General features: G+C 35.4%; 1 protein-coding gene across 1 annotated transcript; it reads right to left on the bottom strand.

The window, feature by feature from the left end:
- Positions 1 to 33,534: 33,534 nt before the first annotated feature.
- Positions 33,535 to 35,145, bottom strand: LOC124358497 (piggyBac transposable element-derived protein 4-like). The gene has a single exon (XM_046810790.1). The coding sequence runs from the start codon at positions 35,143 to 35,145 to the stop codon at positions 33,535 to 33,537; it is 1,611 nt and encodes a 536-aa protein (XP_046666746.1).
- Between the last annotated feature and the right edge of the window lie 36,944 nt (positions 35,146 to 72,089).

The raw sequence follows: 72,089 nt of genomic DNA, 5'->3' as shown, positions 1-72,089 counted from the left end.
GTAAATTCACACCACTATTATAGGAATCTTATAATAACAAGCAGAAGTATCATAGTACTATCTTGTAGGTGAGATGCAACCATAGATTCTTTAAGTCAATAGTGATCAGAGCAAGAAAGCTCTAAAATTCACATCACTAACCTGTAGGTCCTACTACTGTAGGAATCTTATAACTACCGACAGAGGAATTAATAATGATAACATTCACATCCTCTTTAATCCATCTACTGTAGGAATTTTATAGAAACTGGCATAAGAATTTTAGTGCAAGTATTATCTTTTAAGTGATTTGCACCTATATAACCTTGAGGTCAAAAAAGGCTTTGTAATGAGAAAAATGGAGGCTTCCAAAGTAACCAGTATAATCATCATATTAACAAATTATTTATTTTGCTAGATTTACCCATATATACTAGAGACATATGATAATCGAATGCTTTACACTGCTTTGTCATTAAATCGTTTATATATATAGTCTGATAATCTACCAGTTTCTTATAAAGCCTGAGTTATTAGTAAATATTATGGTATTGAATTGGATCTCCGTAGAACACAACGATTCTCATGTTGCATTTATATCACAGCTTAAAATTAATTAAATTGAATTTTATGAGCAGCAAAACTCATTCATTCGTTATTTCTGCTACAGTGTCATATTCACTGTTTTATTATTAAACAATGGTGATAATTTAAATCTAAACACAAACAAAAACTAAACTTTATAAATGGCTTTTGAACTTTTTCATAGACCTACAAATATTACTTGAGTTGTTATGCACTTTTTAAAATGTGTCATGACTTTGTCACCGTGCGTTTCTGATACAGTGTACTATCCACTAGAAGGTGACTTCAAGAAATTGTAATAAAAGCAGCGTTTAATTATTTTAATTGCCATTTTATCATTGACAACCGTAATGAATATTATTTGTTACGAAACGAAAACCTTATTAGAAGCAGTGTCGTCAATAATAACTTTTCAGGAGGAAACCTTATGAAAATGAGGTACCCTTTCAGAAGAATGCTTTATTAAAACTTTTATTGCAATGGAACAATTTAATTTTCTGTGGCACAGAAAAGTATTCTCCTTTCATGAAAACGTATTACCTCAGAATATGACACTTGTCTCAAGGAGTTAAAGCTGTTAAATGCAAGCGAAGTGAGATAAAGCAAACTTCTCCAGGACAATAATCTCAGGGTGAACTAGGCTGAGAATGAAAACTTTCGCTCAGCTTGGATGGATGACAACTTCTCTCTCTACTTCATCACTTTCATTTCACGATTACTCCAAATTAAACTTGAGTATTTTCCTTGAATACGGTGTCACTTTACGTTTATTTTGTGTAATGTATGTTTTGTATATTTATTTTTGTATCAGGATAAGTTATTTTTTTTAAATGATGAATAGGACAGTAAGCAACATTATTCGAGTTGTTTTTAATTTCTTTCAATGCGTTACCACTTAATGTACTGGTTAAATGAATTAATTGTTTTAAATGTTTTATAAATTAATGGATTTAGGTACAATTAGCAATGCACAGTCTTTAAAGTTTGATTAGTTTAATCTACCATCAATGGTTAAATAACATTTGATAGATCTATTTAACAGGAGAACGAATTTATTCGGCGAATAATTTTGTAGGTCATTGGAATCTTGCTAATCAAATAAAAAACTAAACATCTTCAACCAAATCCAAGAACACAAAGTTTTTGATAGCTAAATTTGCATTAATTACATATCATCAGTATGGCTAAATTTTCAGAATTAAATTTTAAACCTGAAAGGTGGTTAGTTAATTTTATGCTATGTTTTATTTATTACATTGTACCTCATTACGGTTTTTCTGTTAATGTGGTAAGGACAAGGATATTACCAACAGTATTTAAAGTATAGTAAATAAACCACATTTCAATGTTACACAATGAGTGTCTTCATTTCTTAAAAATATTCAAACGAGAATGAACTTTAACAAGAACCAAAATACGTTTAGGTTTTATACGAGTAAAAACTACAACATAATGATAAAATATGACAAGTGAATAAATATATTGGATAAACTGCTGAATTAAGTGAAATTGAAATTGAATAAACTAAAGAGCATCGACATTTTACGAGATTATCCTTGATCCCAACCTTGCATGGAAATAGTAAAATATATCAAATTATAATTTTTCCAGATCATATTATTTCAAATCATTACATAATTTCGAACACTCTGTTTCATACGTTATCTGGTTATTAATGTCCTCTCCTATTGAAAGTATTTAGTGCATGTATTTCAAACTTCGCAGTTTTATACATTAACTGTAATATTAGTAAAGAAGATAGGTGACGACGAAATTATTAGACCTTAAGAGGACGCAGTACCCGTCGATGACCTTAAGCTTAGTTCCATATAACCAATGTTTTAAACGGTCGTCTTGACTCATCCTTCATCTTGCCCCCTATAATGCATCCTCAAATTTAACATATACAGCATATCATGTTTGATATGTGAAGTTACTCTTGAACTTGAAAATGATAAAGAGTGTGGTTTTCATTTGGAGATGTAACCACTAGCAAAAGACCTGGCTACATTCTGTTCAATAACATCATCTGGACGTGTGACTTGGTAACGTTCGTCCGTAACAAAGGTTTTGGTTTGGTAATTTACATAATAAAATACTTTCTTTTTACTTGGGGCTTACATTATTATATACAATTTTTTTTTTTAATAATTTAGAGCATTTACTTCAATAATATAAAGGTATTTGAACTTAGAGATAAATCTAATACAAACTTTTTGTATGAAATGGAAACCGTGTAGATTTGCTCTCGGCTTAAATTCTATCAAGAATTGTTTACTTACATGGTCCTAATAATAATTAGGACACATCTGTTGTCCGTGACATCAAAGAGCTCTGGGTGTTTGCCTACATCCCTCATTCCAGTTCGATGCTCGTTACTAGGAGCACTATATACAAAACTGCAACGCGCTACTTGCTTTACTCCTATAGTTTGTTGATAAACCTTTACATTAGAGATAAACGTCAAGGCTCTGTATATTTGGGATTTATCACACGCAAATTCGTTAGGATATTATAAAACTATATACGATTTTAACTATTAATAGATGATGATATTTACAACATATGTGGTAACACAATAATTTATGCATTTATAACACTTAACAACGGAAAGAATGTTTTATAATCGTAACATACGCCTAAACTTATTCAAGAGGTGGTGGACGAGGAGGAGGTTCTTGGAACAAAATATCACTTTAACTCAGTCTCATTCACCACCAGATTAATTAATTTTAGATCTTGGTTTTCCTAACTCCTCAATCCCAAACGTATAAAAACCTTTTCCCTCGCATTAATATTTCCTAAAACTCCGCTTTTCTACCACGATTGCTTTTCTTCGTGAAGCTTAACATTTTCTCAGTGATTTTGTCCAACAGCAGCCATGTAAAGCCAAATATTACCATTTTGTATGTTTTAGTCTAGGACATATTTCGTATGAGACGCGGTGTGGTCTCAACTGGATAAATCTTTGTCAACATCAAATATGTATGTCTTTTTTTTGAAATTTTTAGGCATTCAACAAAATCATAATACAGCTCGTTGACTTACCATGGCACGCCAATCCACAATTCATACCTCCTTACTACAGAAGACAGAGAAGTTGCTTTGTCACTTACTATCCATAGCAGTGCGGGTTATCAAATAAAATTACAGTTTTTCCGGTAAAGTTGGGAAAATGTAATTTTCAGTCCACTTTTCAAGTTTTTCCGCTATCCATGACTATAATTATTATCCTATATGCTGTTGGATTTAAGCGCCCACCTTGCTTATTTTCATTTTCTGAACCTGTACCCACCTTTGGAAATCTATTATCTGAATTTATATCAAAGCATCATTTATACCAAAACTAAATGTCAAATATGCATCCACCCTTAAAGTAAAATATCTTAACACTACGTTTACTATGCTTACTCTCTAAATGTGAAAATATCTCTTCTTGATTTACTGCTTTGCATCTAAAATCACACGTTTTTAGTGTATGATGAATAGTCTACAATCTATCTGAAATAAAGTTTCCCGTTCAATATCGGCAGTAGTTTTTAAGTGTCGACAAATCCTTAATTACGTAAAAAATTAACTTTAGAAGTAAACCGTCGATAACTCCTTTAAATCCTTCAGAACATTTAATCTTCTTTCCAAGAAAGTAGAACTTTTTTATCTAGAGTTCCCTTTCCGCACTAAAAATTACTTTCATCGTCTTCTAGGAAACTCTGCAATAATGTGCAATACCCTTTATTAATTTCTCAACTGGTATTAATAACGAGTTTTGACGGGATTCTTCATAAGTTGAGTTGAATCTTGATTCAGTCTCGAATCTGATTATTGATTATACTTCTTAACACGTTTTACCCACCTCTACTTTATTGCTTGGTTGTTCATTCTTGTATTACATTCCATTCTATCGTAACTGAGAAATGTCATTACATTAACATATTCTGTAAGCATAAAGTGGGTACATGACTATTGTCGCTGTAAAGATGTTAACAACATATTCTATAGGTAGAGATGTACCATAGTTTAACACATTGGCTGCGCTGGACAGAACTCCCTACTATTCCGGTTAGCATAAAGTGGGTTCATGACTATTGTCGCTGTAAAGATGTTAACAACATATTCTATAGGTAGAGATGTACCATAGTTTAACACATTGGCTGCGCTGGACAGAACTCCCTACTATTCCGGTTAGCATAAAGTGGGTTCATGACTATTGTCGCTGTAAAGATGTTAACAACATATTCTATAGGTAGAGATGTACCATAGTTTAACACATTGGCTGCGCTGGACAGAACTCCCTACTATTCCGGTTAGCATAAAGTGGGTTCATGACTATTGTCGCTGTAAAGATGTTAACAACATATTCTATAGGTAGAGATGTACCATAGTTTAACACATTGGCTGCGCTGGACAGAACTCCCTACTATTCCGGTTAGCATAAAGTGGGTTCATGACTATTGTCGCTGTAAAGAAGTTAACAACATATTCTATAGGTAGAGATGTAACATAGTTTATAATCCAATACTCTTGGCCAGCTGGATAAGTAATGCCACAAATTGTATAGTAGAATACTTAGTCTTTAACTGAAATCTTATTTTATTGACTAGAGAATCAAATATATATATATATATATATATATATATATATATATATATATATATATGCCAATACTTAGTTTATGTTATTTAACCGTAATTTAAAGTATATTTCAGTACTTAAGTTTTTGACAAACCTTATTAATGACGTAACTTGTGCATCATTGTTTGGTTTTAATTGACAAGTATCTGCTATTGATGACGCAACACTGGTTAAAAGTAAAAAAAAAAACACATTATTTAAAGAATTTAAACTTTCTATTAACTTCTTCCTATGCCAAATCCGCTTACAGAGTATACCTGTAAGTACATACTCGCATACCTATTTGGTAATAAGTAAATTTAAAAGTTGAAAAGATATTTGTAACATATTAGATGGTCATGGAATGTAAAGTCTACTAGTTCGAATTCTCCGTGAATAATATATTTTATCCTGCTTCCTCCTTGCACTCCCCTGGCTCGTTACAATTGGCAGAAATTTGGTTGATATAATATAAATTAATTATGCTCAAATATATCAGGACTACTCTAGCTTCTACTTGATTGAGTTAAAAAACAATTCTTTATAAAACCCCTATTTTTAAATGTAGAAAATCTATTAATGAAGAAAATCACTAATGCATAATATGCAATATCCGGTTTTAATACAAAGAAGTGTCGTAAAGCTTGTTGTATCTCGCTACCTTGTCTTCTTTTACAAAGCCTGCACAATTTACGGTTTACACGGTGCTGGCTCGGTTATGTAAATGGTAGATCCTAGTTACCCCAACAGATTGCTGTGTTTCCATTTGCATCTCTTGTGTAAACAGCTTATTACGCTTGAATATACGTGATTCCACTTTATACAGGATTGTACAGTCAAACAACCGGATATATTGTGGCTGTCGGTTTTGTTGGAATATAACAGATTAAGATGTAATGTAAGCAAAAGAGTATCCCATTGTTCTATTTACAACTAAAGGAGTCTTAGATAAATTTGATCTATTCCTGAGTTTATGTAAATAAATAAGTATAACATTTTACAGGTCATAGTATAGATAAGTTTAAGCATGCCAAAAGAAGATATATAAAGAGGGGATTTAAATACGACACTTATGCGTAACACATAAAATGTGTACGTAAAAATATATTTTCACTCCAAACACAATATTTAGAAGAAAAACGAATGAAATAGTAAATGAGAGCACACAACACAAGGAACAGGTCTGCATTTTTATAGCAGGTCACAGCAAGGCCATAGCCGGTCACTTTCCGTCATCATGTTTTATTAGTTATTAACTTTAAAATGACGCTATCGGGAATATCTTGTTTTGTAGTGCTATACTTACCGAACTAAAATTTTTAACTTTACTTTATTTTTTAAATTAAATATAATTTGAAATAACGGCATTATTTTAACTAAATTTTTCTTAAGGAACTTAATTTTTTTTATTAATATTCTCTCCCATCTTTTACTGTAAAGACGTTATCTTCAACAGATTTTCTTTGAGTCTGGCTGGTTATAAAATGCCTCTAAATTCTTGAAATGGCTGCCATTCCTCTTAAAATGGTCATAAAGGAAACTAATGATCGTAAGACATTAGGAAGCTCTTTCTACAAAGAGAAGTAATGGATGTTAATAAGTATACAAAACTGCTGCAGCATCGTTTTAACGAAGTTTACAAACAACTCATCTAGACGAAACGAATTTTATGTTATGTGCTGAGGGAAAGTAATATTAAATTATCCTTTAAGAGATTTCTTTTTAACTTCATCAATTAGTTGATGAATATTTCATTTACTAATTGGAAGAATAATTATGAGTTTTTGCTGTTCTTTATACAATACTTAAAGAGGAAGTTTATTTAAAGAATCTCTCCAAGTTCAAATGTGTTTTAATGCTTTAATCATGTTTTTAATAATTACATATTCAGTTTTCAAGTTGAGTTGTAACGTTAATCCTTTAATCTTAGATTTTAAACGGAGATAGGTTAATATAACTACTTTCCCTAGTATTTGAATGTTAAAGGCACGTTGTAAAAGTTATACTACCTGTCCTTAACATTAGCTGTAAATAATATGTTTTTGGATATGTACTCATTGTATTCTTCTACTAAATTCGCAGTATTCTTACTAGATAATTAGTTTGGAACTTTTCAAATTACATTTTACTTTGCTGAGTTTTGAAAACACATGATTATAAGTTTGAAATTTAAAGATTTTAAGATTGTAGTAAGTGATACGAAACACCACGTGATTGCTGGACTGTTTTGTGAAGGAACATTCTTTTTTATTTTTTAGTTTGAAATTGAAGAAAAATCCCAATTTTTAGCATATAAATAAAATATTCTAAAGTAGACAGAATAACGATTTTAGTTTTGTCAATAAAATATTTAGAAATAACATTCTGATTTTCGAGAACACAAAAATCTAATCAATCTCAACTCTTACAGAGATTAGTAGGTTTTGTCCAATACCAAATGAAAGATGCTGATACTTAAATAGCTGTCATATTATAGTCCTATTCCAGATGATTGTAAAATAATTCTATTTATACCAGTGCCAAAATCTTCCATTCCGCTGTTTTATATAATGTTACGTTCTTCACATTTCACAGGTCTTAAAAATCTGTTGAGAGACAAATTTTGAAAGAAAAATATGTTTCTAAAATGTAATAATTCAAATTACAGCAGTTGGAGATTTTCACAGATCTCATACTGTGTACAGTAATACTCTCCAGACGACCAGATGTCGACTGGCACTTTGAGAGTTGCGATTTCGGAGTATATTATTATATTAAACTCGTTTTATATTAAGACTTTAGTTCTCTAAAAAGGTTCTACATATTAGACATCATGCTTAAGTAATTGTCTGATTTATGAAAGAATAAATCTTAAAGCTGTTTATTCGATTTGATACAGTGTTACTGTATGATGTTTATCGTCAAGGTAAGAGTACGCCACACCACGTGTCGAGTGACATACTTCACAGAGCTTCCATGAAAAACTTCAAACCTATACCTCATTTCATTTGTGCATCGATAGCTAAACAGACAGCCATATAGAAAAATTAGACCGTAATACTGTTATTGAGAGATAGGCTTTAATGACGCTCAGTCAAATTCTAGGGTTGGACTATAAATAAATAGGTTCTATGTAGAAATTAAGATACACGCAATATTTAAAGTCTACATGTGAATTGTGTATCTCAAGATGTCACACAACACATTCACATTTCTGCTCTCTCAGGTTACCCATAATATAAATGTATAGTTAACTCATATCGAAATCATATAGAGATACATACATTATCGAACTCATTGTTTCCTATATAGAAATCAAGTCTATAGGTCAGTTCTTTTTCAGGATGTCGTGCAGAAATGAAATTTTTCCAACCCCTCGATGATTTTCTCACGGTCAACCAATAAAAATGGCTAATACTTATATACGAGATTTATGTTAGTTTACGATTAGTCCAAATATTCCATGTATGGCTGTTTGTACTAAAAAACATATTCAATTTCAAGCAAATACAACTCGGTGGGAAAGGAAATTACAGGACACAAAGTTTAGACGAGTTTCCAGGACGTACCATTCTCCATGTTTACTTGCTGATGATGATAACGGTTCGCAAGGGTTAGTTAAAGTTTTGGATCATAACTAAGTGTCAGCCTTGCACGAGATAAAATGTAAGTAAACTTTGTTGAGAGGCCAAGTTAGGACTATGTATTCCATCTTCCACTTAATCTCATTAGTTTTTTCATAACGAAGTGACCAAATGTTCTTTTTTCACAATTTATTTTGCAGAATGTAACAAACATCATTTTTCCATAGTGACTTGAAAATTTGAAGACGAAACTACCGCATACTATGTGTTTCAAAATATGAGAACTGTTAACTTATAACCAAACGTTGTTTGCAGGAGAGGAAATACTCGGCTTTAATTGCAGGAAACAAGGTGTACCGTAACATGTTTTATAACTTGTTAAAACCGTACATTATTAAAACTGCGTGTTATTAAATATGTTAACTGGCTAAACCTACCGAAGTGTTAATGCACAACACCCATGGTGTTGATAGGTACCTAGGGAAGCACTGCTTCAGCTATCAGGACCGAAGAACTGATGAGGCGGGAAATTGGTTCCCTTGTATTGATCATTCAAGCCCGTCTTGTACCGGTCTAACCCTAATAATGCATTTGTGTTATGTGTGGATTGATTCAAGTACACTCCAGAATGTCACGGTGGTTTTACTTCCCTTTAAGTTGACATAATTGGCTGAGTGTCAGCAAATGTCTGGACAAATTTCATTTGACTATCTCGAGAACTAATTGATCTATTTCATTTCAATTTCTTTATTGTCAGAAACGTTCAAACAATGTATAACAAATTAAGAAAAGAATTCAATTATTTTTTGTCCATTTTGAATAATAATATTCCACTGTTTTTTTTTAAATAAATAAATATATCATGTATACTATTCTATGAAAATATAAGAAGAGGGTTAAGTAAAATTAGTAAGAGGCAATGGAAAAGTCACAGTCCAATACCATTTTTCCAACTGGCCCAAAAATGATATACTGAGTAGTAGACACCTAGAATTAAATCACTTTTGTAAGTTTAAAAAAGATTTGCTCCACCATTTTGTTTCAGTTTGGCGAATTGGACTTACTAAATTCGTTAAAAGGAAAAGAGTTTCATATGTGTTTATTGACGCTTAATGTTAGTATTTTATATATTTTTTTAACCATAACATAAGCAAAATCGAGTTCGATGATAGTTGCTTACACTATCATCTCCGTGGGATTTCGTAGAGCATATCAGAGCATTTCACATTTTTCTTATGGGTAACTATAATCGCAAGGAGGAAATGGCAGAACAATAAATCTGTATATTAACTGATTATAATTAAAAAAATCATATAACATTTTATCATTCAACTTAGTAACACATGTAGCCTACCCATCCGTATTATAATTTCTAGAAATATTTCATTTGCAGTCTTCATATTTTGAATGAAGCTTTAGTTCTGCAAAGAAAATAATGAATGAATGCGGCTAAGCGTCATTAAAGGTATCATTCAATTAGCATGCACATTTTTTGATGCCGGAGGATGTAAAGATTTCTTATCTGTATTGCCAGTCTGTCCGCCGGTTACGAGAAAAATCGTATCTCAAGAATTAAATGAGCTACAGACTTGAAATTTTGCATTCAATCTCAGCGAAGCCTATTGCTACTGCCACCGTGTACATATAATGCCTCAGTATAGTGGGTATATTATACATAATTCTAAAATTGAAAGATTGCAGATTGCTGTACAGTTGTGATAATGATGAGTATTCACAAATTTTGGTGATTTTATTAGTTTTGTAACAAATACAACAATCACAGTTATTAAGATGAGTAAACATTTTGTAATAAATTACAGAGATAAGACAAATGTACAAATTTTTAAAAGGTATTTTATTGGAAACAAATTTTATGAATATATTCATACTATGATCTTGATCTTAATCCCGAAATATGTAAGTATAATATTGAAAAAAAAAAAACTGGAATGTTTCAGGGTTGCTTTGTTTTATTAAGCATTATTATTTATTTATTTTATTATCCGTATTGAATATTATTCATCATCGATATTAAAAGACTCATCTATTCTTCATGTTTATGTCTTGGTAAAATTAGACAAAATGTACTTCTAAGTAGCTCTTGGTGTTGCAGTTATTAAGCCAGTCGTTGAGTAAATCATTAAGAAGGAGGTCAATAAAATATAAAAGATACAGACAAGCCACAGTGAGGGAAGACTTGGCACGTTCATTATGCATAATTAATTTGGATGGTAAAGGATGCCGCAGTGTATGCTTTTAGTCCCTCCCCCTACCACCACCGAGCACTGCCATCTCATTATTTTGTGGAGAGGCTGCCTTCTTAGTTTCAATGTTAAATAACATGTTTCTTAAACAAAGTTAATCGTGTGGCGTCATTAGCATCAAATATTCCCCTTTAGTCTTCTTAGCGAACTCTGGATTAACGTTTCTCCCGAAGTGAGCTGCGCTGTTAGTTAGGTCACTTAACTATAACTTAGCTACTTAGCAGTTAACTCCTTAATTAATTATTCAACTTCTACTGAAGTTGTTTGCGTTAAAAATACTTTCACAATTTCATGATTTTATCACCTGATGATTTAGTTACTTTAAATGTAATTAATTTTGGAAAGAAGTCAAATGGACTTTTTTAATGTTATTTTAATTACCAAATTCAGAATGGTTTATACGATTGCTGCTAATGTATTTCTCAAATTCAAGGCATGGTCTTGATAAATTCGATTTATGTATGATTAATTCAAGTTCAGCTTTGTAAGTCCTAATGCTGGTTTTCAAACTCTAGTTCTGGCTCTTTTAAATTACTTCTGTATTGTCGTTAAAAGTTTCATATATTTCTATCACCAAAAAACCAATTATTTCATTATTTAAGAAAGACGGTCTTTGCCGACAGACTTTGGGTCTGAAATAGTTCCAAATCCTGCCCGTGACTATAGCACTTTTTATCAGTACGGTTGACCTCGTATTAAAACAAATCCCTTCCTCATTCTTTATGATAATATCTACGCACATGCCATAGCCCATGAGGATGGACAGAAGAACTCAAAAATAAATTGATAATAATGACTGTTACTTGTCGTGATTGGGTTACTCTCGTTAAGAGATTTTCGATGAGTGATATCAAGTTTGATGAAGGTACTTCATGTCAATATTATTAAGGAAAAGTGAGTTTAAATTCAAAAGAACGATGTAGTCTAAGAGTGTGCAGTTGATTAATGGTTAAAGTAAGTGGCCTTCACCTCCACTTGACAGACAGCTACAAGTTCTGACCATTAACTTTGTGGTTCACTTTTATTTGTGATAGACCCCATGTGACATTTCCTTTCAGCTAAAGAAACATTTCAGTGGTGACAGAGTTCATGTCATGTAATTCTAAATATGTTGTTACTAACTTTTCTGTAATATTATGTTCTGTGGTATTTTTTCGGACTTCGCTTATTGGTGTAAAATATGATTAATATGATGTTCTTACTAATTTAAATTTTTTTATATGATTTCTACATGCAGCATCTAATAGACGATAGAGATTTGGTATTATCGATGTGGAGGAATAGTAATCAGGAAGTAGGAGAAAAAGTAATATTCGTTAACTATCTCTGTTTTATGTCGTCAGGGCTTAATTTTAACTATCATCAATATAAAACATTTTAACAGTCAAATTAATTCAATGTATAGAAAATTCAGAGTATGTATATGAACGTTTTTTTGTTTTATTTGTTTTACTTTGCCATATCATTTAAATATTAGCATTTCACTTTTTATGCTTCCCAAAACATGCTGGTGTTGTTCTCTACATGTACAAACAATGACCTCGATCAGGAACTACTTCCAGAAAGGTGCTTAGTTTATCGGTGTCATCTATTTATTATTCATGTGACACCTCGGTGTTAACGCCCCAAAATTTTAACGAATAAATTAGTTTAACCTAATACTACGAGAATGTCTTATTGTTACTTTAGTGATTATCTTAACCACCTTTATACTGGTAAGACCTCCTCAATATGTAACAATGCTGCCGTACACATCAAGTGCCATCCGGATTAATATAGAAACATATAGGCGTTAAGGCCACTTCAGAAGAAAGGGACAGGAGTTCTGCCACACCCTGTATATGCATTAAATTGAAGCCCGCGGTGATGCGAACAACGCCGGTGTTGTCGCAGCCACGTGTACGGAATGCGCTGAAATCAGCAATAGTTGAGTTGTACGCAGGCCTTGAGCAGTCTAAAAGCACCATGTACTTTGTTAATTACTAAATGAATCGCCTAGGCGGCAGCACCTCTCAGAGTACCATCCTAAGACGAAACGCCCTCTGATTGGTCCGGAGCCTTGGCGGCGGGAAGATCGGGCGATGCTGAGGTGATGCTCGGGGAGTCGGCTAACTTGTGCGGAACGCGACAGACGTTAACTTAGGCCCTCCCTCTCCCCCTCTCTCTCTCTCTATCCATATTTTAACTTTTCGGAAGCCAAATTCTAAATTTGTGTAATTATGTGTTAATCAAACCTAATTATTTTATTAATCTAATCCAAAGAGTGTGCTAAATTTTAATAAATCATTTATTGGTTCGACTCCGTTGTTTTATTTTGAAAGTTTATACAACCTTCCTCGCCACGAACCCAAGTGAAGATCTTTCGCCTCCCACTGGGCAAACGAAGTCAACCTACCACAACTGGTGTCAGGTGTGGGGTTGGTACTGACTGCAAGAACGTCACCAAGATGCGAGGTAAGTGATTGAATAAATTCAGCATTAATCTTCTTAATTAAATTTTTTCCGAAATTCAAATCTAACACTTTTGAAGAAAATATTTCACTTTAATTAACTGCAATTTCATCTTACAAACATTTTTGTGTCCCGTAGAGAAAAAGAGCTAGTTTTTCAATTTATTAGAGAGTTTTGAAGTAATTGAAATAATTGTAATAGAAATTACTGGCGGCCATTAACCACGCTAAGAGTTCCGAAACCCCCCCCCTCTACAGTGTTATTGTAAGGTACCCGCTATAATGGCGTGTGACTGGCGATTTATGAATGAATATTACTGAAGAGATAAAGTGTTAATTAATTGATGTAAGAGTTTTGTTAGAGAGAGAGAAAGGGAAAACTATAATGGTATTATAATTATTTTTGTAGGTCGGGGGAAATAATAATTCGAAATCTACATTGTTTGAGGTGGCATATTAACTTGTATTAATTATTACCCAGAGTTACGTTTCAAGATGTCCGTTGTTGAGCGAAAGTGACGCTCGAGGTGGCTGTGTAACTGCGCATGAGATACGTTTTCATTGTTGACTCTGTAAAAATACGGTCAGCGACGGCACTACTTCTAGATAGAAGGGGGCTACCGATCTTAAGCTATGCATTGTAATGGTGATTGTGATGAATAGTGGGACAGTTGTTTGAAAATATAAGTTTATTGAAAAATAAGTGTTTGTAGAATATATTAACACATTAACCTAATAAATAAAAAGCTTTTAAATTAACCTAGTCCTTATTTGCATGTGGAATTGACGACATAACTAAATTAAGTAGGAGGCCTATGAGTGAGTTGGATAACGCCTGGGCGTTAGTGGAAGTAAGCCATTGATTGGAATCAATTGAAAAAAAATAATAACTATAGATTGATCTTATATTGTGAAAACTTGATTAAATTGATTTAAAATTAATGTAATTTAATATTGCAAGTAAATATTGAAAAAAAAAGAAATAGTAAGTAGCTAAAAGGTCAGTTTCACCGGCTTACTTCTGCTATCAGGTCAAAGGGCCCAATTAACTCCGATCTCCTTAGGAATTAAGTACCATAATTAATTAATTGTATCTGGTTTTGACTTGTAAACTTTTGAAAGAAGATAAATCCTAGTATAACGACGAAAATTGATTGGACTTAGAATAATTCAACGTAGACGCACCTAGTATGCGGGGAAGAATAGTGCAATTCCAATTTTCGGAAATAATCGTGTTTTTGGGCTAAGGACTTAGCCGAATTTTCAGAAAAGTTGGAATTTCCTTAAATCTTTAACAGACGGCTTGTGATCTTTTGAGATTTAAATATGTGGATTTAATTAGACTTTTGCCGCGATGGGACTTTGGAAATTCGCGCTGGGAATCTTAACAGCATCCTAGTAAACTTTTAATTGGACTTTAAAATTTTTTTTCATTTTTAATTATTTTCTCTTAAAACCCGACAACGTACGGACTTTGTTGTGTGAGCCCCCGACGGACGCAGTAATAAATTAATTGGGATTTATAAATTCATCTTCTTTATTTTTTTATTGATGGGGACTTAGGGAATATACCTCGTTTTGTAATTTGAAGGAAATAATTACATTGATTAGCCTGTTCGGTAGATGTTTTGTTCTTTTTCGCTTTGGAATCTAGTATCGGCCATCAACATGAATCCCTACTTTTTGATAAAAGAAGAAAATCAATACGAATTGAAAATCCGCGGTCAACTTACGACCGGTAGTGCAGAGGACTTACGGAAACGGTTGACTAAATGTGTCAAAGCCAACATGCCCGTTGACCCGGCTGTTTTGGCATCTCTGGACGTGGAAGAGGAGTTAGAGGCCTGCGAGGCCAAGCTGAATCGATTATCCACCTCCATCGACGAGTACGAGGGAGACTATACTGATACGGAAGGCCAGCGGCTTCAGGCCCGTTTATGGCACAACTACCTCAGGATTCAACGTATCCCAGTAGCAACCGAGGCGGAAGAGGAAACGCCAGCGAAACTTATTAAAACGAGACGAAACGCTTTTGTGATGCGGCTAACCGAGCAAAAGGGCGCGGTGGAAAATAGGAGTGAAAATGATGGGAAATTGATGGATAGTGAGCCGGCAGTTGACCAAATGCACCCGCCTCGTGTAACCGCGCCCGTGGTGGCGAGTCGAGCCAATGTGGAAAACTCAGCACCAAGCCCGGCTGACCAACATGCACCGCTGGTCAGTCCAAGCGCTATACCACCGGCGCCACACGACTCGTATCAACGCACCCGAGCCGTGCCTGTCTATAAATGGGGGTTGATGTTTGACGGAAGGTCACAAAGCGTGGGGGCATTCTTACAACGCGTTGAAGAACTCCCGAAGAGCTAGGGGCGTGGACTCCTACCGAACTTTTTGAGTCCGCTGTGGATTTGTTCTCAGGATCAGCCCTAGTGTGGTATCGATCCACAATAGGCCGGATAAATACCTGGGAAGAGTTGTGTCAGGACTTAGAAGTAGTCTTCCAGCCGCCCAACCATGACATCCGGTTGCAGCGGGAGATTTTTAATCGCATGCAAGGGGAGACCGAGTCAATCGATCTCTTCATTGCGGCGATGGAAGGGTTGTACGGGCGACTGGCCACCAATGTGCCCGAAGAAACCAGGCTGCGGCAAATGTATCACAATCTAAATTCCCAACTACAAGATAGGTTAGCCTTGTTTGATGTTACATCAATCGAGCAGCTACGGAAACTAGGTCGAAAGGCAGAAGCGGGACGTTACCGGTCAGTAGAACAGCGCAATGTGCACAGGGACCACGACGTGATGGAGCCGGACCTAGCTTACACACCTGTAAGGCGTAGGCCAACGAGCGACGCTGCACATCCTCAATCAGATAGAAAAATATTCCAAACAACTCGGGAGGCTGACGTAACTTGTTACAACTGTCACGAAAAAGGGCATATGTCGAGGAGAATGTAAAAATAGGAAAAGGCCGGCCCCTTGATAGGCTAGCATGCTGGCGCTGTAATAAAGTAGGCCACTTACAGCGAGATTGTCATGTTAGGCTGAACGCAAACGGCCCTCGTTCGGGAAACGAGGCCGGGGTAAGTGGGAGCGCCGCCCATGACAACCCCGCAAGTAAAGGATGCTGTCAACCGACAGCTTCCGAAGGCGAGATTAGTGATCAGGTACAACGCAAAAAAAAATGTTACCAGCCCAAAAGGATATAAGAGTAGTGCCTGTAGTTCGTGAACTTGTTGACGAGTTAGTGGCAATTGGTCGGATTGAAAATGCGGAGGGTAAAGTTTTAATCGATACAGGAGCGCAGGTGTCCTTATTGAAGCGTGGAGCCTCCTCCGCCGACCTTTTAAAAACAGATGTAGTATTAAGAGGAATCTCTGGGAAGGTACTAAAAACATATGGTCGCCAGCGAGTAGCCTTGAACCTAAAACCGGGAGTTCAAGTGCCAGGAGATTTTGTAGTGGGAAATCTGCCAAAAGGCTATTTAGCGGTGCTGGGCTGTGATATATTAGGTCAAGGGAACGGAGAGATTAGTATAGAACGCGGCGTGCTCAGGTTATCGGGAAAAGACATTTGGCTGAACCGCATAAGAAAAGGGGAAAACCGTGCCGGACCCCAACCGCAGTGCTTCCGGAAGCGAGCAGCCGAAGCCACAGCGTTATGTGTTTTGTTTGCAACGAGGTCAAAATCCCAACCACGTTGTGAAAAAAGTTGTTCGTGTCAAAATTAGTCGCCTTACCACAAAACTAAACGAGTTGGAAGGCGCAGAAGTGATGATTGAGCCCGGTGAGTTTATAATGCCATGGCGTCTACATAGCCCGGACTTTAACAAAAAATAAAACAAAAATTGTTGTTGGATCAAGACCGTGAATGTGAGCGCTGAGGAAGTCACGTTGGTGAAAAATTTAAAACTAGGGGACCCTTGTTAGTGATATTGATCCTGTGGAGAATGAACATTCTAATCGGCGTAAATTGGTAATTTTAGCCGACAGCCATGGTAGGGGCCTGCAGAGTATTTTATCAGAGAGACTGCCCGGAAACGTTGAAGTAGAAGTTTTTTTTTTTGCCTAACGGTAAATTGAAACACGTAACATCAAGATTAGGCAATTTGCTAAACAAATTGACTTCCAATGACTCAGTAGTTGTAATAGGAGGAACAAATGATGTAGATAAGTCGATGCCTTATCCGTTGACCTTGCAGCAGGCTTTTGTAACCTTGCCGCGGCGGGATGGAAAGCCAATGTCATCGTTGTGCTCTCCATATTTGATCGCTATGACACGGATCTTAAGGCTGAACTGAGTGACGCGAATGGCCTCCTCAAGGCCATCGTTCAAAAATTTAACGAAGCAAAGCAAGGGAAAAATTGATTTCTTGGATTTAAAAAGGAAAAACTAAACCGACGCTGGTATACGAGGCACGGACTGCATTTGAATGAGGAGGGGAAGTTAAATTTAGCACGACTTATTAAGGATAAGGTCATATTGAACCATAAAGTAGCGGAGGTAAGAGTCGGAAAGAGTTGAAACGGTGTGATGAGGCGGAGTTGGAGGCGTGCATAGATGCAAAGCTGGCCCATCTCTCATTAGAAGAACGGGCTCAGTTGAAAGCCACCCTCCTAGAGTTCGGCCATGTTTTAGATTGCAGAGACAACCAACCCCTTGGTTGTACGTCTGCTGTCAAACCATATAATCCGAACTGGGGACGTTTGCGCCCATCTATAAGAAAGCCTACCGCGTACCACACCATCACAAGGCCACGCTCGACAGTCTCATCCAAGACCAGCTGGATAAGGGCATAATTGTCCCTAGCCAGAGCCCATGGGCTTCGCCAGTAGTACTAGTGCCTAAAAAGTCCCGGACGGTACACCCAAGATGAGATTCTGCGTTGATTACAGGGGGTTGAAACGCCGTAACTACCCCGATGTGTACCCTCTCCCTAATATCACGGAGACCCTAGATTCGTTGGGTGGCTGTACGGTTTTCACCACTTTAGACCTTCGGTCAGGGTACCATCAGATCCAAGTCGACGAAGAGAGTAGGCCCAAGACCGCCTTCAATGTGCCGGGAGGGCACTATGAGTACCAAACGCATGCCGTTTGGGTTTAAGCACCGCCCCCGCTACCTTTCAAAGATTAATGGACTCGGTTTTAATGGGGTTTTGAAGGGTGAAAAATGCCTTGTCTATTTGGATGATATAGTTCTATTCTCCAAAGACCTGCCTTCTCACCTGGAAGCCATAAGAGAGGTATTCTCTAAATTGGAGGGGGTAAATTTGACGGTTTCAATTGAGTAAGTGTAATTTTGCGGTTGACGAAGTAAATTATCTTGGCCACGTTATAACAAAGAGAGGGGTAGGACCGGATCCGGGCAAAGTTAATGCTGTGCGCGATTTTCCTGCGCCGAAGACCGTTACAGACGTCAGGTCATTCTTAGGCCTCTCTGGTTACTATCGCCGTTTTATCGACAGCTATGCTACAATCGGTCGACCCACTTTTTGAATATAACAAAACAGGGCCACGAATTTGTATGGACGCCCGAATGCCAGGAGGCCTTTGATCAGCTGAAAACAAAAATTGATCTCAGCACCTGTGCTAGTGTACCCGGACTTTAATAAACCTTTTATATTGGCCACGGAATGCGAGTATGTTTGCCTTGGGAGCTGTTCTAATCGCAGGAGATAGATGGAGAGGAACACCCTGTAGCCTACTGCTCCAGGACGTTGTTTCCGGCAGAAAGAATTACTCGACCACTGAGCGTGAGCTGCTTAGCTTGGTCTGGAGTACCAAGTATTTCAGGTGCTACCTATTGGGCCGCCCTTTTTAAAGTCATTACTGATCATGCTGCTCTAAAGTGGATGCTTTCACTTAAAGACCCTAGCAGTAGACTGATGAGATGCGTCGTTAAGGTTAGCAGAATTTCGATTTTACCGTAGAACCACAAAGCCGGTAAAAGGCACAGCAACGCAGATGGCCTCAGCCGGACCGGTACAAGCGATTAGAAAGGATGTGCTCCCCATTGTTGACCTTGACGTACTAAGGACGCGACAACGAGAAGATCCAGTAGTGCAAGGTTTGCGCCAGGCTAAGAGCTTTCGCATGAGTCCGGAGAAGATCCTGTACCGTCTGAGTTCGGGTGAGCAGAAGATCGTAGTACCGGCATCCCTAGTACCGGAAGTTATTCGGTTGAATCATGACCTGCCTACCGCCGGACACGCCGGGGTAGCAAAAAGACATTGGAACGGGTACGACAGAAATTTTGGTGGAGAAAGATGGATAAGGACGTACTGGATTACGTTAGGACGTGTCCGTAGTTGTAGTCAGCGGACAAACTATGGAAAAATCAAAGCACCCCTAGGAGAAGTTTTCAAACGAACCCCGAGAACCATTTGAAGTAATCGCAGCCGACATAGTGGGACCGTTGCCCTTAGTGAGTCTCGTCGTAACGTGTATATTTTAAGCCGTAATGGATCATTTCTCGCGATATTGCGAATTTATTCCGTTACCTGATCAAACGGCAGAAAGACAGAAAGTGTCGCGCGGGGCTCTCGTACAGCGTGTCGATAACCAAGTTTGGCGTGCCAAAGATCCTTATTACCGACCAGGGTGCGAACTTTACCTCTGATCTAATCAGTCAGCTCTGTAAGTTCTTACATGTTCGTAAGATACAGACTACAGGAATTCCACCCTCAGTTCGAACGGCCGTTTAGAAAGAGTGCACTCGACTATTGCGCGTATGTTGAGCCATTTTGTAAATCGGCATCAGACCGATTGGGATGAGTACCTCCCTTACGTCACGATGGCATACAACTCCCAAGGTCATGAGTCGACAGGGTTTTCCCCGTTTGAAATGGTTTTTGGTCGGAAGATGGAAATGCCCATGGAGGCCTGACCTGGACCATCACTGAAAGCGATGATCTTTACAATGATCATGTGGAAAACCTGCGGAGTAAGCTCCAGAGAAACGTTTGAAATTGCCGGAGAAACGGAAGATCGCAGCTCGCAGCCGTTATGAGAAGCAATACAACAAGAAGGCTCGCGAAGTGAACTACAACGAAGGGCAGATGGTCCTGTTGCACGTGCCTAGTATAGGTAGGCATCGGGTTAAAAAGTATGTCGAAATTATGGAACGGACCGTACAAAATAGTTAAAGTACTGTCCCCGTTGAATGTGGTGTTAAAAATCCGGAAAAGAGAGGTGGACAGTCCCATGTAAACCGGATCAAGCCCTGCTTGGGAAGAGCTTCCGTGCCTCCCCAACAGGCTGAGTATCTAAGCGGACCCTAGGCCTCGAGATGAGGATGACAGGTTAGGTGACGACGATGACGAGGAGGAAGAAGAGGTCAATGGTGATCCACCTCCAGACATTGATGACGTAAAAGTTCAAGCAGGTGGCTCCGAGGGACCCAGCAGCGGTCGCCGGACCTTCTGATGAGGTTGCAGCGCCCAAAGAGAAACAAGCGTGTACCTGCGCGGTTGGGAGACTTTGTTAGAATCTTGAATCTATCTTTGGTAGATAAGCGGGTAGTTTAGTCGCTACGTAGCCCGGGATTAGGCGAGATGTCAACTTTATTTTTGCTGTATAAAATACCATTGCCTCTGTTATAGGCCTAATTGGCATGTTATTTACGCTTGGAGTCGCCTGGGGTTTTCACCGAGGTGTCGTCTTCGAAAAGGAGGGAGATGTGCTCCTCACTGACAGCCATTGGACCATAGTGATGCAGTACAACTTCACGGAAGTAGAAAGGGAAAAACCAGAACCTAAGTATATTGCTATTCAAGGTAAAAGGTCAGTACGATGAGTTCTTTCAAGACCTCTTAGCGGGGGAATGTAAGCATGCACTCTCCGGTTACGAGGATTTAGAAGTAGGGATTCAGGTACGAGTATGTAGGTTTTTGCAGCAGCTGGTAGCAGACTACGTCGGCCAAACCAGTGACTTGACTACCTTAGTATCTAGCACTCGGCAAAAGCGAGGCTTAAATCGATGCGGGAGGCCAGGTACATAAAATTTCTGGTTTTTGGTACTGCAACGGATAGTGATCTGGAATTAACCAATAGTAGGATAAATGAAATAGAAAATCTAAGTGATGACCTTTCCCATAACACTAAAGACCAAATAACCGTTTTAGGTAAATATGCAATCGGAAATTTCCAACCATTCCTAGAGCAATAAAACAAAATTATCTCTACCATAAAAGAAATATCACGAGGTGATGCACATAACTATGGCCCGTAATTATATCAGAGAACTTATATATGCCAAACCCAGTTGAGGAAACCCTTTTTCAGTATTTGAAGCTGAACTCAGCCCTTTCGGAGGTTAAAGATGCTATTAATCTAGCTGTCCAAGAGGATTGCCAGGCTTCACCTGGCCATTGAGGGATCTAGCTGCCGGAAAAAATGACCAGTAACCTGTTGCCTCCCCATCAGTTCTTGAAGGTCCTGACTTCCGTGGAAACGTAATACCTCCTCCAGGTAAAATTGTTTTTAGATGTAAAAATTAGAGAATTTGCATAATTTCTACAAATTTGCCACAATACAATCATATGTAACGAATTCTCAATTGAGGGTATTAATTAAGCTACCCCTGAAAAATGATAATCAGTTGTTTGAAACTTTCAATGTGATAGTTTATCCCGTTTACGACCCTTTCACTCGCAAAGTGGGTGAAATGGGAAGTGGCAGATCAAAAAACTTGTGATTTAGTAAAGACAGGCAGACTTATTCAGTTTTATTCACCAGAAATCTTTGCAAGGGAATGTAAATTTGGCAAACTCACGGTGTTGTCCGTTGTCAGACGCCTTATTATTAAGCGTCTACAAACGACCCAACTGTGTAGTAGATTTATTAAAGAAAGAGCACCGTAACGTTATGTAGTAGAAAGTTGATATATGGCTTACAGTCCCCCGTTCTAATTAGAACACCTACCCGCTGGCTCTACGCCACATCAAAAGAAACACGAGTTATATTAAATTGTTTTGGGGCGTGATGCAAACCTGAATTGTAAGTGCGATCACCCTGAAAGGTGAGGGTGAAATACCGAAGCAAGACAGATGTGATCTGATTGCTGATGGCTATAGGGTGGCCTGCCCGATTTATCGGCAGCTCCTCGTATTCGAGTGAATTTGGAAAAGATTCTTTTCCCAGAAGTTGATGGGATGTACAGTAGTGAAGAATACAGCTTACTGGTACATGATGTAAATGAAACTTTGAAAGTCCTGCAGGGACTAGATGATCAGCTGGGCACCCTAAGTGTTAAAGAATATTCCCTAGAGGGTACAGTACAATTACTTAGGTCCCACTATCACAGACGGATGGTTATCAAGTAATGCAACGTTTAGTGGTACGTCTCTTGTTGTGGTGTTAACTGTTGTTGTTCTGTTGCCTAAGATGGAGGTGCGAGTTGCCGACCCTGCTCCGTGCCGCCCTGGGAGGTAGCACACAGCATCCGCAGGCATCCGCAGGCGCCCAGACAGAGTCGTCTCTCCAGACCCTCGAGGAGACTGTACGCACTGTTTCCTAGATCGGATGCTGATCCAAGGCGAAATTGATCGAGACCAGAGTGGGAGTATGTCAACCCCACGAACCGCAACTGACGTCAAAACTGACCGTACGTTAATCTAACAAGGAGTGGAAAGTTGGGCCCTGGACACTTTAAGTAAGTGTGAAATTAGTTGTGAACTTACAACTTCATCGGGATGTGTGTATGTGGTATTAAACTTTGAAAAAAAAAAACCGGAGATCCAAAACCTGTGTCGAGACTGAATCGAGATTTTTGCTTTCTGGATTCTTAGTCGTAGAGACATGGTGGAAAGAGTGATTGGGGGATCCCTAATATGTTTGTTGATGTTCTCTGTATGCTGACCACCTTGGTTTTGACTTGTGTATGTATTGTTAACGCAGACTGGTTAATGGCAGAGTTACTATAATTCCTTGAACATTCTATTAAAGTAAATAGCATATCCTAAGAGGATCAAGAATTGCTCGAGTCAAACTGGTATCTATGGGAAGGTAAAGCCGGCACCCCTAAACCCAAATACCCTTTCCTTTCAATCCCCAACGGGACTATAGATACACTGAAACAGCTCGAATAACTTTCCTAAATTTAAAATGAAAGTGGCATTCCAGTAATAACGCCTTTGAGAGTGTCTTGCTAAGGGATTTTCCGGACCCCATTAGCAAGACAGAAAAGATGTCTTTACCAGGGTCTGCAGGAATTGTATTAACATAGTAGGCAGGGTATTAACCCTTGTGTTTATTCATATTTTATGTATTCACTGAAAATTTAACTGTTATTTAAGGAATTTTTGTGTCACATGTAAGTTGAAAATGGGGGTTAGACTTGTTAGACAGCTCATAAGGCACCATTAGAATGTAAAGGCCAGTAGGAGGAAGGTATCGGGTGAGCTTCCCTGCTCCCAGGGGTAAGCGAGGTGAAAAACCATGGGGTGCCCCCAGGTCCACAAATGCCCTTAAATACCAAAGCGTGGGGGGCGGAATATTGTAGTTGTAGTTTTTCTTTTTTTTTCGTTTTTTTCTGTGTTGATATTCTTTTGTGAGTTTGAGAGGATTTGGAGGAGTGTGGGGACAGTGTCCTCCTGTCGTTGTTTTTCGGAAGAACGTCAACGTTATGCCTATAAAAACTACTAAATGATGGTTTGTGAACCGCCTTCCCAGAGTCCCCCCACGCATTTACAGTTGTAAACGGCTATCCAGGCCACTAGTTTTAAGTCTTTTCACAGGGCCCTTAAGGAATACGAGTTTCAGTAATTGTTGGTTGGTGCCTTAGCAGCCTTGATAGAAATTCTATGTAAGCCCTGAATGAGCAGCCTCCATTTTAGTGTTAAGTTTACAATTACTGAATTTCCTATTTTACTGTATCTTTTGCAAGGGACCAGTCCGGGTGACTTTCAAAATTAGGGGTGACCGAGGCCAAACCGGCCCCAAGTGAAATCTCATGAGGCTTATCCAAGAATGAGGGAGTAGCGTTTCCAAATTATGATACATGTGCCTGGAACAATTACTTTGTTATAATTGGTTTTCTTTTAAGGGTACATGAAGTGCACTAACCCAGAGTGGCAAAACAAAACAAAACAAAAAAAAAATAAACATTTTCGACAGTCACCCTGTTTAGCTTAATTTCAATCACATATTGTATTGTCGCTATTGCGATGCCAATGTATTTGTTGTAATGTCGTAATGGGATGTCATAATGGTTGTAGACGTTTGAAATGTCTTTAGTAATCTTAGATCTTAAGAATTTGTTAGCCTAAGGGAGACTGGTCCTTTGACCTTAGTAAGAACTAGGTAGTCTATAGTGTTAAGTTTCTTTCATTTTCTGTTATTCATTGACATGTTTTTATTTCTTCTTGTAGAGAATCCTAAAGTTTTTCTTTTGTTAATTGTGTGTTTTGATATTTTAACTTGGGTGTGTTTTGGTTTTAAGCCATATATATGTATGTTTGTAGTTCGGTAATAGTATAAAAGAGAGAGACCGTTGTGATAGTGAGTAAGACGAATATTATGTAAATGTTGTAAAGAGAGAAGGCCTAAGTCGCGAATAGGTGTCTGAATTTAATTTTCGAGTCAAAAACTCCGTCCCCCAGTATTAATAGTAATGTTTTGAAGCTTTTTCAAATTTTCTTTTCCACTATCAATTCAATGATGCATCTACCTGTGGCATACCAATTAAAAAAAAAAAAAAGGGGGGAAGGGATCCAGATGTAAACTGGGTGGCAGTTGTACGTTTGGCTAGGATGGGAGGGCACAATAAGAAACTCTTCGGTACTCTACAAGTTACTCAATGCTGAGGGCAGCATGATCTAAAGGTGGGGGGGAGTGTGGACACCTCGGTGTTTAACGCCCCAAAATTTAACGAATAAATTAGTTTAACCTAAATACTACGAGAATGTCTTATTGTTACTTTAGTGATTTATCTTAACCAAACTTTATACTGGTAAGACCTCCTCAATTATGTAACAATGCTGCTGCCGTATCACATCAAGTGCCATCCGGATTAATAATAGAAAAACATATAGGCGTTAAGGCCACTTCAGAAGAAAGGGACAGGAGTTCTGCCACACCCTGTATATGCATTAAATTGAAGCCCGCGGTGATGCGACAACGCGGTGCTGTTGTCGCAGCCACGTGTACGGAATGCGCTGAAATCAGCAATAGTTTGAGTTGTACGCAGGCCTTGAGCAGTCTAAAAGCACCATGTACTTTGTTAAATTACTAAATGAATCGCCTAGGCGGCAAGCACCTCTCAGAGGTACCATCCTAAGACGAAACCGCCTCTTGATTGGTCCGGAGCCTTGGCGGCGGGAAGATCGGGCGATGCTGAGGTGGATGCTCGGGGAGTCGGCTAACTTGTGCGCGAAACGCGACAGACGTTAACTTAGGCCCTCTCCCCTCTCTCCTCTCTCTAAATCCATATTTTAACTTTTCGGAAGCCAAATTCTAAAATTTGTAATTATGTGTTAATCAAACCTAATTATTTTATTAATCTAATCCAAAGAGTGAGCTAAATTTTAATAAATCATTTATTGGTGTAGTTCGACTCCGTTGATTTATTTTGAAAGTTTATACAACCTTCCTCGCCACGAACTCAAGTGAAGATCTTTCGCCTCCCACTGGGCAAACGAAGTCAACCTACCACATTCACAACATTTTCGGTTTTAAAGTGTATGTTGGTATTCATTTCTGCAAGTGGTTACGTTTTTAATGGTGGACTTTTTAAAGTTTGTTTGTATGAGCATATTGTGGTTTTTTGTTAAATATAATTGAAGAAAGAACTGTATACTCAGAATATTTGCTAACGAAAAATAGTACGAGTCTAGAGCTTATCATAAAAAGTATACTAGATCTTTTTTCTTCTTACGCCAGGTGAAACTCATTTCTTAGAATTTAAATGTTTAACAAAATATCCTCCATTAATAAGAGTACATCTAAAGGAAGATACAAAACATTTTTCTATGGGCAAAACAGCCTACAAAATGTATTGTTTAAAACGGGTCGGTTACAGTGATTAGGACACGAAAATCGTAAATGCTGGATGTTTTCTGTTTATTTACTAACTACTCTCACCGCCCTATGTTATGAAACTTGGCAGATTTTTATGTTTAGGTGTCAAAATGTTTAATAATTAGATTAAGCAACTTCTACTAGTCATAAAATATGCTCATAATCTTATCAGCTTTTTACGGTATTAGCTATAAAAAATTTTCTGATCGCTATCTTGAAACCTACATATGAATTAGGATAAAGCCAACATAATACATCGCGAAACTCTTTTCTTTAAAAAGGATATTAATCGAGGCTACATACCATTAACAATTAAACAGACCAACCAATCTCTTTCGAGATTAGGCCGCTTTGATTGCCAATTCTTAAAAATGAACTAAAAAGAAAACAAAAAGTATCAAATTATTGTAATAAAACGAATGCGGAGTCACAGCATGGTTTTAAAACTATCCACCGTAGTATGGATGATTAATTATGCTATAATACGAGTATACTGTCTTTTCATCATCATAAAGAGTAGATACGGTGAAAAACTGTAAATCTCGGGTTATGTGCCAGTATCTTTCACAAAATGCACGCTTACTGTTAATTTAGAAGGAATATCCCTAAGTGTAGGTCTAATGATGTTTCTACGGCATTTTAATTTGTTAGGGTGGCATTGAAAATGTTTCTCATACAAAGAAAATTCCTTTTATAAGACGATGTGTGCTTCGAGGAAATACTCGTTACTCGAAGCAAAGGATGTAAGTTTTAATTGGAAGGGTATTGTTCTACAAGAGGACATAACCAATCAACGCTGCGATGGGACACATGTTCACAACTTTAATCCCTTTTTCCCATGTTACATTTCTTTGTGAAACAATACTTGGAGATGTGATTTGCAGAGATGGATTTATTTTTCTTTATACTTAGTTTCCAATTGACTAATTGAACTAACATTAGATCAATAGATTTTACGATGCTGTAATTTTTCTATATTTGCTTCAGTAGGAATAACCTGTATTATTCCTATCTAATTCCATTATTTACTCTTACATGCAAATGGATAAATCTGCAACTCAATCTTCCAACTTGTTATGGTTGCTAGGTTGGTAGCAATGCGGCCTCATCCAACCGTCAACCACAAGACCATTGCTCTTCACTAAGTCCTACCCTTTCGTGTTTGATTTTCCCGTTGACTCTTTTCAGTTCTGAAACAAAACTTTAGACCAATAATTGTTATCGATGGAATCAAATAAAAAATCCATTAATTTAAACAGGTAAATTTTGGAGTCACATTATCCTTTCTTACACACCATGTGGAAACAAGAGAATATTAAATATATAATGTGCCTGTTGATTAAAGATTCTAAATACATAGTTGCAGTACATATTATGTAGAAAATAAAATAAAATAGAAGAAATAAAATTGTTTATTTTAACATTTGAAAAATATTTATTTCAAATTTACGCGTCAGATGTAACTACTTCCTGCTATGTATTTCTATAGCGAATTAGCTGAGCTGTACTTTACGTTCATTTATATGAGTTAGATTTAAAGAAATTTGCAGGTCGTCATTGTACATGCTAAAGTAACATAAAGTAACATAATAGATACAAAGTAGATAATAGATGAAAACAGTTTATAACAGAAAAAATCGTCACCCAGATCTCTTAAATTTTAAACTTATAAACCCTAAAAATATTCTAATAAAATTTGTTTGAATGGTTAAAATCGGTTGGAAAAAGATGTCAGTCTTTGACTTTTTCAAAATATAAAAGCTTGCTTAATCTCATTTAGAGGTAAATAAGTTAGCTACGAAATACGTTTTTTCCTATCTAAAAGCGTTCTACCTAACCCTATAAGTCAATTGACGACTGTTGTTTAAAGTAAACGATATTGATACATAAGTAACTAACTTGAGAGCGCCTTTTCGTGTAAGCTATCACGATGAAACTTGACGTTTTCGTCAAACTAAAAAAAATTATATTCAATAAAAAACAAAAAATTAATGATTAAAACAATAGGTTGTTAATTGACCATTGTGTTGAATTAAGAAAACATTAGTCATCATTAAATTTGAGAAACTTTTGTTTCTTACAATAACTGCCTATATTTTCAACCTATCCATCATCATTAATAATGCTAGCAGAAATTGGAATCTCCGCTACTACAAAACTAGTTATATCTGGTAAAATATTTCCAAGTGAAATATTACCCAGAACCCATTACAGAAAGTTAAAGGCACTAAACCCCCAGACTAAGTGATCAAGGAAGACAGAGCACTTTCTACATTTCACAACTTTTAATATAACTGTTTCCTACTTGACTACGTTTGAATTCAGGTAAACTTTCTAAAATCTTTAGTTAAATGTCATCAAAGTAAACAACTTTGCCTATTTATTATTCTTCAAATAAATTTACTTTTGAAACTAAACAGGTTTTAAAAACGTTGTTACATTATTATAGCTAAACCGTTTTGTGCCTAACGTTTGTTTCCATATGTTATAAAAAAACTACAGTATTTAATAAAAGAATATTTGTTTTCGTTACATACTACATACTTGAGATAATGGAAATTATATCCGTAGTGGAAATCAAGTTATCCAGAACAATCGCGGTGGAGACGGAATGCCCAAATGGGGAGCTGGATTTCAAGAGCTGCCCACTCAACTTGAGAGAGAATATGCAGCGGTTTCCCACAGGAAGGAAGTCGGGCTCTTTTATCCCACCTCAGTTCTTTGCTGCTGGTAATTTTGGCAATTCCAGACACAACAGCTCCTCGAGTCCGTGGCTCAATTATGCTATACATTCAACTGGAGCTACTTCACGTCTCTATATTTTAGGAACAAAGAAATTCTAGTATTACAGAGGAAGCACATGCAAACAATTAATACAGAACAATACATTTTGAAGAGGTTAAATGTTGACGACTTTCAACATCATCAGGAGGCATCTCTCTCTGTGTTTTGACCTATAGAAAAACTTTGATTAAAATAGAAAATTGTAGTTTTTTATGTTCTTTTTAATTCTGCTAGTTTAACCATTTTAACCATGGTCGTATTTAACTAGGGTAAAAATAGAAAATCCCTTTCCCTTATGATGAACGTAAGAAATACACAGGGTGTAACTAAACACTCTAACACAAAATGTAGGATGTTGTCCCTATGAATGAAGCAAAAGTTAAAAACAACTAGTGGTCTATCACTTTCCGTTTACTGCTTGTTAGTATATCAATATTTTTTATTTACATTTCAATAATATGTATATGTATATTTTTTATTTTAAATTCATTTTTAATAACTGATCAACTAACTTTAAGCAAAATTTAGTAAGCTCTTTTTTGTTAACAAGAATCTACCAATAAAAAAGTTTTAACGTGCTAATTGATTTGCATTAATAAATGGATGTAAATTAACAGATTAAAAATAATTTGTTATCGTTGATTTGTTACTTCATTATAAGGAAATTTTGGATTGAATACGCATGGTCAGACAAAACAAGTATTAAGTTCGATTTCAATATTTAAAATGTCATTAGATTTTCAGATAAATTTTCTAGAAAAACTTATTGCGCTTACTTTCTTATTAAACTATTACTCATAATACCAAGTTCATAATTTTAAAAGTACAATTTTTGTATGCAATAAAACACAGACAGGCAGATGGTAGACGAAAAGAGATGAATCATTTGCTTAATTTGGTTGTTCGCAACATTTAATCTTAGGAAGAGTATCCCTACAGTATCTTTAGAGTTTTGATACACCCTGTATAATCTTTATACTATATATATATTTCTCGTGTTCGTTTTGTATGTGACTGAACTCCTCCTAAACGACTGGACCGATTTTGACGAAGTTTTTGGTGCTGTGTTGAGGGGGATTCAAGAATGGTTCAGATTTCCACAATTTTGGTCCAATTTAAATAGTTTATTTAATTAATTTTTTTGTGGGGGGGGGGGGGGGTGGGGGGGGGGGGGGGTGGGGGGGGGGGGGGGTGGGGGGGGGGGGGGGTGGGGGGGGGGGGGGGTGGGGGGGGGGGGGGGTGAATTGTTTAGCTTAAAACGTCACTTTTTAGATTTTCTTGAAGGAATGCTATCGAATTCGTCATTGCTTTCGATATTCCTAAACTACAGGCTTAGCTTCTTACTTTGATACAAGAATTGCACATCTTCTCCGTTAACAATCATTGCAGAATCTACGACACAATCGAGAGCTAAGTAAGTACAAAGCACCGATTTAGCAGCCTTCTCCGAATAAATGTACAGCGTGCTGAGTCACAAACTGCTGAATCCATTCACTTTGCCGAGCCGAGCGTGAACTGTGAGCAGTAACTGCTGACAAGTTCCCTTCAAACTGCTTCAACTGAAACCTCTTGTCTGTCGTAGTTTCCCTTTGTAACCGAGGGCGCTGGTAGCCCAACTCTACCTTCCGCATTTAGGATAATTCTCTGGAAATCTTAGACTTAACTTCGTAGGCTATGGTGTGTGGAGAAGTAGTAGATAACTTTAAGTTTTTATTTTTTGTGTTTAATACTATGCTGTCTTTTAATCTCCTTTCCGAATTTAAGTTTAAATTAATTTAAAGCGTAATTCACAGTTGATGTTTTGGGCCAAAATTTACTACTAGATCAAAAAATATTTAGGGTGTTTATTTCTGTCTTCATACGTAAAAGAAAGAATAAAGTCTAGTTTTTATGTCGATAAAGTATACAAGTGTTTTGGCGCTTTTTTCAACTAAACTGAATCTTTTGAAATTCATAACTCGGAAACTTTTCAACAAGTTAGGAACAGATGTAACGTTTCTATGTATGTAATCATGTAATCTTGTTCTATACGTACAAGAGTTGTTATTAAATTACCATATTAGCTATTATTCTTGTCCGAACAGTCAAAGAAATTCTGAATTTATTATTAGTAATAAATTATAATAATAATAAATTTATTATGCAGATCCTTTGTTAAAACGCCTACTAGTTTGAACGCACCAGATTGCCGTTTAAACAGTCTTACTTTTAATGTAACTTCCGTTATTGTAGCTCTACTGGTTAGTTTGCGGTTGGATCTCTAAATGTTGTTTTTATTTAATTTAAGCGAAAGTGCTATTTATATCTTTATAAAACTATTTATATATACGTACTTTAGCGTAGGGTACAAGAAACCCCATTTTGAAAGCGCAAAATAAATCAATAAAGAAAGAAACATTAGACTGATTTTTGAACACGAAGTATTAAATTGAATACTCTAAATTACATTTTTTTATTTGATTTGATTTGACTTTAGCGATTAATTTTAATTGTCAATGCAAGTGGCGCAAGTTTATTTTAAGAATATTTATATTTATTTGATTTGCATTTCTGACCCATGGTTAAAATATAATGTAGAAGAAATTCACAAAATATTTTCTAAGAGTTCATAAACACCCTGTATACGTTGATTTAGTTAACTAGATGCACTATATAATATTTATGGAATAATTTGTTTATATAAATTGAAACTAGACAAAATAAAAGAAGTTGCTTATTGTTGAAAAAAGTGCTAGCAGGAAAATGCTATGGGAAAGAGTGAGCCTATTTTCGTTAATAAAATTAATAATTGATAGCTATCAGATCCATCGTTAAATATATATTGAAGCACAGTCCTTGAACATTTCGTAAAATTGAAACATAACTTTGACTACACATTTTAAATTACAAAAATAGCAATTCAATGCAATGAAAACCTCACCTTATTCTTTAGTGTTAAACACAACAGAGGAAAGTTTTGACAGAACGGTTTTCTTGTCCTCACAGGTCCCATGTTCATTACACATAATTAATGTTCTCTCGTGGACGCAGTGCCAGCTTTCAGGCCGCCACCCTCATTAACTCCAGCCAAGCACTCGCCTCCAGCTCACATATTTAGCACCTGCATTTTTATATCTTACACTCAAATGCATTGCTGTGTATGGACATACTTCATGGAATGCTCAAGAACTCGGACTTATTTATTTGAATATACATAAAGTACATATTTGAATATACCTCTAAGCATAATGCTTTACATGATGTTTGTACGTTTTCTGTTATCCTGGTCTGTTTCTGTACGCTTTTGGTTACATCTTATCCTAGTCCTCTATTCAATGAACACATTCATGTAATTCTCAATTTCTACAACAAAAGGGGGGGAGGGGGTTTGCGAGTTCCCCCTGAATTTACTTACAAGCATACAACGTAGAAATACTCATAGCCCGTACTGCAGCAGCAGAAGTGGAGGTAAACTGAGACTGTTTGTAAATAGTAGATATTTATTGATACTAAGAGCTAAATTTTCAATGACAAAAGCTGTATGGATTTTGAACATTACCCTAATCATTAACGTATTTTCATCATGGTGGTTATATTTTATTTGTAAATAATAAAATATTATATTTCGTTTATTTATCTTTCAGTTTCTCTACACAAATCTTGAAGTGGACAATAACAATTTTAGGGTAAATTTAAAACATTTATTGAGAAGTTACTACAAAACTAATCCTATTTTATTGATGAAAAATATTTACATTCACAACATTAATCAACAGTGAATCAGAACTTTAGCACACCTTTATCAAAATTGCATTGCATAAAAAGTTGTACAGTAAGCATACAGAATTACCACTTGATGTTATCGTGATATGTCTTGAGTAGGCATTTCTTGCTGAACAATTCGTTCACAAAGTGTGCTTTCTATTGGTTTTAACACGTTCACTGCTAAATATTGGAAAAAAATTTTAGAATATGCTAAAATAAAATATAATTTTTTTACTTACTATATGGTGAGGCCAGTTTTGTAGATAGGAAAGAAGCTGCCAGAAGTTAACCTTGCACCCGGAAGTGACGTCATAAAGTTGTGGGACGCCGGTCACCCATCAGCACTGCCGAAAACTCCTCCATGTGGGACACTGGTATCCCATGCGCACTGACTAAACTTTTAGGGCTGTTCGTGCTTTTCCTTCACTACATCGTATTGTTTATGACAAAAAAGTCATCAAAATAAAATTAAAAACTAAATAAAACCTATTTACATGTATTTACATCCCTCCCACCACCCTTTCTTCTAAACAGTCCTAAGCATGGTGTTTTTCAAAGCATGCCACAGGACAGAGTGAAGGTTCTCCTGGGCACTGTGCACAAAAGTATGCAGTACGTTTTTCTCTTCCTTCACTGTGGCAGACTCTGCAACGTTTTCTCTTCTGCCGATTCCTGTTGTCCTTCCCTTCAATCAAGGAGACAACGTGCAGTGCCTTCTCATTGCTTCGGCGAGGACGTTCTGGGGCTTGTAGCTCTTTCTCAGGGACAAGGGATTCGATGACAGCTAGCCTGAAGTCATAAAGATTCATTGTTTCTTGGGGATTGGAAAGGTTGTACAGCTTCAAGGCGTTCACCAGTGCCATCTGCATTATGTGTACAAAGATCTTTTTGTACCACCTCAGCGTTTTTCTTTCGCATGGATAGTACGCTAGCATTTGATCTGCCCTATCCACTCCCTTCATAAATGTGTTATATTTCACAATGGGCAGGGGTTTTACTCTAGCTACTCCATGGCGATTCCGTGATTCAACCATGTTGTTTTCGAACTCTGTAGTGATGTATGTCACTACACGCTTGTCCTTCCACTTGGCAACAGTGACTTGTTCTGCACTCCGAGCAATTGTCTCACCTTTTTTTACTTTGGCTGATTTTACCTCATCTGGCAGGTACTTTCTGTCTGCTCTAAGTGTGCCAGTACAATACGTCTTCTTCCTAAGCAGTTGGTAGGCCAAAGGAAAGCTATTGTAAAAATTATCCATGTACAACGAGTGACCATGGTTGAGCTTCCCTCTCATAAGATGTAGTACTACCTTTGTGGCATGACCTTTCCCACCTAAGTCACTGAGAGATCCTGAGTAGACAAGAAAACGAAGTATGAGACCACCAGGTTCACAAAGAGTGTACAGTTTGATGCCATACTTGTGGCGCTTTCCTTTGATGTACTGTCGGAAAATCAACCGACCGCGCCACAAAACCATAGCCTCATCCAAAGAAAGTTCTTTGCCTGGATAGTAAACATCATCCATCTTTTTGTTGAAGTGGTCAACTAGCATCCTTACTTTTGACAAACGGTCTTCCTGTACACCTTGAGCTACATTTTGATGATGTGAGAAATGAATGCATCGTAATATAATCAAAAACCGATCACGGCTCATATGGTCACGGAAGCAATTCAAGTTGAACATTCGATGGGTTTTCCAGTAGTCATTGAGGCGGTTCAGTTTGAACGTACCAGTGTGAAGCAATAGGCCTATGAACTTTTTTAGTTCGTCTAAAGTTAAGTCCTTCCATCTGTGAATACGTGATCGTGGCTCAGTGGAAGGCCCAAAAAACAAGTCAAAAGCGTACCTGTTTGTATCTGCTACGATACTTTCCAGCAGCTGATCGTCAACCAAAAGCAAAAACCAATCTACCGGCTTATTTTCTCTTGGCGTAGGGACTAATAGTTCATTTTGTTTTGTGAAAGGAATAACTGTAGGGGGTTGTAGCTGTGCAGACCATGCAGGGTTTAGTGGAAAAGTTCCGTCATCATCCAAGTCACTTTCGGAATCGGTATCACTTTCCTGCACGGAACTGTCTGATTCATTGTCAAGGTCATTGTCTATAACCTCCCGTTCAATCTGTGAGTCACTGAGTCCGGCAGCCATTGTTATAGTCACAAGTATTTGTAGGAAGTATAAAAAAACTACATAGCAAATAACAAATATAACAACAAACACACGACACACTTCACGACACTAGCAACGAACAAAGAAAGGCGCCAGCGGGACACGAACAGTGCAGTGTAAACAAAGATGGCGGTTTCAACACGCCCACAAATAATCGCCTTCCTTGTACGGAGCCTGAGCAGGCACTAAACGACCAACGTAGTGATGGTGTGATGGGACGCCGGGCACCCATGCGCATGCGCAAATGGATTGGTATGGGACGCCGGCGTCCCACGCGCAGTGAACGTGTTAATAGAACGACATTGCTTTGGGGACACACAAATGTTATGTTATTGTTGACTAATTGTATTCGTAAACTAGAGCACTGCTGTCACTTGGAAGTTGGAATTATCCGTCTACGTATTAACGCATCGCTAAGAGACATAAACTAGAGCACCCCTATTAGTGAGGAAGAAGTTTTTGAATATATCCTACTAATGTATTAACTCATCCCTTACATCAAGTGAATGATGACTTTACTTTGAGTAGTGTTTCATAGATGTAAACTTGTACAGTTTTTAATAGTTTATAACTCTGTTGAGCGCGCAGACATAAACTAGAACACCTACTGTTAAAGACGAGGAAGTTTTGAATTATCCAACTACGTTTTTTAACCTATTGCTTTCAATTAGATAATGTTGACTTTACGTTGATTAGTGTGTCATAAATGTAAACTTTTACAGTTTAAATAATTTATCTTAAATTGCGCACACACAAATTAATGTTTACTGTCTAATTGAAAAGCGCGCAATAAGTTCAACTGAATAGACTATAACAATTTATCAAAGCAGTTGCGAAAAGCTGTACCGGAGTTTCCCAAAAAAAAAATTAGTGTTTTACACACGTTTTCCTCTTGTTATGTAATATTGTGATAAGTTTTATTTTTTAAACATATGGATTTAGTTTTTTCGTTTCACTCTCTTTTAGTCTAAAGGTATCGGAATCTTGTGTGGAAGTAATTTATGTTTGTAATAACTAGAAGAAAAGATTCTTATACGATAACTTTAAAACTACAAAGTTGTATAACATACGAATAATTACTCAAATAAAGAATTCCTATATATTTTGAATTTACGAACATCTTTGATGTTGTACTGCTTTAAGTAATATACAATATACATTCAGAATTATAAAATCATATCTATCGATTAATAATATATTGTGTTGCTTACCTAGCCGTAATTTATGATCTGAAGCGGTTTAAATTAAATTTTAATTTAACACAAATAAGTATTGCAATAAACAGTCTTTTTCGGATAAAAACAAGCGAGAGTACTATGAAATGTAATTTATTATAAAGAAATGGAAATTTGACAATCGAGAATTGAAAACACAAAGTACTAAAATAAGTCCATCTGAAGCAATAATACTGTTGGAAAATAAAAGCACAAGAATAAAATAACAACAATTTCTTTCTAAAGTTAGAAAGCAATTCGTAGTGCTTTACGGAACATCATTCTTTTGTTAACGCTTGAAATGAATTACCAAAACACTTTTGGGGGGGGGGTGGGGGGGGGGGGGGGTGGGGGGGGGGGGGGGTGGGGGGGGGGGGGGGTGGGGGGGGGGGGGGGTGGGGGGGGGGGGGGGTGGGGGGGGATTTATGCTATTGTAAAACTAAAAACCTATATTTGTAATTAGAGATGAATCGATCAAGGAGGGATCCTCGTCCTCCGGTTTATCTCACGAGTGAAGAAATAGAGGAATGCTGTATGCTGCCACCTGATTCGAGTGACGATGATAGTGCAGACGACAGTGACGCCGACCCAGATTACGACCCAGACCTTGCCCACACAAACCGACTGGAAGGATTTATGCAATCTAAATACAATAATGGTAAGCACAGCTCGTTGACATTATTGGTGATACTTATTACTTTGTGTATGTAAATGTAATATTATAATGATCTAACTCAATTGTGTTTGTCCTTAGACGAAGAAATGAACACCGAAGAAGACAACTTAGCAGAAATTCGAAATGAAACCTCAAGTCAAGCAGAAGAGGAAAAACCGTCTACTTCTACGCAGGCACCAAGGAAGACCAACAAAGATAAGCCTCCACCCCCACTTTGGACAAATGTGGATGCTGCCGAAAGTGTAAGAGAGCCTGTTATCTGGAAAGACACACTTCCTGAAAGTACTCAGAAGATATTCAGTTCTTATCAGTCAGTCCATGAGGACGGTCGTAGAGATAAGCCGCTCGTGATTGTGCAATCTGGTCGGCCTGCCCGTCTTGTCCTGTGCGGTACTTATCCTGTGCGGTACCTTTTCTTAAAGTAATTATCCTTAAAACTGTGTCATAAGCTTTATTTTTCTCGTGTGTGAATTTTCGTTAGTATTGATGAAGTTTATTTTTAGTTTGGACTAAAGTTATTTTTGGATTAATTATCATTTTAAATCAGGCTTTCCGTTATTTTTTTTAGTTTTTATACTGTACAGTTAAGTAACTTACAATTACTTACATTTTTACCATGAATTGCGGTAAATGTAGCCGAGACATAACCATTGCTAAAGATGCAGCAAGGTGTGTGGAGTGCGGTCTCAGTTTTCATGTAACGTGTTGTCGCATTCGGACTTTGGCAAAGTTGACATCTATGTCGGCCCGAAATCTGGCCTCGTGGAAGTGTGACGATTGTTCGCAGGATTCATCCTCAGTGGCAAGTCATAAGTCGGACTCGGTCGATCCAAATATTTCTGACATTCTTTTGGCAATACAAAAAGAAATTGCTGTAAGCCAAGCTGCAAATAGAGACGGTTTTAGCGCGATTGAACAGCGTCTAACTGGTTTACAGGCATCTGTTGACGAATTCCATAAGAGACTTTCTTCTTTAGAGGCGGAAAATGTTGAACTTAAAGCGGAATGTGTTGAACTCCGAACTAAAAATGAATCCCTGTCTCGGCGGGTGTTTGACGTGGAGTTACAAATGGCAGATATACAGCAGTACTCGCGAAACCATAACATTGAAGTTATGGGTGTCCCCGTCACAAAAAGTGAGAATGTTTACGAAATCGTCAAATCGGTGGCCACCGCGCTTGATCTAACTTACGACAGACAGTCCATATCCATTGCCCATCGTTTGCCGGCACCTCGGAGGAAGTCTTTCCACCCCTCTATTGTCGTCCAGTTCGTGTCCCGCTCAACAAAGGCTGAATGGATTTCTGCGGCCAAGAAAAAAAGAATTAAAACTACGGACTTGGCAGCGTCTCTACCGCCTGCGCCGGTATTAGTTCTGGATCATCTCACACCACAGAATAAACATATACTTGGGAGAGCTAAGTCCTTGGTCAAAGATGGACAGCTGGCGTTCGCTTGGTCGAGGGACGGGAAGGTGTTGGTGAGACAGACGGTGGAGTCACCGGCCAGGAGGGTGAGGAGCATCGACGAAGTAGAAGCCTTCGTACGTCCGGCGGTTAGCGGCAGTCCCACGACAACGAAGTAATTTGCCAGAGTTTTAGCGTAGGTTATAGATACTCCATAAATCCAGATAAGGACATGGCAAGTAAGACTTTTTTTATTATGTTAATTTTTGTTTGCAGCATTTATATTACATTTTTCATTTGACATTATAGTTTGTGTAATTTATTGGCATGTGCATGTGTATTTTTAAATAAGACTTAACAAAGTGAAAATTGAAAATAATTTCGCAGCGACGTTCAATATTAATTACTACTAGGACACTCAGCATTCAAAATGAAATGTTGATTGTACTATACCAACCTACTGTATAATTAAATTATAAATACGTGAGTATGGGTTGAAGTTAGAAGTATGTGTGATGCATGTGAGTGTGTATGTGTGTGTATGTATGCACGTGAGTATGTATGTGTGTATGCACGTGAGTATGTATGTGTATGTGTACACGTGAGTATGTATGTGTGTATGCACGTGAGTATGTATGTGTATGTGTACACGTGAGTATGTATGTGTGTATGCACGTGAGTATGTATGTGTGTATGCACGTGAGTATGTATGTGTATGTGTACACGGGCTAACGAAAAATATCAAAATAATGTTTTATAAAACAGTTTATCTCATCTTTCTATTAATAATTATTTATTATTATAAGAATAGCAAGTTACTGTAGAAAACAATAATTAATTTATAAATAATATTAACTAATAAATATTTTCATGCCATTGAGATTGAAAGTTTCAGAATGTAAATGTTTTACTTCTTTTCACTTTTTACCATTTTTACAGCGATCTTTACTGTCCAAAGGTTAACAGATAATGTTTTTTGCGTGGTCAGTGCGATGTTAATTGTATATTAGGTCTAATTTCCGTCTATGTCTTTTTTATATATGGAATAATAATTTTTATAGTCAGTTTTTTGAATATATGACACACGTAATTATAAGCATGCACATGTCAGAATTTATACTGAAGTATATTTCTAATTTAATTAGTTATTCATATGTTATTAACAATTTATATTTTTGTTTGTGCTAGTTCCATTTCATTGTGGCATGTAATATAAGATACGTGATTTATTTTTAGCATATCTATATTTGGAAAGTTTTAATTGCATAAATTAGTAAAAGTGCTTCTGGTTTATTTTTAAACATAAGTTGCAGCATAACATAAATGTACCTATACCGATAATGCTTCCATGTATATATTTTATTTTATTTATATGTATTATATTAAACAAAAATATTTATTTTATTATTATATCATATGATATTGGTATTTGGTTTCAACTATATATAAGTTTTTGTTATATTAATATTGTTTTTGTAAAGGTCTTACTGCATTGTGTACGGTGTGCAAATTAGGTACATTTGGTTTTAGTTTATTTAAAAAAGTGATGTTGTACTTTTTATCAAGTGTAGTGGTATCTGTATAGATATATAGAGAGCGGGTGGGCTGCTGAGCATGGTGTACAATGAGCAGGTTGCGCAATGGGCGAGTTTATGGATGAAATTGTCAATTCTAGAGCTGTGAATGCATGTGTTTATGATTATGTTGATAGTTTTGATTTTTTCTCAGAAAATGAAGACGTAAATGAAAATCGAGTGACAATCCTTAGCTTGAATATTCGTAGCTGTAAAAAGAATTTTGATGAGCTAATTATCATGTCGAACAACTATAAGTTTAAGTTTGACATTATTTATTTAAACAGAGATTTGGATGGATGAGTGCAGTGTAAATGTGAGTATGGATGGGTATGACAGATTCGTAAATAAGGAAAGTATGAATCAGAATGATGGCGTGATTGTTTTCGTTAATAAATGTTTTTCAGTATGTCATGCGGAAGTGAATCTGAGCGGTGCCACATGTTTGAAACTAGATATAACGTTTGGCAGGGAGCGGATGTCGTTGCTCGCCATTTACCGTAGCCCGTCCGGTGACCTTGACTCTTTCATTAGTGATCTCGAGGTTTATCTTGAAACCAGGCCCAGGGATCGGGTTCACTGGCTGATTGGTGATATAAATTGTTGTATTTTACCTGAAACCAACGATCCACTGTCACAACGATATCTTGATGTAATGTATGGAGCTGGTTTCATTAGTTGCATTAATGTGCCAACCAGAGTTACTGGATTTTCCAAAAGTTGTATTGATCATATATTTACGGATATTAAAACTACGGACGGTGTTAAGTCGGCGGTCATCAAAGCGGAAATGACGGATCACTATTTTACTGTCTCGCAAAGTCAACACAGTTTCATTAAAAGTAAAAGAAAACAACCATCTTTCGTTAAAAAACACATATATTGACTTTGATATTGCTGGCCGTCTTGTCTCTGAAAGAAATTGGACACCGATTTTAGAGATCGAGGATGTTAATCTGTCTGCATCTAAGTTTGTTGAGTATTTGCAAGATATTCTATTACAATCCTCAATTAATAAGAACCCAATTTCTTCTAAGCACGTCAAGCTAAAGCCGTGGGTTACCGCTGGACTAATTAAATCAATTCGAGTTAGAGATAGAATGAGTAAGCAGCTCAAAAGCCAGCCTTTTAATGCAATGTTAAAACCCCGTTTCAAGCACTACAGAAATCTCTTAAATAAAACTATTAAATTGGCTAAAGAAATGTATTTTAGAAATAAAATAAATGAATCAAAAATAATAATAAGCTCTTGTGGAAAAATATTGCTGAAATTATGGACATGAATAAAAAAAAAGATTCCTTTCCTATTGAACAGTTTCTGGATGGCAAAATTAATATTGAGACAAATGATATAAATAATGTAGCTAACACATTAAATGAGTACTATGTTAGGGTAGGTGCCAACTTAGCCAGTGCTGTGCCTCCCGTGACTGAAGTCGTTATGAATGACGAGGATTACGGGGCGAATTCTTACTTCCAGCTGGAGCCGATATCCGATGATGTCCTTGCTCGTGTTGTACAAAACCTTAGAGGCGGGTCTGCTCCGGGAGAAGATGGAATCCCGGTTACTCTTATCAAAATGTTTTTTAATTTATTAAAGCTTCCACTTCTACATATTATAAACAATAGTATGTCACAGGGAATTTTCCCAGCATCTTTTAAAATGGGTAAAGTAATTCCAATCTATAAGGGAGGCCCAAAAAATCGATGTGTTAGCTTCAGGCCAATAACTTTAACTAGTGTTTTATCTAAATTATTGGAAAAATGTGTTAGAATTCAACTCGAAAAATATTTAAACATCAATAATATTCTTGTACAAAATCAATTCGGTTTCAGAAAAGATAAGAATTTGAATGACGATTTATATTTGCTAACTAAAAGTGTTCATGACACGATTAGCCGTAATAAAAAACCATTATTGATTTTTATAGATTTAGCTAAAGCTTTTGATACAGTTGATAGACAATTACTACTACAAAAATTAAAATATATTGGAATAAAAGGGAACTCTTGGAGATGGTTCAAAAGTTATTTGTCCGATCGGTATCAAGTTGTTTCTGTTTTAGGCCATACAAGCGTTCCTCAAAAAATTGAGTATGGGGTTCTGCAAGGCAGTACTCTTGGACCCTTGCTTTTCTTAATTTTTATTAACAATCTAGGAAGATTGACTCTGTGTAAAGGACAGATATTTCTTTATGCGGACGACACCGCTTTGTTATTTGAGGGTGAAAGCAGGGAGGAAGTGAGGGATGTGGCTGAGCGCGGTCTACTCACTGTCAAGCGCTGGTTTGATCAATGTCGGCTCACGGTTAATATAGCCAAAAACTAAATGTATGCCAATCTCTATACGAGCTGACGGCGATCCTTTTGCTTTTAATCTACGGTTGCATACTTGTGGTGGCCAGGATGGATGCGTTTTCTGTGAATGTATTGATAGGGTGAGTGAGTATAAATACTTGGGTGTAGTTTTTGACAATCGTTTGAAGTGGTGTAATCACGTAGCTTACATGCGGAATAAACTTCGTAAATTTATCTTTATATTTTGTAATCTGCGTAATATACTTACAATAGATCTTTTAAAAACTGTATACTATGCTTATGTGCAATCAATTCTTCAGTATGGTAATTTAGCATGGGGTGGCTGTTTTCAAAATAACCTTGCTCCCTTAGAAGTCGTTCAAAAAACTATTATAAAAGTAGCTCTGAAGCGAAATCGTACTTATCCAACCAATTTATTATTTGAAGAATTTAAAGTTTTTAACGTCTCGCAATTATATATCCGAACATTAGTTTTGTACATTTTTCAACATCGCGATTCAATTTTCATTCACAGTAACCACAGCCATTTTACGCGTTCTTCACTGCATAACAGAATTATTGTTCCTAGACTCGTTAAAGCCTTTAATTCAACATCATCTCACTATATTGCTCATATAATTTTCTCGAGATTACCATACTTTATAAAAAACCCAAGACCTTGCACTATTAGTACGTACAAAAAATTAGTCAATAAATGGTTAATAAATGCAGGGCGAGATGGATTTCGTCAGTATTTTTCCTCAATCTACACCTAGATATGCTTTTTTATGTATTAAATTTCTGTTATATTTTTGTATTACAATCAATGTTAGTCTGAGTGTTTGGTGAGTCTGTACAATCGTTTTTGACTGCAGGCCAACGAGGACATGTGGTGCGAGCAAGTGTGCGGGTGCGTGATTGGTGTGTGTGTGTGTATGTGTGTGTGTGTGTGTGTGTGCGTGGGTGTGCAGGTGTGGTCCAAATCTCTCTCTACTTATATCGGCTAATTTTTAATTAAGTCTTTCTGATTGCTCTTTTTTATGTAAGTCACAAGTTTTTATAAATTACATTTTTAAGTCTTCAAATTGTATTTTCTAAATAAGTATATTCCTTTCAAATTTTAGATTATTTATTAACTGGATTTACTCATGTATTCCATGCTCTGGCCTTGTATGGTTTATTTTAGAGGTTAAATCTTCATTTTTCATTTGTTAATGAAAATGTTTTTATTGATGACAGTTCATTTCCTTATTTTAATTTAGGTTTTTTTGTGTTATTGGTAGTGCAGACTGAGGAACTCGTTTCCCCACACACAGGCTGATGCCCATGTGGGGATAATTTCCTATAATATTTTTGTTATGTATTATATTTGACTCTGTACATAAATTTTGGAAATAAATAAATAAATCAATCAATCAATCAATCAATCAATCACTGTGCGTGCCTCTCCTATAGAATACTTTAAAGAATTTTTTGACAACTCAATTCTTGATAGAATTGTAGATCAGTCAAATTTATTTGCAATTCAAAAAAATCCTAACAAGCCATTGAACTTGACCAGGAATGAACTCGAACAATATATTGGTATTTGTTTTGCAATGTCAATTTTTGGCCTTCCCAGGGCAAAGATGTATTGGGAAAGTTTGACAAGAGTCCCAAAAGTAGCAGATGTTATGGGTCGAAATCGTTGGATTGAAATAAAAAATAACTTGCATTTGAATGACAACACGAACTACAATCCAAATGATCCTGAGCGTGACAGACTTTACAAAATTCGTCCCATGGTTGATCATTTAAAGGAAAAATTCAAAATGATTTCCAAGGAACAGCACTTATGTGTTGATGAACAGATTGTTCCTTATAAGGGGAACTCAAAACTTCGACAATACAATCCAAAAAAACCTAAAAAAATGGGGTTATAAAATCTTTGCTTTGTGTGATACAAAAGGACTTGTATATAACTTTGAAATTTACTGTGGGAAAATTCAGCCAGTTCCTGGTTTTCCTGATCTTGGGGCGAGCTCAAATATAGTTCTGAAAATGGCCAACACCATTCCAAGGGAGAAAGATTACCTACTTTTCTTTGACAACTGGTTTTCTTCATTGCCACTGTTTTTTGAACTTTCTAAGCTAGGCATTGGTGGATTATCTACCATAAGGACTGGTCGGTTTCCGGGATTAAACTTTCCCAAAGATAAAGAAATGAAAGCACAAGGAAGAGGATCATTTGAAGAAAAGAAACATGAAAAAGATGACATTGAGGTGAGAGCAATCAAATGGTTTGACAACAGAGGAGTAACCTTAGTTTCGACTTTTGAAAGTGCGCTTCCATTGACAGAAGTTAAGAGATATGATAGGAAATCATCAAAGGAAATTTTTGTTCCATGCCCGAAAGCTGTAGTAACTTACAACAAATTTATGGGAGGTGTAGACCTCTTGGATGGCTTGATTGCATACTACAGAATAAAAATAAAATCCAAGAAATGGTACCTAAAGTTTTTATTCCACTTCATGGATCTCACACTCGTAAACTCATGGCTTGTTTACCGAAGAAGTTGCAAAGAGCAAAAATTAACTAAAAAAGACATAATGGACTTATTGGATTTCAAATCAAGTGTGGCCGAGAGTCTTCTAAAACAAAGGAAGAACACAGAAAAGAAAAGAGGAAGACCATCTGCAGATCAGATTGATATGCAACACAATCTAAAGAAGAAACGTGGCCCAGCCAAACCAATTCCAGAGCCCACTACTAGAAGAGATGAGACATCACACTGGCCTCAAATCACAGAGGACCGACAACGTTGCAAAAACCCACAATGCAAAGGAATAACTGTGGTGAAGTGCATCAAGTGCAGTGTTCATCTTTGCTTGACAAAAGCTCGCAATTGCTTCACCGCATTTCACACATGAGCTTAACCATATCTGGTTTATGCCTAAACTTATTTTATTATGTTTGTGTACTCTACTAGAGTGTTTTTATTAGCAAGTTTCTAAAAACTGTTAATATATTACCCTGACAATGAAAACTTTCATGTAAATAAACATTATTCTATTATAACCCACTGTTTCATTTTTGTTACATACCCATTTTGAGCTTATTTTACATTATGCCCAATGTTGCTAATTTGCAACAAACCTTAAACAACCCCTAAATATACAAATAAAAATGAAAAAAAAAAAATAGTAGTCATCTTACAAGGTTTATTAATACCAAAAAGTTTTGGTAAAAGATTTTTTTCCTGACAAATAAATAATTTGGGCCGTAAGAGGTTAAATGTTGACTTTCCTAATGGAAGTTATCGTTGACATAACCTTTTGAAATACGCCCTTTTGACTATTCCAAACTGTAAATCTCAATCAATGTTGTTAAGATATTTATAAATATCTATTCAAAAATGTTTTTACTAAACTATTTAGTAACTGGATAGGTTCAAAGTAAATAAAAAGCTTCAATTCAACACAGTGCCATTTTTCATTAAGATACTTTAAAGGAACGGACATGCTCTGAACACGAGTAAATATCCTTTCACGTTAACACATTTACGGATGATCCATAATTTTAAAAAGTCTTGACCACCATATGGGAAAATGATTGGTAGTCCTTTTCACTTCTTTTTTGAATCGATGAGGAGGAAACTTCGAGGGATTTCCGGGTTGCTATCACATTCTTGAACAGCCTAATGGGATCTTTTCCAAAGTAGAATTGAGATAAGGCAAAATCTTGCAGGTGTCTTTTTAATTTTACGCTAAAAGAGAAACTCCAAATTAAAAAACTTAAATTAATGGAGGTTTTTTATAGGAATTAAAAAGTTAAACCCTAGTATTCTTAAGGCCGAAACATTATTGACTTAAGGCTCTACTACTGACTAAAGCTGGCATAATACTATTTGCCTTAATACCGTACTTTGCAGTTAGTACACGACAGGCCGTGCAAACGCAAAGATACCAAATCCATCATAAGGCGGCGCACACAATACCCGGTGTGCGGACAAAAATTGTCGCTAGCTTATCAAATGTGCAAACGCACACAGAAATCCACTCCCTGAATGTTTTGGATTTGCCCCGGGGGCGATTTTTAGAATGTCTCCATGGAGATGTTTTGCCTCGTGAATGGCTAAACTCAATTTTCCAACATTGCATTAGTTTTTAAAATTTTCACTAAATTAATTTTCCATTAAATTTAATTTGGTTTATATTTGCCAAAATCATTTTCAAACTCAGTTATGATCTCTGTATAAGTGCCTTTAATATTATTTCTGCATTAATTACTCTGGTTGTTTTAGAGATTTTGCTATTGTAAATTTTAAATAATTACATTGTTTTTTAAGTAAAATCCCTCATTTAATAATTCCATTAAAAAGTTACGTTGTGGCCCAGAATATGTGTCCCTCTGTTTCAGTGTGCTTTCCCCTATTATCTAATGTATTTAACCTTTATATATATTTATATTATAGCCTCTAATGTAGGAAAAGATTTATGGATGTCATTCACAGATAGTTATAATTGACATAAAATCACCATGTTCAGCGTTATACTCTAAGTTGATTTTAAACTGAACCTGTGTAATTCAAGTTAACTATAATTTTCTTGTTCTAATTAAAAAAATTAAAAAAGTGTTTAACAAAACCTCCAAATCCACCATCGTTATACTTTCCTAATGAAACAACCGACCTGCGTGTAATTATTTTAGTGATCTCATTTAAACAGTTAGTGGAAATCAACACAAAGCCCGCATTGTTTTCTTCCTGAAACACATTTAGGAGTTCCTTAGTAATACTCGGAGCATTGACACGTTTTATGTCCAAGGTGTCTCGTTTCATTGTAGAAGACCGTTTAATTAAATGACTCAATAGATTGTATCAATAGAGAATTTGTCCTAAAATAAACTTAAAGTTGAGTTTATTTTAAATTAAAAAAATGTTTTATTTATAAGTTTTTACAAATACATGCAATCTAGTTCGACCAATTAACAATTCTAAGTACTGAAAACACACACACACACACACACACACACACACACACACACACACACACACGACAATATAGAGGGTATTCGTTTAAATAATAACAATACAAATCAAAAGTTTATAAATAACGCCATATTACAGGTTAAATTAAATTCAGTAAAGCCCTTTGACAATTGAGCTGATTTCAGAAAATAATTTATCACGCTTATTCTCAAGTTCACTTCTAAATTGGTTCAAGAGGATCAATTACGAAACAGCAAAACCATTTCAAGAGTTCGACATTCTAGATCAGTTTTGATAGAAGAGTCATGTCATTAACCACCCCTCGACAAGCCGCCGCAGGTACACCATCGTTGTAACATGCCATCGCTTACCCAGCCAATCTAGTTTATACACTGTTAATAGCTATGTATATAGAACAGCAAACCATTCTGATCTCAACATTCATGTTTAGTTTTGATCGAAGAGTCATGTTACTAACCACCCCTCAACAAGCCGCCGCAGGTACACCATCGTTGTAACATGCCATCGCTTACCCAGCCAATCTAGTTTATACACTGTTAATAGCTATGTACAGGTATATAGAACAGCAAACCATTCTGATCTCAACATTCATGTTTAGTTTTGATCGAAGAGTCATGTTACTAACCACCCCTCAACAAGCCGCCGCAGGTACACCATCGTTGTAACATGCCATCGCTTACCCAGCCAATCTAGTTTATACACTGTTAATAGCTATGTACAGGTATATAGAACAGCAAACCATTCTGATCTCAACATTCATGTTTAGATTTGATCGAAGAGTCATGTTACTAACCACCCCTCAACAAGCCGCCGCAGGTACACCATCGTTGTAACATGCCATCGCTTACCAAGCCAATCTAGTTTATACACTGTTAATAGCTATGTATATAGAACAGCAAGCAATTCTAATAGTTCAAAATTCACGTTTAGTTTTGATCGAAGAGTCATGTTACTAACCACCCCTCAACAAGCCGCCGCAGGTACACCATCGTTGTAACATGCCATCGCTTACCAAACCAATCTAGTTTATACACTGTTAATAGCTATGTATATAGAACAGCAAGCAATTCTAATAGTTCAAAATTCACGTTTAGTTTTGATCGAAGAGTCATGTTACTAACCACCCCTCGACAAGCCGCCGCAGGTACACCATCGTTGTAACATGCCATCGCTTACCAAGCCAATCTATTTTATACACTGTTAATAGCTATGTATATAGAACAGCAAGCAATTCTAATAGTTCAAAATTCACGTTTAGTTTTGATCGAAGAGTCATGTTACTAACCACTTATCCACAAACCACCGCTGAGGCACAAGCGTAACATGACGGCTCTAAAAAGTCTATTCGTACACTGTATCACAAATAATGCATTAAATGGATTTTAAAATATAATGTAAAACGTATTCACAAACGGCTAACCAGATTATTGATCAAGGTATTTATGAAACTACCAAGATTTTTGTACGAAAAAACTGTTTTACACAAATGAGAATAAATTATCTTACAAAAGTAAATCTTTCGTCAAACATTGGTGATGTGTTATATTAATAATAACATTGTAAACTTTCCAGAACAAACTCGTTAAAATAAAATTCCAAACGATCCTGAATATACATGGAGCTTCGATATCTTAACAAGTTAGAACACGTCAAGATTATCGAAAGCACGTGATATCTATGACATTTAATGGGTGATGAAATAATATTAAATTTTATATACCTAAAATAGGGCATCCGAATTCGAACATGGAGTTACCTACCCCCGAACCAACATAAGGAAAAGAACCAAAACCAAAAATGTCTTGTTGAAAAAAGATTACGTTCTATGCCTTAACCACGTTGAACACAGTTTAGTTATTTGGTAACTTCAAAATAATTTATCCTACCAATAATAACATAAGCTTTATTAATTATTAACATAAGCTCCTACCAATAATTCACGCGATAACTTTGAATATTAATTACAATAATCTAAATAGTATAATAAATTGCAATGTAAAGACCTCACAAAGTAAAACTATGCTTGTTTATAATATCGTAACCCGCTAGGATAGCCAGGCATTTTCTGATCGGGGCTTTTCTCAGTTAGACGATCTGGCACGCACTTCTGGCAAATAAAGAGAAAATCCATTCGAGATAGTAACTAAATTCAAACCCAAACCACGTCAGCTCTCGTAAAGGTTACTTAAAACGTTTCTATCTATAAAACGGACGAACGTACTTACCTACTTTTATCGCTTAGTAAACAGATAGTGGATATAGACAAAAATACTGTTACCTTCATCCAGAATTTGTATTTATTCCTTCCGAAACTTTTAACCATCTAAATAATACAAAAAGCGTTCTTTTTGTAAGCAAAATTGCTTCGGCCATCCATGTTGATGATATAATTTAAGAACCTTTAATTTTATCTTTTAATTCTATCTACACGAGAGAATAATACGTATTAAAATTTGAAATCAAACTGCCATTTGTATTGGATTTGATTTTCTACAAAACAAAGTAAGTAATTTTTTTATAATGCTATTTCGTTTAATTAAATTGTAATAATAATTAAAATGAATATTGCTTACTAATAAAGCCTGCTACTAAATAAATATATTTTATTTACACCTCGTTCATGTTTATGAATTATAAGTAACATAGGGATAAAATAATAAAAATTAAATATGATAATTTTATTTGAATAACATCAGAACTATTGTTTGTTTACACAAATTAGAATAATTTTCATGTTCAAAATCGTAAACTTTGTCAAAATAGATTAAGATTTAGAAATTTATTAACATTTGTTTTTTCGATGATTGAATTTTGTTATATATTTTAGAGCTTTTTGTGGATAAATAAGACGCTACAATCATGTTTACAGGTATAGTTAAAAAACACATTGACTTTAGCAGAAGTACTAACTGCTCCATACATAAATGTGTTTGAAATAAGCAGCAATCGTCAATGGAAATTTTACGTGAATTCAATGTCAAAACAAAATTTAAAATTTTATCAATATAAATAACTTACTAATTAAAAGAGAGTTAGTGCATTTTAATTACCACGATTAGGGTAAAGGCGATTTCACTATATTTTAAGTACAATTCAGAATGAGTCTTTCAGCACTATTCTCGAACTAGTATCACATTTGAGATGTAGAACTGAAACCCGACAGTACATCATAAAAAGCCTCCTTAAAGCATTAATGCATATAATTTCTATAAATCTAGATATCTAGTGACAAAAATGAACTATTCTTCATCGTATTCTACGTAATTATTAGTTTTCATTACCTATAAGATATACATTGACATACTGTATTTTTATTCATAGTCGCGAGTGAAACTCACATCCGAGTCGCGAATTAAAAAACCTGGTCTTTTTCTTACAAAAACGTTCAGGGCTGGAAACCTCTTAACGTAAACAAAACTTACCTTAATAGCTTTATATTAAGGTCAACCACCGCTGTAGCATCATTACCTTTGGCTCGTGGCTCCACATCTCTGACTAATTGGTATACGAGTATGTTTCTGTGAGCGATTTCAGTAAATATAACATTCACACAGTATAAAGGGTAGATCAAGGAGCGTTAGCCTGGAACTGTTTTCTCGTACGAACATGAGTAGTAGTGAGTACATCAACCGTAAACAGAGTATTTATGCTGATATGCAATCACAAATAACCGCTTACTGGACCTACATTTGTATACAAGGAATGCGATTGCGCCATTACTCTTAATTGAATACACATTGAACTGTTTAGTGGAATGAGATTACGAAAATGATTGATATACTCAAGGATTTTCTTGTATTCCTTGCAAATTTCAATAAAATATTAAGAAGTGTAATTAATAAACTGTTTTATAGTACTTACGATGTAATAAGACAGAGTCCTATGAAAGTTTTCAAAACGTAAAGGAGCATACGTCAGGTACATTTTATTTCAGTGTTAATGCTTAAGAGTATCGGAGTTTAACATGACTCTTATATCATGTTTTGAACGTGTAGGAGGATTTATGGTTCGAATTTATTATATTACCAAAGCCACAACTGAGTGCGCCTTGTTGCCCCGATCAAAAATAAAAATAAACAGGTCTCGGAAATTTATTTCCGTCAAAACGTTTATTAAAATTCTCATCATGTAGTTCCGGTTAAACATATTTCCAGTGCCATAGTAGTGTTTGGCTGTTGTCCTGATGAAGGAAAGTATGTGATACGTAGTTCCGGGAAGCTTCCTCCGGTTAAACATATTTCCAGTGCCATAGTAGTGTTTGGCTGTTGTCCTGATGAAGGAAAGTATGTGATACGTAGTTCCGGGAAGCTTCCTCCGGTTAAAACGTGTCTACAACCGGTTGTTTACATTCACCTACGATCCCACAGTTGAGTTTGCCTTGTTGTCCCGATTCATAACCTATGCACGCATATAGCTCTCGGAAATTTATTTTGGTCCAAAAGCGTATACTTCCGCCTTTTATAATCTATTTTCGCTCTAAAATATTTACAGTGCCATAGTTGAGTTTGCCTTGTTATCCCGAAAATATACATTCATACTTAGGAGTGAGGAGTCTGTTACGGTCACACAATTTAATAATCGTTTATAAGGTTTTGCTTTGTGAAGTTTTTTTGCTTTTCGGTCAGGTAAAGAATGTTTACTTGAGGCATGTTGGTGTTAATTTATATGTGTTTCCTTAAGCCACTGCTAAAATACCACATCATAATGTCAAGGAATCCCACCAGTTAGACAGCATATTTCATTTAGGTTCATTACATAACAGTATTTAAATATTATTTACAATGGATTGGATGTTTAAATTCGTCACTGGTGCAATCTGGAGTAAGAGTTAGATATTAAATTTTGATTTGCTATATATATATATATATATATATATATATATATATATATATATATATATATATAGATAATAAATATACGCTACTACTAATTAAGACTGTACAATTAATCTTTTGCAACATTTAAATGTAAACCTATGTTAAACCCAATTTATCCAACTTCATCTGAAAGTGAAGTGATTAATGACAGTTAAATTTGGATTATAAAACATAAACACTACCAGTATCTTTGAATTCCAAAATATTCCAGTTAACTTTTATAATCTTTCTGTTGATATACACTTTCCTCAGATGCCAACAAATATTGTACAAAAAGAATTAACCCAATTGGTGCAGCCGTTATCGAGATCATAGCTTAGCAACACATTTTACGATTATGTTTTATTTATAAGATATATATTATAGTTAAATAACCCCTAACCTGATTCTTGTTGAAACAAATATTTTCAGTACACCTGTTTGAGAACTTTAGACGTAATCTATGGAATTTCAAGAGTAGATTCTAGTGTAAGCCTACTTTAATTGGCTTAGCTGAGGATGACGTAAAGGATAACTTTACGATCTCTCAGTAGTCACCCCATGTGGTTTTGACCCTTCTCTCAAGCAAAGGTAGGCAAGTCCTGTGGCGGACGATTTGAGCGGCAATGGTCCTACCACAGCCCAAACATGATAGGATAACACTCTAGTTGTCAAACTTAAATTGGCATAGATTTTCATCCTTATTGGTCCTTCAGGACCGTATTCATTGGAATATTACCTTAGATTCTTTTATTTAAAGGCTCATCATAAATCCAATATTCTGTCAATGATTTGGGAGAAATGGAATTTTGATTCTAACAAATATATAGAAAATATATGTAAATTTATAAATTTAAAATTATACAAAATCATTAAATTGTATAAATGGCAATAGCCTTATTTAATTTCAATAAACATTGAATCGCAAAAAGTACTTGCTCCGCCGGGATTTGCTATTCTTTTTGCGAGTCAATGTTTATTGAAATTAAATAAGGCTATTGCCATTTATACAATGTAATGTAAATAAAAGTCGTTTGACAGGTATTTGGTCTTATTTAGTTAGTTTGCTTATTTAAACGCATATGTGACAGATACGGCCAAATACAAAATAATTAAATCGGAAAAAGTAAGCGCTCTGTGGTGTAATGGTAGCACATTCACCCGGCAAGTTTTATATGTATATATATATATATATATATATATATATATATATATATATATATATATATACACATATGTCTACAAGTCAAAATTTCAAAAGTAATGTAACCAATCATGTATACCCTATCAAAGGAACTATCAACTGTGACACTAAAAACCTTATTTGCCAATTTGACTGTACATTTTGTGACAAACAGTACGTCGGCCAAACATCGAATCCTTTACGCATACGAGTAACTGGCTATCGATTTGACATTGTCCATAGCGATATAGAAAAACCTTTAGCCAGTCACGCTATCAATGCCCATAAACAAAATCAGATAGAAAATTGCTACACCATCAAAGGCATAAATAAGATCCCTGAAGATTCAAACGAAAGCCTTAATAGATTTAAATTGGAAAAAAGTGAAACTGCACACCAATTGGTGCTTCAGACAAGACATCCAAGGGGTCTTAATTTAAGATAAATTTATTTTTCGTCAACTTATTCACACACGTCATGTCATAGCCCATCAGCTGCTGATCTACTGTATTTATTTATAATGTTTGTTTTTCTTGTTTGAGTTCTTACCAACTTTTTTGTCACAATTTATGTAAATATTTATACATGTATATTTATCTGAAGAAGTGTACCTAGATACACGAAAATTTATAAATATTTCAAACCAATGTACCGTGATTTATTTGTTAAGAAGAGAATAACCTGTTTCTGTAAATATATATATATATATATATATATATATATATATATATATATATATATATATATATATGATGAAGTAAAACATAAAAATGCAGCTTCCACGCTATCTCTCAAATAGGAATATTATCATTGCTGAGGTATTAAAATTTGGTTGTTGGCTGAGCGCCAGCGAAGCCTATTACTCGAGGGGCTGGAAACTTCTGTCTATCTGTCTGTCTATTCGCGCTATAACAAGAAAAAACTGACCTATACAATTAAAATTGTCTATGTGCTTCATTTCTACATACAACATTGCGTAACAATGTTTTTCACATAATAAAACATGTGCTCTAGTAAAAGAGAAACCTGCAGAGCAGACTTGATATTTGGATTGGAACCTCAAAGAAGCTAATCGCACGACATGTGGGGTACTACTAACTTATTATCGTTTTTATGGTTATTAAATATACAAAATATAATAACAAACAAACAGTATTTTAAACTGAAAGGAACCCTAGACATTACTGCTATGCCCTGAAAAAAGTTACACAAGTTTTAAATTAGAGCACATGGAGCAAACTCCATGGAGTAATAGTAGTTGCACAACTAAACTACTTCTGACAACCCGTTCCATTATTTCACAATTCGGGATGTATAGCAAAGTTTATAAAAACTCATAAATAAATCAAGCACAGGAAGCTTAACTTCACAAACTAGGTTAATCCTATCTGTAACAAGCAGTGACTGAGCAAAGCTGCACCAGACTCAAGAGGCACAGGGAACAGCGCTCACATGGGGATATGCACAAAGGGTTGACGTGTAGCCTGATGGATGAATCAGAGGCTTGACTGGCGTCATGCTAACATGTCGGACACCCAGTTAGTTACGTGATGTTGTAATCCAGAATGCGAACTGATGTCATGATAAATATGGTGTAACACGTCGGATCTGAAGTTAGGTACGTGATGTTGTAATCTATCCAGAATGTAAACTGGTGTCATGATAAATATGGTGTAACACGTCGGATCTGAAGTTAGGTACGTGATGTTGTAATCCAGAATGCGAACTGGTGTATAACTATGGCATAACTCATCGGATCTGAAGTTAGGTACGTGATGTTGTGATCTATCCAGAATGTGATCTGGTGTCATGATAACTATGGTGTAACATAACTCCATCGGATCTATCTGAAGTTAGGTACGTGATGTTGTGATCTATCCAGAATGTGATCTGGTGTCATGATAACTATGGTGTAACACGTAGGACCTGAAGTTAGGTACGTGATGTTGTGATCTATCCAGAATGTGATCTGGTGTCATGATAACTATGGTGTAACACGTCGGATCCTGAAGTTAGGTACGTGATGTTGTGAATCTATCCAGAATGTGATCTGGTGTCATGATAACTATGGTGTAACACGTCGGATCTGAAGTTAGGTACGTGATGTTGTAATCTATCCAGAATGCGAATCTGGTGTCATGATAACTATGGTGTAACTCATCGGATCTGAAGTTAGGTACGTGATGTTGTGATCTATCCAGAATGTGATCTGGTGTCATGATAACTATGGTGTAACACGTCGGATCTGAAGTTAGGTACGTGATGTTGTGATCTATCCAGAATGTGATCTGGTGTCATGATAACTATGGTGTAACACGTCGGATCTGAAGTTAGGTACGTGATGTTGTGATCTATCCAGAATGTGATCTGGTGTCATGATAACTATGGTGTAACACGTCGGATTCTGAAGTTAGGTACGTGATGTTGTGATCTATCCAGAATGTGATCTGGTGTCATGATAACTATGGTGTAACACGTCGGACCTGAAGTTAGGTACGTGATGTTGTGATCTATCCAGAATGTGATCTGGTGTCATGATAAATATGGTGTAACACGTCGGACCTGAAGTTAGGTACGTGATGTTGTGATCTATCCAGAATGTGATCTGGTGTCATGATAACTATGGTGTAACACGTCGGATCTGAAGTTAGGTACGTGATGTTGTAATCTATCCAGAATGTGATCTGGTGTCATGATAAATATGGTGTAACACGTCGGACCTGAAGTTAGGTACGTGATGTTGTAATCTATCCAGAATGTAAACTGGTGTCATGATAAATATGGTGTAACACGTCGGATCTGAAGTTAGGTACGTGATGTTGTAATCTATCCAGAATGTAAACTGGTGTCATGATAAATATGGTGTAACACGTCGGATCTGAAGTTAGGTACGTGATGTTGTAATCTATCTATCCAGAATGTAAACTGGTGTCATGATAAATATGGTGTAACACGTCGGATCTGAAGTTAGGTACGTGATGTTGTAATCTATCCAGAATGTAAACTGGTGTCATGATAAATATGGTGTAACACGTCGGATCTGAAGTTAGGTACGTGATGTTGTAATCTATCCAGAATGTAAACTGGTGTCATGATAAATATGGTGTAACACGTCGGATCTGAAGTTAGGTACGTGATGTTGTGATCTATCCAGAATGTGATCTGGTGTCATGATAACTATGGTGTAACACGTAGGACCTGAAGTTAGGTACGTGATCTTGTGATCTATCCAGAATGTGATCTGGTGTCATGATAACTATGGTGTAACACGTCGGATCTGAAGTTAGGTACGTGATGTTGTAATCTATCCAGAATGTAAACTGGTGTCATGATAACTATGGTGTAACACGTCGGACCTGAAGTTAGGTACGTGATGTTGTAATCCAGAATGCGAACTGGTGTTATAACTATGGCATAACTCATCGGATCTGAAGTTAGGTACGTGATGTTGTGATCTATCCAGAATGTGATCTGGTGTCATGATAACTATGGTGTAACACGTCGGATCTGAAGTTAGGTACGTGACGTTGTGATCTATCTAGGAGGCGAACAGGTATCATTATAACTATCGTGTAACACGTCGGACGCCCAATTACTTACGTGATGTTGTCATCGAGGATGCGAACCGGTGTCATGATAACTATGGCGTAACACGTAGGACCTGAAAATAGTTACGTGATGTTGAAATCTATCTAGGGTGCGAACTGGCACCATTTTAATTCTCACGTAACAAACCGGACACCTGATTAGTTACGTGATCCTGTAATATAGGAAGCGAAGTGGAGTTTCAGCATTGTTATCATCCAAGAGCTGTTTGCTTTAATACTCGTGTAGATGTAGACGCGACGTAGTGACAGCTGTGAAGTAGTCATAACTCGTGGCTCAAACTCTATTATTAACAGTAACGACGAAACTTGAGAGTCCACTGCCTTCGTAATTCTGGGGTTTTACCATATTTATTTTCCAAGAAGTGTTTGTGTTGATAATAGTTTACATGTAAGCGCTACGTACTAGTCAGCACGGGAGAGGCCATAACTCGTGGCTCAACTCCATTCATTAACAATAACGATGAAACTTGAGAGTTCACTGCCTCCTCAATTGTGGGGTTTCGCCATTGTTTAAATAATTAGAAGTTGTAATGAATGAGGACAGAAATAAGTTTTATTTAATCAGTTTATTACGACATTGTACCTTTTGTAACGTTTCTGTAATGATTTTGTTTACTGTAAATAAAGTGTTATACAAGGTTATGAAATGCATATTAAAATAGGCAATGTATAATCTGTTTTATATATTAAGACGTGCAAAAATCTAAGTTTAAAAACTATTTTTCATATTTCAACCAAAAAGAGCTTCTTTAGACTTTTCTACAAATAAGTTTTTTATACCTTATTATTAAACGGCACAAAATAGAATATTCTTCGAAACAAAAGATGTTAATCTAAAATTTTTTAATGGTTTAATTTGCATATGTTATTGTTTAAAAGTTTTCACTTTAGCGTAATTTTTTTAACAACTTTTTAAATTAGAAAAGGAAGGAATAAGTTATATTACTCCATATTTCCTGATAGGATACTTAATAAACATAATAAAAGGGGACTGACAGCAGAATTTACTGATAAACTATACAGTAAAGTCATTTTATCACATGCTGTACATACTAATAAACATGTTTTTGGTGCCAAAATCCTCAGGGTTTATAGAAATTTTAAATACGGTAATATAAAATACTTTAAGCCCAGTTATAGAGACGAAGGAGCTTAAAACGTATCCATAATTTAAAGACGTAAACTAACGATATAAAAAGAATACTCAATATTAGAGACAACTGCAATCTTCCAATAAACAATTTTATTTTTTTTGGTTCCATACAAAACATTAGGGTCAATTCAAGTTATAATTTTGCGACAAGTAATACTTTATTAAGTTATAGCCACGTAATATTAAATACTTTAAGCCCAGGTATAAACACGAGTAACTTAAAATGTATCCTTAATTTAGAGACGTAAGCTGACTATAAGCTAACGGAGAAATAAATATTAGATATCGACATAAATGCAATCTTACCCTAACCAAAAACCGTTGATTCGCATCACGTATTTTTTTTTTTTTTTTGGCCCGTTAATTACGTCCAACATTGAGGAAAACTAAAGTTTACATTTTCCATGAAATAGTACTTTAATAAATGAGAGCCATGTATCTAATTTTAAATATCTTGAACCTGGTACAGAACACGGGTCAGCTACGCAACGTGATGTATGTCAGTTCGGTTGACTCGCTTAAATCATCGTACTTTAATAAATGAGAGTCATGTAACCTGAGCCTGGTACAGAACACGGGTCAGCTACGCAACGTGAGGTATGTCAGTTCGGTTGACTCGCTTAAATCATCGTTCTTTAATAAATGAGAGTCATGTAATCTAATATTAAATATCTTGAGCCTGATACAGAACACGAGTCAGTTACGCAACGTGAGGTATGTCAGTTCGGTTGACTCGCTTAAATCATCGTACTTTAATAAATGAGAGTCATGTAATCTAATATTAAATATCCTGAGCCTGGTACAGAACACGGGTCAGCTACGCAATGTGATGTATGTCAGTTCGGTTGACTAGCTTAAATCATCGTACTTTAATAAATGAGAGTCATGTAATCTAATATTAAATATCCTGAGCCTGGTACAGAACACGAGTCAGCTACGCAACGTGATGTATGTCAGTTCGGTTGACTAGCTTAAATCATCGTACTTTAATAAATGAGAGTCATGTAATCTAATATTAAATATCCTGAGCCTGGTACAGAACACGGGTCAGCTACGCAATGTGATGTATGTCAGTTCGGTTGACTCGCTTAAATCATCGTACTTTAATAAATGAGAGTCATGTAATCTAATATTAAATATCTTGAGCCTGGTACAGAACACGAGTCAGTTACGCAACGTGATGTATGTCAGTTCGGTTGACTAGCTTAAATCATCGTACTTTAATAAATGAGAGTCATGTAATCTAATATTAAATATCCTGAGCCTGGTACAGAACACGGGTCAGCTACGCAATGTGATGTATGTCAGTTCGGTTGACTCGCTTAAATCATCGTACTTTAATAAATGAGAGTCATGTAATCTAATATTAAATATCTTGAGCCTGGTACAGAACACGAGTCAGTTACGCAACGTGATGTATGTCAGTTCGGTTGACTAGCTTAAATCATCGTACTTTAATAAATGTGAGTCATGTAATCTAATATTAAATATCTTGAGCCTGGTACAGAACACGAGTCAGTTACGCAACGTGATGTATGTCAGTTCGGTTGACTCGCTTAAATCATCGTCTTAGTTAAATCGGCTTTCAGTTCGGTGGGATTGCAACTTGTATCAAGTTTCCGTCTGTTTATATGAGCGCTAAAGCGTTTCCATTGTTCTCTCAACAATGAAGTGTTATCGTCCCATCTGTTTATTCTGGAAATGTCCCCTTCTAGTTAATGTGATTGCAAATAGCTATCCATTGTCATGTAGCTTTTTAACAAGTCACAACGATTTATACTTATGATGGTACCATTAAAAGAAATGCATATAAAATATGGTGTTACTATTTAATACCACTGCTAGTTTTAACAATTAAATTGTATGAAACACTTATTCTGATACCAGTACTTATGGTTGCTATCTTATATTTAAATATTATACGGCCCAAAAGTTCCCTTTTTGAACTTTTGAGTAAATATAATCAAACAATATCCATGTGGATTTGCTATAAGATCTCCAATCATTTTAATGAGATGTATAAGAATTAAAAGCTCAACCAAAAATAGGGTATTAGAAGGGTACATTGACATTTTAAAATTTAAACACTATCAAGGGGTATATCATACTATCTCTGTGCTCGTAGAACTTGATGTTTACTTTGATACTTCATTGAGATGTTTAAACTTGTCTATGACAGTATTTTACAGTTTTCCCCAAAATAGATAGTTCGGTAACAAAAGTATTGATTCTCATCGTACTTTTTAAATTAATAATTTAGTAGGCCACCGTTTTCTATTGCATTGAAAAGAAACCTCCGGTTTGCGCCATTTTCTTCTTTATGTTTTAACTTACCCAATTTATAGATGGGTTCAATTACTTATTTGAAGCATCTAGGTTTTTTCGAAACGCTTGCTTTCCATTTTATTTATCTCTGAGACAAGTTAAAGTCCTGAATCTAACAGACTATTAAATTTACAGATTGTTAAGGTCATACAGTTTAATGCGTCTCTTACCCTCAGGACACTTAAGAACTAGAGCCTCATATGTTCTGGTTTATTACGTCTCTAAGAGGTACTGATGTCGGACTCGAAGCATACTGATTAGGGGTAGTCGCTTCAAGTTCCACCAGACATGTTAAAGTTTCACTCTCTAGCTTCTTGCATAAGGCGACTTCCTGTCAATATATAGTCACAGACACTGTAATCTCATAGTGTCTGGGATCTCCTGGAATATGGGAGCACTCAAATTTAGAATACTCCGAATTCTAGATTATTTTGGTATTTTTCTATATGTGATAGGTACCTGTTATCGTACTTCTGGTATTCTAGAGATTTTGGCTCTAAGGGAACCGATTTGGAATGAATTAATTATTTATATTACCAGGTGAAGTTAACTCTGAAGTCGTTACATTTAACCTGTATGTCAAGCTTTCTGGGAGGCTCTAGAAGCTCCTGGTCTCTAGAAACTACCTGCTTCTAGAAGTCAGTCAATAGGATTTCACGGCCTTTGCAGCCAGTTTAAAATACAGATATTAATCTTGTTTATTATAATAGCTTTATTTCGTTCCACCTCTACCGCTAATCATAGAAGTCTATCAGTAATGCGATCTGATTACGTTTTTATTACACGTTTTACGCTACTTCAATTAGGTGCTAGCGTTTCAATCCTGCTTCCAGAGCATAAATGTGTCTCTGATATACGGGCAGTTGTCATTCGAATTCGTGATCCATATCACGCAGTGCATTCCCTCTATCTTTCTACTACACCAAAACCCTTGTGCGATCCGTGCTTTTTACAACACTCGTACGGTTAGTGTTACGTTACTACTACGAGATCCCCTTCAAAAAAACTTTTTTGGAAGGACTTAAAATGAATAAATTTTGACCAGTGTCAACTTTAATATCTTCCCGTTTCATGATTTTTTCGATATTTGGATGGTAATTTCTGTATGTCCCCGACTTCTGAGTGTCCACGGTGGTTTCCTATACTTGTAGTAAAATCTCGATTAATAGAATTGTACGGTTTCCATCTACTAGTTACACGTACGGTTGTAATCTAACTTTGTAAGATTCCTTTACCTTTGAATGCAAGGGAATGCTATTTGTTTTTGCTTGTGAGAGATTCAACACTCTGGAATATTCCAAGGCTTTGAAGCCCTCAAAACTTCTACACCTTTTCAATTAAGATATTACCAAAATTTACTATACCACGTTTTTGTAAATTTCGCTTGGACCGAGATACAGTAAAACTGTATGTGAAAACAGGTCTTCAAGTTGAACTCAATCCCCTTTACTTCTAAAGCATTATCTGGCTAACGCTTTTTTCCGTTGATTATGTATGTAAATTTTTATTAAAGCTTTTATTAAATTAAAACTGAAGTACAATGTTTCTTTTTGTGATATCAAACCTTATAGTGTAGTTGTGTAAAAACATTTGGAGCTAGCGCTGTATTTCTGTCCGGTTAGCCCCAAAAAACCGAACTATCCTCATTTACATGTAGAAAGTTCGTGTTAAATTTCGTAGTGGGCATTAAAGATTGTAACCGTAATCGCGACCTTTAATGGATGTAGAAATGTTGACTCAAACAACAGAAATACACGTACATTGCAAGATTAAATTAACTAGAAAATAATACTTTTGATCACTGCATTAAAGGTGACACGATGTTTACAATATACGTTGCTTAACCCGTATTCATATGAAGAATAACATCAAAAGCATATAAATTCACTTTTACTTGTTTAAAGTTAAGGAAACAAACGAATTGATATTGCTCGATCTGCTTCCTTACGGCTAATCTAACTTTGATCTAATCTAGTATACCTTATTTTGTGCATCCTTCAGATTTCCTTCCAACTCTTCCATCAAGAACCTAGTTTCTGTAATTCTGCTACAAGATAATGCACCCGAAACAACAAAAAAAAAAAAAACAATAATAACACTAAGAAGTAATTAAGTTTCCACAACACATGACGAGACAGAACACTCACAGTCGCTAGTAGCGCGCCACGCCGACTTCTCAGTTCCAGTGATAAGGTTATGTTTACTTAGCAGCTCGGTGATTACAGACACCGCCATACTGCTATGCGTTGCTATTGGCACTTAATACTAGTAACAACTGGCTTGTATCAGCGGCTTCACTAGTTTTAACCTGCTTTGCCAATATAGATTCTGAATTACAGACACTTAGGTTACAGTAAAACATTGTGCCAGTATCTATTCAATGTAAAGATCAGAGATACGTTAATAATTAGACACTTTAATCACGTGCACTTCGAATATAAAGCGATAACGCATTCTTATGATTAGTGAGAATACACTACAAATTCTTTAAGTGAGAAGTAGATTCATAAGAATGCTTTTGTCTGTATATTTGGAGACAAAATGTTTATTTTCTTCTTACGTGAGGAACTTGTAGTAGCTTCTGACTATTCATAAGAGTGCGTTATGTGTGTATGTTTGGAGACGTGTTTATTTTCTTCTTACGTGAGGAACTTGTGGTGGCTTCTGACTATTCATAAGAGTGCGTTATGTGTGTATGTTTGGAGACGTGTTTATTTTCTTCTTACGTGAGGAACTTGTAGTAGCTTCTGACTATTCATAAGAGTGCGTTATGTGTGTATGTTTGGAGACGTGTTTATTTTCTTCTTACGTGAGGAACTTGTAGTGGCTTCTGACTATTCATAAGAGTGCGTTATGTCTATATATTTGGAGGCAACGTGTTTATTTTCTTCTTACGTGAGGAACTTGTGGTGGCTTCTGACTATTCATGAGTGCGTTATGTCTGAATATTTGGAGACAACGTGTTTATTTTCTTCTTAGGTGAGGAATTTGCAGTGACTTCTCACTATTCATAATATATAGTGAGATTACATTGTAACACCTGCCCCCAAACATAGAGATATAACGCACTCTTGTAAATAGTGAGATGTCACTACTAATTCCTCATTAAGACGTATATTAATGATAAGTAATATAAACGCGTAGTTTTCATATATGGAAATTGGCGCACTAATATACAACCGTGACTCTTAATTTCAGATATAATCATTAACCATGGCTTTCATCGTTGTGCTCTGCCCTCTTTGGTGCGCTCAAGCTAAACTTACTGAAAAATGTCAAATTTCGGTCATAAAGTGCGGTCTCCCTAGTGTGGTAGAAATATATGCAGAGTGTAAATATTTCAGGTGCAGGTTGAGTTTAAGGTAAACACTACACATTATACTGTATAAAGGACATTATATAACCTTTAATAATCTAAAGTAGAAGAGCAGAATAATATAATATAAATTGTTTTCACATGAACATGAAAAGTTGCTTTTGTAATTTCATTATTATTCACGCCGCCATTCAAGCAGAAACACTTCAGATATCTTGAGATCATAATTACAAGCACTAACAATAAATTCCTTATTAGAAACTTTCTTTATTAAATGAGCTTGTGCTCTTTAACACTCGACTTTAATAACAATTCAAACTCAGTAAAGCTTATTAATTTATTCAATGTTTGAAATAGTTTAGTTTTCGATTTTCATCATACATTACAAATTCTCAACTTATATTCATTAAAAAGTTCCAAAGTTGCAATTAAGAGAACTGCTTCGGCCAGTCGTCAAGACTGATATTTCTCAATTTGTAAGATTTAGACCAATTACTATAGCGTGAAAAATAACAGTGAACAGTCAAAAAAAGTTAACGCGGTAACCTTTCCAAATTAAAAAAAATTGAGGTACAATATTTAATTACATGAATATAACTTGTAACATGGACGATAACTTTATAAAACATAACTTAGAGTACATAAATATTTTGAACGCAATAATTAATTATGATTAAATCTGGTTTGGAATAATGGAACTTTCAGTTTAAAATTCAACAGGACGTTTACCATATCTTACAAAATTAAAGTGGTTCTACTTTACACTGATGTTTTAATCGCGGAATGCATATATCTGACAAAAATCCTAGCTGCTTCGACTTTTAAATCTTTCATCCTACCTTTATCATATGATAAGCAATGTTGGATTACAGTCAATCATTATGTTTTGTCCATATAATGGAGAATTTGTCAGTGAATAGCCAACAATATAAAAACTGTATAAACTGTAGTTCTCAATGAGGGCCATGTGTTGTCACAGTAAATATGCTCTAAATAATTTATTTATTATTTAATGTAAATAATTTAGGTGTAATTAGATTTGTGATACATTTTTGTAAGGACAGTTATTCTTGTAATTCTTGAGAAAAATTTCTGGTTTTTAAGATATTCACAGTTTAAGTTTTAACAGCCGCCATTTTTAAAATTGTTATTATACACATTTGAGCCAAATTTTGTATAATTTAGTTTTTTTATAATAAAAAACACATACAAGAAGAATTGTAGAAGAAATTAATATAACAACTTCTGAAAAAGAAATTGATACTCAATCAAAAATCATTCAAATGGTGCATCAATATTTTTTATCTGCATTTACTTACACACAGGACGAGGGATAGGCAGCTAACAAACTACGCATCGGAGACTCTGTTTGTGTGGTGAAAAATGTTTGTCTTGACCTGAACAATAACGTGGACCTTTGTCAAGAGATTTAAGGTATATCTTGTATAGTTTATTTCAAAACTGTATATAGAGAGATTATACGACACAAGTTCAAATTCTTTAAAAATAATACAAAAATTAAAACAAATACATCCCCGGTCCGAATCACACGAGAGTACATCAGTAGCGGCAGAACGGCCGCACCGCGCTGCCGCAGCTGGTACAACGGCGCGGCGTGGTATTTCTAGATACTGAGTACAGAGGCAAGTGAGATAATTGGTATTTACCCGGTTTGTCACCTGATTTATAGCCAAGTCAACATCATGTGGGCGCTTTCGTACCAGATGCAGGAGACGTTTCCGGAATTACATTCAATCGCAGCGTTTTTCTTGTTTTCTACTACTAATACATGTAAAGCAGTTTAAATGAGCGTATAATGTTACACATTCGAAGTAAATTTATTAATTGATAATGTTAGCAAATATAAGATGAATTTTGAATGCCATTATAGAGATGATAATATGCTAATTGTAATTTCAACATTTTGTGTCAATGTTTTGATAACCATTATCATTAGTACAGAATATAAAATCCATAAAAGCCCGAATATTAAACGTTAACCGTTAATACAGTTCCATTTAAAATAGTCTACACATTTAGTATTAAGTATTCACAGTTCTTATTATGGAACTTCAATTTTAGAACTTTTCATCATTGTGCCTACAGACCTGGAAATGTATACATAAAGTAATGGCTGTTGTCGAATAACATTAAATTAATACTGGCTAATGAGTGGAATCTATGTAATATTAATAGTACAGTTTCCTGTATGGGAAATTGGATTAAACTCGCATATAAACAAATTTCATCACGTATAAAAGTATTGGCATAGCAGACCACTTGGTGTAAAATAAGTCAAAGGTACATTGAAGTTAAATTAGCAGAGGCATTAAACCAATAGGAATATTTAGTCTACGATATATCAAGGATCGCTTCAGATTAGTACTCACATTCATCACAGACATATTTAATATGGTATCGAGAATGTGAGCGAGTAGGATCTGTTTTATTAACAAATAACCGTGCATAATATCATACCGGGTGGAACGAAGTCATTCTTAACGTTCGGTCATTACAAGAATATGACGGAAAAAGTTAGGCAGCTTGTGGATGATCAGTGTCAGGCGGTGTGACGTAAACTGATGCACGTATGAAAGTACGAACTAAAGGCAGCCGCTGAACTGAAACGTTATGTTGCTGTGTGCGACATGGAAATTTTATCCAACGCTGGATTGCCTCTTTTTTGAACAAATACTTCAACAGGATCTAATTATACTTCCATAAAAGATCATGGTTATCATGATTTTGTCTGTAAAAGAAGCAGCTATAGTTGCTATGACAGAGATGTATATGCAGGATAGCTCATAAGAGAGTCTTCATGTAGATCTATTCAAAGCAAAATTTTCTAATCTTGAAAATACGAGATCATTCGTCGCTGAACTTAGTCTTGTAGTCACGGAGAACATTAAAAGTAAAATCTACTCTCGTCGTACGGGAACATTCATACCATATTCTACTCTTGTTTTTGTGTATTTATGCGATGTGGAATCGCAGTAGTAGAATTCTTAAATTGCAGATTTCTGATTTAAGTTCAACGACTCAGCAAATTATGCTAGATTCTTTAAATCATTCACGTAAAACTATAACCACTGCAGCTGCAGTAACTACGTGCAGTTAGATATCCCATCCTTCTAATTTTCGCATGTAACTTAGATAAATTAAAAGAGATGCGTATTTTAGCTGCTAAAATCTTTCAAAACATTCCTTCTCTCTCCTACTCCATTCTATCCTCAGTCCGTCTCAGGCTACGTCCCTGGCAACAATGGTTGTCTGAATTACGTGCAGATTCAACAGTGTCTTAAAGTAATGTAAGGTTTTCAATCTAAATTAACTCTATGTAAGAACCCCTATTTTATATATTTTTGGCAATAAGTTTACCCTTTTCACACCTATAATTGTGATTCCTAGATTATCGAAATCTGATAACAAAACCTGTTCGTTTTACATAATTAACATGTTGTGTGCGAATTTACCAGTACACCTTAAAGTTAACGATGTTCTAAGAATAATTAGTTACAAAAAATTAGTAACCAAATGGTTAGTTGAAGTGGGTAGAGAAGGTGTTGAACTGTTCATTGTTTCTATATATTCCTAAAGAGTGGTGTGTGTGTGTTTGTGTGTACCAGAGCGGCTGGGTGAGTGTGAGAGAGAATGAGTGAGAAAGTGGGAGGAGAGAGTGAGAAAGAGATAAAGAGAAAAATTGCTAAATTCGTCTTGTATTTGTTGATAGTTTCACATGCAGGACGAAAAGATGCCAAAACTTAACAGTGTTACATAATTATACAAGTTAGGTAATTGTAATTAGCTAATCAAATAAGTAGTCGTCTCAAATTGTATTACCTTTTTTTCTGATCTATTACTAATTCGCTAATTTAAGTTATGTTAAACCTATTCATAAATTGATTGCAAGAGTTTAATTTTTTGTTTCTTTGAATTAATTCTAATAACTTATCTAAATTTATACTTTATGGTTGTTATATTTGTTTACTATACTTGTAGAGCTCGTTCCCAGCACACAGGCATATGCATTTGCTAGGAACATATTTCACTTATGTACGTATATAATGCTTACTTTGTGAAATAAAGTTTCTCATTTCTCTTTCTGTCGTAAAAGCGATGGTCTAATTTAATAAACAAATATAGATACTTGATCTAGATTGAAAACCTGCCATTTCAAAAGATCATAAAACACGTTTGGGAAATATGTATTTGTTTATTGTTTGTTGTGTCGATTTAGCTTTTTGAATTGGCTGTTCTATTTAAAAAATTAAAAATTAAAGGAGTCTTATTTCAAAATTTATGATAAATACTTTTCTATCTCATAATGAACACAGCGTATTGCTGTATCTACGTATTATTAATACGGCATTTTTAATAGACTACTAATAAAACATTCTAATTTAGCCAATTGTCTCCTTAATCTTGAATAATTCCGAGAAAGGTTGCGGTTAAGTAACTAAGAAACTTAAATGGAAATTGTTAGCTTTTATCCCAAAGCGGTTCACTGAATTGCTTTCTCTACGTTTTTCTTTAATTTGATTTACTTTATCTGAGCTGAAGGAAACAACTGGCAATAAATAAAGCTTAAAATAAGACATAAATTGATTGGTTGGAAAATAGAGATTGTATAAAAAGGTAGCTCATTAGCGGCAGTTGAAACGAACATTACAAAGTTTATTTAATGCAAACCGAGTTTGTTTAGAGAAATGTAAAGGCAGATAATATTGCAATAGAAAGGCTTTTGATATTGGTTCTGTCGTCAGTTTGCCTTTAATGTACCATTTATTATAAATCATTAGACAGTGAATGTTCTATAATGTTATCGTGTTAATTAATACATATTATTTTAGGGGGTATCCCCAACATACGTGAACTTATGACTGGAAATACAAAAAAAGTTAACTCAGTAAAAATGTGTATGGTGACCAGCGCATTACAACAATAACAATATTTACATATATTTTTAGCAAAATGTATTAATGAGAATAAATGGTAGATTATACTCGGGTTATCGAAAGAAATCATATTACCAAATATGTTAGAATTATGTATTTTTCAAACGTGAAGGAACTACATCCCATATTGATGGACGAATGTTTTAAAGTTAAAAAAAAGTCTGTATACAAACAAAAGATAAAATTGTACGTAATTAAAATAATTTTCAAGATGTCTGTTACTTAAATCCATCCCTGTCAAAATTTAAAGACACTCTTTCAGGAAGTCCTTTTTAGTTTTCGCCAACCATATCGGCAGTTTCAGAACATTCCGGTAATAGGCAGTCGCGCCTTAGGCACTTTCATTACTGGGACAAAAACGTCTGAAGCACCTTTGAACGCGGTTCTTTTACAACTCTCTTTTAAATTGTTGTCCCTCATCACGACTGAAAATGTCATTTTTGCGCGGTACAGTCACTGAAATTTGAAATGTAGACTTCTACAGTAGTATTAGATTCGTACCCCATTAGTTCCAATATGCTAACAAATTAAAATATATAATATGATTCGTAATAATGTGTTTGGATGTTTTACTAAGCAAGTCGATTACTGTAGAACAAGTGTTTACTATATGTTATGTTAAAAAATGAGCCACTAAACTAAAACTAAATAAAAAAAAGGATTCAAGTAATTTTATCTCCCTTTACTTAAAACGTTAACAGTGTTTCAGCCAATTCATTTGATTTCCAGTTACAAAAGTAGTAAATAAACAATCCAAATTTTAAAATTTTCGAAAGGGGCACCCCATAATATTTTATGAAGAAATAGAAACAATATAGGGTAAGTAGTAAATTAAAACAAATTTAAACTGAAGAAGCGGTATTAATAACTTTTTTCTCTACATTCTAAACGTCTAAATTTGTATTGCTAATATCTTATAAAAGTTAAATACTAAACATATTTTGCAATATTCAAAATTAAAACAAAAATAACATATGAACATTGTTGTTTCCTTAGGATAAAGATGTAAATAAGGTCAGACTTTTTGTACTATTAAGCATAAGATATCAGACCAAATATAAACATACATGTAAACAAAAGAACTCTTAAATTTGCAAACAAAAGTTTTTAGGTTCAGTGACGAAATAACAAATCTGCTCAATTAAAATTTACGCAAATAAGAGCTTTATATTTAACTATAATATACTATATTTGTACAATTTAAAATTTATTGTAATTTCCATAAGTATACAATTATAATTATCAACAATTTTAATTTTAATACTCAATATTTTTAATGCAATATTTTCAAAACAAGCAGAATTTTAAGACCTTTACGAACTATACTTTGAATTCTAAAAAGTATGAACATTGAGTAAATCCACGTGTTTTCTAGTGACTTTAATTTTCTTACCAAATTCAGTCATTGAAATTAAATTAAATAGTTTTTAAATAAAATCAAATGACTGTGTATCGTAGTTAATTCAGAATACGGTACAGTATTTTAGCCTACAAAACCAATATAAAAAGTATAAAGACATTCCATTGAACTATAACGTAAAGACGTTAAAATAAAAATCAGAAGACAATAGGTAAAAAAAACGTAGGTGATTACGTATACATTTCGATCCGGTCACTAGACATACATTATTTATAGAATATCGCCTCCATTCCAGTCCACCAATTTCCAACGTCAATGTAACAACTGACCGCAAAAAGCTCTCTAGAATTTCATTAAAACGCAATATTCAGCACTGCGTTCAAAAATTCAAATCCGCAGTTAGCTTCGCTGCAGTCATCAGGGTTTACTCACGTGTTAATTTTTAACCCATTTATATGTAATACATTACAAATTCCGTTACAGAAATGTTTTAATGAATGTAGTTACCAAACATTTACATGGGAGATTTGAAACAGATTGAAACTCAACGATGCGTGTGATGACGTCACATACCTGGCCAACCGAGCTTGGGAAGAGTCAGTTATGAGTGTCCTAGCATACTGGAAACACAGAGCGAACATGGTAAGTACAATTGTACACCATTTTCTGTAGTTAGTAAGTTATTATAAAAAAAAACACAATGTATTTCACTTCTAAAACTGTTCAAAAAGGAAATAGGGTACTCTTTTTTAGCATAATGTCTATTTACTATTTAAATTCTTCAGAATAAACGTTGTCACTTTTATATTCTCAACGCGATTTACCTAATAATAATATTTAAAATGGTATGGTGGCATAACGATGATTTGAGAAGTTAAGTCCGAGTTACTAAGAATACAAAATGCTACATAGAATTACACAAAACATCAAAATTCAGCAAGTGGTGCTTAATATTTTTTTTCTAATAAACTATGTTAGACTCTATGTTATAAATGCTATTTCATGAATAACTGTACTATTAATAAAAAGACTAAATATACTCAAAGTGGGGGTGTGCCACAACCAGTGTCGCGTAACACCTTCGCTAAGGTTGTATACAAAATTTCAAGTCAGCCTTATGTGTTACAATTTTAAACTTTAAAGAGTTATATGACTGTACCCAGTTTATTTAAAAAATATTTTGTTTCTGATTTTTTTTGCCATCATAGATACCCAAAAACCAATGTAAAATGTTTGATAACGCTCAGCAAAACGGTAAGGTACTGTAAAGTATCATAATTTAGTTCGATATTGTCTATACATAAACAAAGCTTCTTACAAAATTTCAATTTTATACTTAAGTTCGTTCTCGAGATATCGAGCGGAGAGACAGACAGACAGAAATGAAAATTTTCCAGCCTCTTGAGTGACAGGCTTAGCCAATTACGTTACGTTTACTTTGACTACAAATATAAAGGGTCCAACGTAACATCCGTGAGTCTAACATTAACACTTAACTGGATTATTTTAGATTTTATCAAAATATTTTAGACAAATTAATCCAATGTAAACGAAAGTTCTAATCTTCATATATCGAAAATGTTGAAAACTCTGATTCTCTTACGTCAACAAGATTTAAATGTGTTTGTGTATAATAAATATTGCAGGAGAAATTATTGGTATTTAGTTTTTCTTATGTAACTTTTTGCAAACTAAATAAAGGTCCGATATTGATTATTCGTTTGCTTTCAACAAAGCTTAACCACTATTTACACTATAGCAATTTTATAAAGGTTATTTAATCTGTAATTACAACAGAAAAAATTCTAAATTAACCACTATTAACCACTATTTACACTATAGCAATTTTATAAAGGTTATTTAATCTGTAATTACAACAGAAAAAATTCTAAATTATTTTAGATCTTTTAAATATGCATAATAAAAAGGTACACACAATGAAACAAGAAGATTATTGTATACACTCAATGATCTCAGATAAGAATATATTAGTTATACACCACTTGTT

The sequence above is a fragment of the Homalodisca vitripennis genome, chromosome 3 (assembly GCF_021130785.1).
Source record: "Homalodisca vitripennis isolate AUS2020 chromosome 3, UT_GWSS_2.1, whole genome shotgun sequence".
Taxonomy (NCBI): domain Eukaryota; kingdom Metazoa; phylum Arthropoda; class Insecta; order Hemiptera; family Cicadellidae; genus Homalodisca; species Homalodisca vitripennis.
Note: the sequence above shows the minus strand (reverse complement) of the source record. Positions and strands in the feature narration are given on the sequence as shown.

What these genes read in the sequence shown, in the direction of transcription:
- LOC124358497 (XM_046810790.1), bottom strand. Translation starts at nt 35,145, where the DNA reads ATGGCTGCCGGACTCAGTGACTCACAGATTGAACGGGAGGTTATAGAC.